Source organism: Antechinus flavipes, chromosome 4 (assembly GCF_016432865.1).
Source record: "Antechinus flavipes isolate AdamAnt ecotype Samford, QLD, Australia chromosome 4, AdamAnt_v2, whole genome shotgun sequence".
Taxonomy (NCBI): domain Eukaryota; kingdom Metazoa; phylum Chordata; class Mammalia; order Dasyuromorphia; family Dasyuridae; genus Antechinus; species Antechinus flavipes.
In genome coordinates, this window is record NC_067401.1 from 124,966,716 (window position 1) to 125,038,804 (window position 72,089).

Genomic DNA, 72,089 nt, shown 5'->3' on the forward strand with positions numbered 1-72,089 from the left:
GTGAAAATTTTAGTGAATTGCCAGAATTACTGAGCTAGGATCTGTGGCTGGATTCACACTCATATCTTCCTTACTCCAAATCAGAAGCTCTATTTTTCATGTCACCTATTTATTAGAGGGAAGGGATTTAGAATCCCTATGTTTTATACTTTTCATTATTTAATTGAAAAAACTAGAACCAAAATGTTGGCTAAGAGATAAAAATGGCATTGTAGGGGCTAGAACCAAAATTTTCTGATTATCCGTCCTAGGGGCTTTCCTCTGCTTCTCATTCTCATTGTGATTTAACTCCTAGAGTAACAAAACAATTAATTAAAAAGTGGAAAAAATTCATCAGCAGAAAAACAAAAAAACAGCTAAGTTCACTCAATCTGAAATCCATCAAATGACCTATGCAGATTCAATACTTATGAATTCATAAAATAACTTTTTACTCTTCAGTTGTTATTTTTTAAACCTCAGGATAAAATCTCTTAGTAACATATTCAACTCTTTATTATCCCTGTTAGTTGAAAGGACCAGTGGTACAGATAATCCATAATGAATGAATGTTTATTATGTTTCAAGTACTATGAAAAATATTGAACAACATCCAAATTATTTATTCATATTCTGAATATACTTGGTACCTTCGATATATCTGCTCATCTGGGAAACCATAGCACTTCAAATGGAATAATACTGGAAAACTTTGAAGATTTTTATTCAAAGGAGGGCAAAACAATCATCTTCCATCTTTTCTGGTCTTTGCTCAGAATCTCAATCCACTCTCCTCTTTATGCTTTAAAGTTTCTATCGTCTCTCAGAAGTGCCTTGGTAGCGATATTTCTCTCTCTCTTTCTCTCTTTCTCTCTCTCTCTCATTCTTTCTCAATCTTTCATTAGAAAGAGGAGACAGGTAATAGAATAACTAAATAACTATGCACCCCAAAACATGCTGGCTCATATGAAAGAATTTTCCAGCTCACTAATAATAAGAGAACTGTACATCAAACAACTCCTTTACTTTACTCCACTCCCTGAAAATTGACAAATATGCTATAACATGGGAATAGTCAATAATGGAGGGGATGTAGAAAGATAGGAAACCAAAACATTGGCAGCACTGTGAATCACTAAAACCATACTAAAATGTCTATTCTTTTTGACTCAGGGATTTCATTACTTACTTGACATATCCCCAAGAAGAGCATTGATAAGGAGAAAATTCACATATACACCAAAACAGTTTTGCAGCAATTTTTTTTGTCATATCAAAGAGTTGGAAACTAAGTATCCTTAGATTAGGGAATAGCTAAATAAATTATCATTTATGACTATAATAGGATATTACTGTCCTTTTTTTTTAAAGCATAGTTGTTTTTTATTCAAAATCTTTTTTTTTTAAATAACATTTTGTTGACAGAACCCATGCCAGGGTAATTTTTTACAGCATTATCCCTTGCACTCACTTCTGTTCCGATTTTCCCCCTCCTTCCCTCCACCCCCTCCCCCAGATGGCAAGCAGTCCTTTACATGTTAAATAGACTACAATAGAATATTACTGTCCTATTAAAAAATATGGGATAAATACAGAGAAGCAGGTAAAGATTTACATGAATTGATGCCGAATGGCCTTAGCAGTCAAGAAAACAACCTTCTTAATAACTGTAGCAATAAATGGAAAGGACAGCCAGTCCTACACACACACACACACACACACACACACACACACACACAACCACAACCTACAATCACACATCAAAAGTGAATGTGGCAATTAGGAACTAGTATGACTTGAAATCAGGGTAGAAAGGAGGCTCCATAGTTCACAGAGCAGTTTCCTGAAATTGGAAAGATACATCTTTATGTATTCAAATTTGGTTTCAGATACTTACTAGCTAAGCAAGTCACCTAACCCTGTTTGCCCCAGTTTTTTCACCTGCAAAATGATCTGAGAAGGAAATGGCAAACCATTCTAATAATTTTGCCAACAAAACCCCAAATAAACAATTGAAAACTACTACACAACTCAAATTGAAGTTAGATAAAGATGGGATAGTTAGGTTGCTGAGTAGATGGAGAGCTGGGTTTAGGATTGGAAAGAAATTTGTTCAAATACAACCACATAAAACTCACTAGCAATGGTGACTCTGAGTAAGTCAGTTAATATCTTAGTTTCCTCATTTGTAAAATGGGAAAAATAATAACATTTAACTCCCAAGATTGTTGTAAACATCAAATGGAAATGGATTTATAAAGTGCCTAGAATATTGTAAGCATGGTATAAGCATTATATATTATTATAAATTATTAGTATATTAGGAAAAAAACCAACCCACTTCTTTCTAGAGGTGGAAATTCCCCAAATGTTGGACATTATAAACATCCTCAGATTTTTTTAGTATTTATATTGTTCATTCATTTTCAGTCATACCCTACTCTTCATGACCTCATCTGGGATTTTCTTGTCAAAGAAGATCTTCTATTTTCTTCTCCAGATCATTTTTACAGATGAAGGACTAAGACAAACAAGGTTAAGTGACTTAACCAGAGTCACAGAGTCATATTTGAATTAATGAAAATTAATTTTCCTGATTCCTAGCCCCAATACTCTCTATACTGTGTTACCTTGCTTTCCTACCCTTTGATATATTAATTAGTTAGGCCATTTTTTCTTTTTCCTTTTTTTCTTAAACAACACTATTTTTATCTTATGTTTCTCTGAAAGGGATACTGAAAGGGGATTATGATGATCTAAAATTATATCAATAAAACTTATTTAAAAGAAAAATTTAATCCAGCAATTACATTTAGACACATTGAAATTGATGCAAAAAAAAAAAAAAAACTCTCAAAGTTTGCACAGATAGCAAACATCATTATAGATGATGGAATTACAAGGTACTTAAAATAATCAGAATTTGAATCTAGCTCTTAATAACCTTCTCAAAATTAGTTAGGACTGCTGTATGGAGGATATAGAAGGCATGTGGGAGCTGGAAAGCAGGTGCATTGTGATAATAATAATTAAATTTCTATTTATATTAAAGACAATATCACTTATCCTGTGATATATCTGTGAGAACCAGGGTAAACAACTCTGATCATTGACCAATTAAGATCAGTTTTGAAGCTGCTGAGCTACCATTGTATCTATCTCTTGACTTGGATCTTTTATGGCTTCTAGAGATATCCCTAAGCACTCTTCAGTTGGACTATGAGCTCTCATGAACCTTATTACTTTTTTTTTTAAAGATATTATAAGTTAAAGACCATGTCTATAAAGTACTTTGGAACAATTGAACAGAAAAATAGGAAAGCTGATTGAAGAGGCTGCTGTTGGGAGCCTTCAGAAGAGACTTTATAAGTGGACCTATTGAAAAATCACTGGAGGTGAAGGGGGCCATTAAATCCTCCAAAGTGTCTGAAACTGTCAAATCCAAATCTACAATAAAACCAAGGCATTTTCAGCAACCTGAGCACTGACACAGAAAATACTTAAAAGGAGGTGTTTTCTCCCACTAGGCAGAGAAGCAAGCACACACCTAAGTCAATATCAGCAATGAACATTTTCATTTTAGAATCAACATCATTTGGCAATGTGTCTGTGTTATGAGTTCAAATGTTGGAGTTCTTGTTCTTCTCAAAGCACAGGGCTTAGAGGCTTAGAGCCCTTCGGATGTCTCCAAATCCAAAGGTTCTGTCCTTCAGCCTCTGCCTCTGCTTTCTTCAGCCTCCAACCAACACAGAGATGGAATGTCTCTCTTGACTCCTTCCGGGGAGCCCAGCCACCAACTACAGTGGTGTGAGATGAAGATGAATCTGGTTGTCCACTGAACTCTCCACTCGTAGCGTTATCCTCTGAAAACTCGTCTGCCACCAGCCAGCCAAGAGGAAAAAATGTATTTTGCCATAGATCCCTCATCGCTGGCCTTTTATCTGACTCTCCTGAGAGAATGGGATTATGGGTTTTCTCCCATAGTGCTCTCTGGCCCAACGAGCTTTAAGGGAGGTGTGGACTCCCTTGAAGTTAGAAAGTGTATTTTGTGAAGCTAGCATACTTGTGGACTCCAATGAGTAAAGGTGTGAACACAAGCCTTGTATTAATTAGTTCTACTTAGTACCTTGTTTCAGGTTATGGCCAAAATCTTCTTGTAAGATTAGATCAACTCTAATTAGTTAGCAGTTAGTAAGGATTCCAACATGTCTGATTCTCTAACTTACAAACCAGAATGACCCACAAGTATCTTGGACACTTTTATTCGGATTCTGGACAATTTACCAGTTGGGATGGTCAATTCAACTCTGGGACAGAATTCAACAGTTCTTCTTCAGAAAACTGGAGGTTTTCTCCCTCACTTTGTTCTGTAGAATATGTGGTTATACAATAGAGATTGAATGTGATCATTAAGTTAATTAAGTTATGAAGTTTGGTATTTATCCTGTCCTTCAGCAAAAGGAAAAAAAATAGAGATCTATTTTTTTAATCTATGCAATAAACATAGCTCTAACTGATAAAAGAAATCTTTAAACAGACCACAAAATCATAAGTTTGGAACTTAAATGATTTATCTATCAATCTATTTATTTATCTATCTATCTACACAGCCCTATATCTCTCAAATTCCATATCATCAAATATTTTGTGGGTTTTCCAATCTGGGATTTCCCATTGATAATGGGATATAAAATATCTATGATATTGAGAAATGACATGCTGGATGTTATAGTTCTGTAGGCCAAAATTCAATTTTTTACCTAACTATCAGGAGGACAGAGATATAGGGTCTTAGGTTATCAGTTGGAAGTTGATGGATATTAGGAAGCTGATAGAAAAAGAAACATTGTGTGAATTTGAAAAAAGAGCCCAACATCAGAGAAAGGGTCAATACTCTTAGTTCAGAGGAAGAAAGAAGAAATACTGATCATTGTAGTTTTAATTATCACTACTGGGAGGGGAACTGTTGTTGAAATAGTTGTTGTTCATATCCAACATATAAAGGACTGCTTGCCATCTAGGGGAGGGGGTGGAGGGAGGGAGGGGGAAAAAAATCGGAACAGAAACGAGTGTCAATATAATGTAATTATTAAATAAAAAATTAAAAAAAAAAAAAGAAATAGTTGTTGTTTTGAAAGTGAGCTATTTAGATTGTCCAAATCACAGAAGTTATAATCCCAATGACATAATTTGAATCCAACTTCCCTAACTCCAAATTTGCTATAAACCATCTATTTTCCCAAATAATACAAAATAAAGATTAAAAAAATACCTTAACCAAGAACATTTTCAGAAATTTTATGTCAATAAACTTTGTTTAAAAATGACTTTATATTTCTGTGTTGTCAAAGTAATGCATTTTTTTTCAATATTTCTGGGAATTGTTTTCCTGGCATGGTGGATCATCTATTGTATCAACATATATTAGCTATATTTGTTGTATATTGATTGATTTCATTTGCACAATCCAGTAATAGATGCATAAAATTTACCATACATTCTAGAAAATTTGTAAATCACTCATTTTATATCAAAGGAAGAATCATTAAAACATTGAAAAAACAGGCATTATCACACTTTTTGTATGATTGCAATATTGAAAAACTTAAAAAAAAACACTCAAGAACTCTTTCATGACTTTAGAGGATCAATAATGAATTGTCCTAATCATCTTCTGATAGACAGAAGTGATGAACTAGTTCAGAGAAATTTTTTACATACGGTATCTGTAAGTTTTTTTTTTTTTTAATGCTTATCAATTTTAATTTATTCCTTTCTAATCCTATTCATTTTATTTGATGGATTAAAAGTATTATTATAAGAAGTCATCCATATTTTTTATTCCTTGCCAAAAGTTTATTACTTTTCAGTGGGAATGGAATCCTTGCTGCTCTATGAAAAAATTACTCAGTCTCTTGGTTCTCCTCATTTTCTCTGACTGTGCCCCATTCAGAATGCTCTCTCTCCTCATCTGCACTTACTGTCTTCCTTTGCTTCCTTTAAATTCCAACAAAAATTCCATCTTCTACAACACAACTTTTAAAAATTTTTCTACTTGCAAGTTCTTTTCAAAATTTTATGTAACCCTAAGTATATAGATATATAAAATAGCTATACAAATTAAACATTTACTGATGATAATTCATAATTCCACAACCCCCACATTCAGTTGGGTGACCCCCATGAGAGGTTGTAATCCACAGTTTAAGAAGCTTTGTTCTACAAGAAACTTTTTTTCCCCCAAAACCCTCTTAATTCTACTGTTTTATATCTGTTAATATTTTTCTATTTTTCATGAATATAAGCTTGTTTGTACATATTTGTTTGTCTCACTAGATTGTAAGATTCTTGAAGGCTGGGGCTATCTTTTTGCCTTTTATTTTTATATTCAGTTCTTATCACATAGTAAACACTTTGTTTTTTGACATCAGAATGTCATGATTCTATGATACAAAGTTAAGAATAGTAAGTTTAAGTTTGAAATAGGGTATACATTTTAAAGTCAACCTATGGATATGTTTTAACGCCATCTGTTGATATTTTTATTATTGTTCTCCCTTTAGTTGTGCTAATTATGAATGTAAGAAGAAACATAATAATAGGGAAGGGGAAATATTGATAGCAAAGTAAAAGGTAAGGAAGAGAAGGAAAAGAAGGAAAGGGAAAGGGAAAGGCAAGGCAAAACAAAGAAGGAAAAGACAAGGAAAGACAAGGGAAGGAAAAAGAGGAAAAGGAAGGGAAGATAGGAAAGGGAAGGGAAGGGAAAGAAGTGCAAAAGTTAGATTTGAAAATACAAGGTGAGAGTAGACGACATGGTAGAAAGACAAACACAAAAAAGATGATTTATGAGAAATGTTTTCTCTTTATTATGTTCTTTCAAAACAAAACAAATTAGTACTTTGCGGTTTCCTACACAACCTTATTTACTTCTTTGTATGTGAAAATGATCATGTTTATTGTTGTTTTGATTGTTAAATTCATGTTAATAAAAATAAAACTAGATAATAGTGATTACTGGTTCTTATTCCATGTGAATTTGTTTGATATCATTTAATAGAAGGTAATGGCATGAAACCATCATACCATTATCTTCAATGTGCAAAGTAAATATATGGCCAACTTTATTTGCAAAATGTACCTGTAATAATATTACTCCTTAATATTTTATCAAATTTCCTTTTTTCAAGTCTGATCAGGAAATAAGGTAGTATAATTAATAGAGAAATACATAAGGTTTAACTAAAAAATATAAAATATATTGCTACAAAGTAATATAACAAAATAAAAACATAGTAAAGAATATTGTTACAACTTATAGAAATATTTCCTTCTTTTAAGAAACAGTTTAGATAATACCACATCTGTGAAGAATTTCCAGATTACTCCAGTATTATCTACCTCCTCAAATTTTCTTTAAAAATTTGTCTGAGTCTCTTCTTTTTCCTCTATCAGAGTGTGCCTTGTTATATACTTAGCTCTCTCTGTATAGCATGCTATTAGCATTTCTCCCTCAATTAGTAGAATGAGTTCTTAGTAATCTTATTAAATGTTTAGTAAATATTTCTTGGATTCCAATGAATTAAAAGACAGCCATACTGTAAAACTAAACAACAACTTTATGTGAATCAACACTCACAGATCCTTAAAAGTCCTTTAAAATATTAGAGCTATTGGGGCTCCCTCACTAGTACTTTATATAAAAAGGATTGACTTATTCTTCAACTTCACTTTTGGATAACTTATCATGAAAGTGATCTACCAAAGAAGGGAAGGAGGAAGAAATCAATAAAGAAGGTGACAAAAAAGATGAAGACGATAAAGAAGATGAAAAAGATGAAGTCTAAGATGAAGTAAGGAAAATGAAGGTGATGAAGATAAAAACATTTATAATGATGAAGACACTGTTTCTGATGTTAATAATGTTGATAGTAATGAGGAGAAGGAAGATGAAGAAGATGAAAATATATTTACAGCTGGGAGCTACCAAAGAGAAGAGATTGACTTATTCAAACTACAGTCACTGAAATGGAAGAGCACATAATCTTCTATAACAACATTGAAATATGAGGATGTATTTATATGAGCAGGGTAAAGATGAAGGCATATGAGGATTTTTTCAATAAAGCAGAAATCGGATCATTTGCTAACGTGAGGTGGGATTAGAAGGAAAATTGGAAGGATCTACAATAACTACAGTGATGAATGTTTAGAGAATTAGTAAGAAACAAATTCAAACATTGTTCAGCATTAGCAAGAACAAGATCTAAAGAAAGTTAGGATATTAATGAATAGTTGACCATATTTGCAGAGTTCTACTAATCTACTCCTTATGTCTGAAATCAGTGAATTATAAGATATTTTAAAATACTAATAATAGGAGAATTTATTTTTTTAAATTAGTTAGATACACAATGAGAAAATTTTTGGTGGATATTTTTACTTATTTAATGGGATTACCATGTTTTCTTGGCTTTTTATATTTTTCCGTGGAGGTCTTTATTTTGTTTTTAAAATAACTATTATTGTTAAAGTTATCATTCTTTCCTAATAACCCCATTTAAATAACCCAATATAAAAATAATTGAACAAGCCATAAATGAACTCTTTAGAGGAAGATGTATTCACAAATAAATTCTGTCAAATATTCAAAGGACAATTAATTTCAATACTATAATATCTGTTTACATGAATAAAAAAAGAAATTTTCTTTCAATAGCTTTTCTATCAAATGATTATTGTCTTAGTATTACACTTGTAGATATCACCTATACTGATGAAAGTTTTTTTTTTTTTTTTGAAAATGAACTGGATTTTTAGAAACAGACAACTGTTTAAACAGAAGTTCATGTGAAGAAAATCATACTATAATATAGCACTCAAAAAGAGTAAGCTGACCTTAAGTTTAGAGAATTAATGCAGAATACTGGAGTTAATTATTCTGTTATTCTGTGCCTTGGTTATAATCCATCTAGAGTTTAGGTACCTAGAGGGCACAGTGAATAGAACTTCAAAGTTGGAGTTAAGGGAGAGTTTTCAGTTGAACTTCTAACTCAGAAACTTATATGGAGAATGACTGTGAGCAAATAAATCATTTAAGCTCTGCATTTTTGTATTGAAAAAGTGTCCACATGGAAGGGGCAGCTAGTTGGTTTTGGATACAGTGATAGACTGAGTGTTAATTAGAAAGATCAGGATTCAAATTTGACCTCAGATACTTACTAGCTGTGGGGACCTGAGCTAATCATTTATCTTTAGCTTGTCTCAGTCTCATCTATAATATGAAAGTAGTTATAGAGTCTACTTCCTAGGGATGTTTTAGGGATAAAGCCAGACAAAATTTATCAAGACCTTAGAAAATCTTAAAACTCCATATAAATACTATAATTGGCATTGTTAATATTTTGTTGCAAGATAAAGAATTAGGAGAGATGGATGGAAGTTATAAAGAGGCATACTAAGAGATGTTGTTGTTTTGTTTCTAGATTTGATGGAATGAACCTCCCTTTATTATGGAAATATGAAACTGCAGATATTATTAGGATCAAATAAGATAATTTAAAAATACTTAAGATAGCACCTGACACATAGTAAACATTATATAAAAGTGATTATTATTATTTTTGATAGACATAGTTGGTTGTTTAATTTTGCTGAATATTATTTTCTTTCTTGATCTTTGTTACAAGGGGTGACTTACTTGAATAAGTGCAGTGCATTTGGAAGTGAAGACATCAAGACAAAAGAGGTGGATAAAAATAAAATGTAAAAGGAAAGGAAAAAACGTCTCCAAAGCTAAGAGTTGCCCAGAAGTGGAATGTCTTCTTAGAAAAGTAGTAGTTTTACTTTCTTAAAAGTTTTCAGTGAAATTTTTTTTCCAGTGGTATCTTAGAGGGCTTTGGGGTCAAATAAAGACTTGAGTAGAAGCCTCTAGAGAGGTTTTCCACTACTGATATTCTTTAATTCTCTGATTCATTCAGAGCCAAGCCTATTGCAATAGATGCTTAATTGTATTACTCTTATTCAGAACTATACTAGGGTCTGAATGTCTAATGTTGGAGGCAACTGACTTGGGAATGGGTAATATTATATTCGTTAAAATACAAACAAAACTCCAAACTAAATTCTGAGTATAAAATAATGAATCTGATTACCCTGTAATCACCCTTGTGTGTTTTATAGACTAGAGCCAGTGGAAACTTCTAAGAAGTATTCCTTAACTTTTACATAATTGTAGAATTATTGTAATTAGCCTGTAGATATTTAACCAGATGAATTGGAAGTACAGCTATCATTTGGCGATATAACCATATATATATATATATATATATATATATACACACATATGTATGTATGTATGCATAAGGCATCTAAGTGGCAAAATGGATAGAATGTTGACCTGGAGTCAAGGAGACTCATCTTCCTGAGTTCAAGTCTGACCTTTGAAACTTATTAGCTGTATGACCCTGGGCAAATCACCTAAGTCAGATTATCTCAGTTTCCTCATCTATAAAATGCACTGGAGAAAGAAATGGCAAACCAGTCCAATATCTTTGCCAAGGAAATTCCAAATGGAATATATCTATAGATCATATACCCACACTTGCATATAGACACATATACATGCATGCATGTAAACACATATGCATATAGAATACAGTTATATACATGTATCAAACAAACCATACCACATGTGTATATCAACGTGTTACATGCATACAATTATATCATACATCTCATTCACATATATGTGTTTATATGTATGTGTGTCACTGTGTGTGTTCTAGGAGAAAGCATGCTACATCTGGAGTTAGGGAACCTGGGTTTGCCCTAGCTTTGCTATTACTACTTGTATGATTTGGGGCAAATCACTTTCCTCTCACTGACACTCAAATTCTCTATTTATACAAAAGGGAGGGCTCGATTTATCTGACATATAAGTTTCCCTCTAGCTACAAATTTGTAATATTAAAAGTCATTACTTTAGTCACACTGCCAATATGCTATACATAATATATCAGTTTTAAAAAATAATTAGATAGAACAGATTTGCAACCAGAAGAAACCTTAAGCTTCAGCTATGTTGACATAAATGCTGACTTCTGAGTCAGGAAAACACAGTTTCCACTCTCCATCTCTGACAATGCTGGCCATGTGATCCAGGGAACAACATTTATTCACCCAGTTCCCTGGATAATTCTTTAAAACTCTTAAATCGCAGAAGAATTGCTAATATGAGTTAGAGAAAGGATAGCTCATCAGGTTATAGTTACATTAATTACATTACAACTTTCAGATACAACTAATCCCCTAAAAACAAACACTATTAAAGCTCTACTGGACACTTTTTAGTCTTCCTTTCAGGAGTCAGGAAGTCCTTTAGGATATTATCATGATCAACATCAATGATCATTGGCTTGTAGCTGTGCAGAAACACTACTGATACTTTAATTAAATGAAAAGGAACAGTGAGGTTACTGCTCTGTATTTCCAGATGATCTTGCCATTGTTAAGAGTATTTTTTAATGACGAAGTTGTTGTTGGTAGTGGTGAAATCTTGTTGTTTTTTGTTTGTTTTAGAAAAGATGATCTGAAATGTGTAGTTCATAACTAACAGGGAAAAATCACTAGGCATGTGACTAATTGATTATTTGCAAAAAAAGTTTTATAAGAAATTAGTACCCTACCAAGAAAATAACTGAATCTTGGGATATAAAAATTTACATTTGAAAAAGCTAAGAAGTCTCTGAGATGAATAGGATCAAAGTTCTTCACTGATCATAGAGCCCAGATTTCTTTTCTTCTTCTATCATTCAAGAGCTCAGAGCTGCAAACATCAAGGGATTTTTAAGAGGAATAAAGTTGAATCTTCCTCTTTTTAGTACTTGCAAATCTTTCTGATGCTTTATGACACAGCTTGTACTAAGAGTACATTTATATAGTCTCCAATTGTAAAACTGTTGTGATTTTTCAAAGCTAAAAAAGGAAAATATAGGATCAATGCATTATCAAAAAAGGCAAGAAAAAAGGGGTGGGGGGAGGAAGAAGAACATAGTTTTAAGCAGATGTTATAACCTCTTTGGTCCACAATCAAAGTAAGGGTTCTTTTTTTCCTAGCCTTACTACAATCATCTGTAATATTTTAGGTTTTGTGTATTTCTTTACCCACATCATCACATTTTATTCTTTTTTTTAATTATAGCTTTTTATTTACAAGATATATGCGTGGGTAATTTTTCAGCATTGACAACTGCAAAACCTTTTGTTCCAATTTTTCCCCTTCTTTCCCCCACCCCTTCTCCCAGATGGTAAGTTGACTAATACATGTTAAATATGTTAAAGTACAAGTTAAATACAATATGTGTATACATGTCAATACAGTTGTTTTTTTTTTTTTTTTTTTTTTTTTTTTGCTGTACAAAAAAGAATCAGATTTTGAAATAGTGTACAATTAGCCTGTGAAGGAAATCAAAAATGCAGGCAGACAAAAATGAGGAATTGGGAATTCTATGTAGTGGTTCATAGTCATCTGCCAGAATTCTTTCACTGGGTGTAGCTGGTTAAATTAATTACTATTCTATTGGAACTGATTTGGTTCATCTCATTGCTGAAGATGGTCATGTCCATCAGAATTAATCATCATATAGTATTGTTGAAGAATTAATCATCATATAGTATTGTTGTTGAAGTCCTGGTCCTGCTCATTTCACTCAGCATCATTTCATGGAAGTCTCTCCAGGCCTTTCTGAAATCATCCTGTTGATCATTTCTTATAGAATAATAATATTCCATAACATTCATATACCACAATTTATTTAGTCATTCTCCAATTGATGGGCATCCACTCAGTTTCCAGTTTCTGGCCACCACAAAGAGGGCTGCCACAAACATTCTTGCACATACAGGTCCTTTTCCCTTCTTTAGTATCTCTTTGGGGTATAAGCCCAGTAGTAACACTGCTGGATCAAAGGGTATGCCAGGTTTGATAACTTTTTTTAAGCATACTTCCAAATTGCTCTCCAGAATGGCTGGATGTATTCACAATTCCACCAACAATGTATCAGTGTCCCAGTTTTCTCACATCCCCTCCAACATTCTGTGTTATCTTTTCCTGTCATTCTAGCCAATCTGACAGATGTGTAGTGGTACCTCCGAGTTGTCTTAATTTGCATTTCTGTGATTAATAATGACTTGGAGCATCTTTTCATATGACTAGAAATAGTTTCAATTTCTTCCTCTGAGAATTGTCTGTTCATATTTTGACCATTTATCAACTGGAGAATGGCTTGATTTCTTATAAATTAGAATCAATTCTCTATATATTTTGGAAATGAGGCCTTTATCAGAACCTTTAACTGTAAAAATGTTTTTCCAGTTTATTATCGCATTTTATTCTTACAAATGTAGGAAATTGAGTTGGGTTCATTTTCCAAGTAAAAGGCATGATTTCCAGGATTTTATTAGCTAGACTTTGTTTGCAATTAGCTAGCTTAGTAGTTACAGTGCCAGATCTGAAATCAGAAAGATCAAAGTTCAAATCTGTCCTGACACTTAACTAGCTGTGTGATCCTGAGCAAGCCATTTCACCCCATTTGCTTCAATTTCCTTATCTATAAAATAATCCAGTGAAGGAAATGGTTAACTATTATGGTATCTTTGCCAAGAAAATCCAAAATGGGATAGGAGGAATTACACAGCCAGAACAATAACATATGCATGTATATGTGAAAACTCACACTTATGTATTTGTTTGTGTACTCATTTTCATATATGTATATTGCAAATATATATGTCTATACATATGCATAAGTGTGTATATTTAGATTTTAATGTTGGCAAAGCATTTTACATATGTGATCTCATTTAATCCTCAATACAATTCTCTGAAAATAGGTGCTATTATAATTTTCTTTTTTCATATATGGAAACAGAGACTAAGAGACATTAAGTGATCATATATAATCCCCGACACAAGAAAATGACTGGGGTCATATTTGAACTCAGTTCTTCCTGCCTCCAAGTCTAGCATTCTACCCACTGCAAGTACAGCACTCCATTACAATTTACTCAAGCCCTTTGACACTATTTTTGGAGGATTAAAATGAAATATGAAACATTACAAACTGTTATAAGGGTCAAAGGTAAAAAAAAATATGCAGAGTGTTTTACAAAATTTACTGTTCCTCCTCCATTTTCTAATAGTAGGTATGACATCACTGGTGATATCATTACTTGCAAGTGAATTAGATTTAAATTAGGCAAAGTGGTAGTAAGTCACCAATTTCACTCTGTCTTCCAGTGTCATCAAAGTCCAGTCTGAGGACAAAAATCAAGAGAATTGATTATGGCCTGGGATGTAGTAGATAACCTTGAAGTCTTTGATGTCTGGCAAGCTGTAAGTGCTCCATAATGTCTGCTTCAGCCACCTTCATGATTGGAATAAATTGTTCTCACTAGCTCATTCATCCAGGGAAAGCCTTCACATGCTTGAACTCAGTGTCAGATTTTAGACTTCTACAACGTGGCTTAGCCCATCTAAACATGACTATTTCACATACTCCAGTTTCTTAGAGCCAGGTGAGAGTGTGGTGAAAGTTGACATCAAAGGTGGATGAATATCCCTAAAAAGGGCTTCCCACACCCTCACAGGTTCTCATCCTCCAAGACCACACCTTATACTATTCAAGTATTATATGAATATCAACTAGTTTTATTGTTATTTTAAAAAGATTTTGCTTTTATTTTTAAAATATTACAATTTATAATTTAATTATTGTAACTTTCCTTTCAAATTCTGAGTTCCAAATTTTTTCCCTCCCACCCACAGCCACTGACAAGGCAAGGCCATGTGTGTGTGTGTGTGTGTGTGTGTGTGTGTGTGTGTTTGTATGTGTGTATGTGGTGTACATATATGCATATATGTATGTAATACATTTGAAATCATGCAAAACATGTTTCAAAAAAGCAAGAAACATAAAGTAAGAAAATTATATTTTATGATCAGCAGGATGACTACAAAGAGGCTTGGAGAAACTTACATGAATGAATGCTAAGTGAAATGAGCAGGACCAGGAAATCATTATACACTTCAACAACAATACTATATGAGGATCAATTCTTATGGAAGTGGCTATCTTTGGCAATGAGAGGATTCAATTCAGTTCCAATTGATCAGTGATGAACAGAACCAACTACACCCAGAGAAAGAACACTGGAAAATGAATGTGGACTGCTTGCATTTTTGTTTTTCTTCCCAGGTTATTTTTACCTTCCTAAATCTGATTTTTTTGTGCAACAAGAGAACTGTATAAATATGTACATATATATTGTATTTAAGATATACTTTAACATGTTTAACATGAGAGGGGATGGAGGGAGGGAAGGGAAAAATCAGAACAGAAGTGATTGCAAGGGTCAGTGTTGAAAAATTACCCATGAATATGTTCTGTCAATCAAAAGCTATAATAAAAAAAAGAAAATTATATTTTAATTTGCGCTCATAGTTTCTCAATTCTTTCTGGACGTGAATAGCATTTATTCATCATGATAATGTGTCATCTTTTAGTTGAGTCCAACTCTCCATGCCTCCATTTAGAGTTTTCTTGGCAATGATAGTAGAGTGGTTTGACATTTCCTTCTTCAGATTATTTTTCAAATGGGGAACTGAGACAAAGGGTTAAGTGACTTCTAGGGTCATATAATAAGTGAGGTCATATTTTAACTCAAAGAGATGTCTTCCTGACTCCAGACCTGGTTCTCTATCCATTGTTTCCTAGCTTTCATCATGAGTCCTTTAGAATTATTTGGATCAATATTTCACAGCTGATTAATTGCTGCTATTGTACACCATGGTTTCCCTGTTTTTGTCATTTCATTTTGCATCTATACATATTGGTCTTACCATATATTTCTGAATCGAGCCCCATCATTTCTTCTAGTACTCCATCACAATTACATGCCAGAATTTGCTCAGCCAACCCCCAACTGGTGAGCATTCTCTCAGTTTAGCTGGTGTTATTACTAAATGAATATCCAAACATTCTGATACCCCAAAATTTACAGTTTTGAGAGGGAAGAAAAGACAGATGCCTATAAAAGAATCAGAGAAGGAGTAGATATCTATATAATTCAGTCCTGAGCTCTTTGCCACAGACAATAAGATGATCAATGAAGGAAGATATTGATTTGGACTGCAAACTTTAGCTGCAATGTTCAATGCAATGAAGTCATAACTTCACTGAACATAAGTGGGTAGCCCTCTGCTAATGGATATAAGAAAATGAAAAAAATAAAGTGACATTCTTTTCATTCATCTAATAAATATTTATTTAGAAAGCTTGGCTTCTACCTAAAGCTTATTTGTTCATTAGTACATTTTATGTGGGCAGCTGACCTACTATACAACCTTCCTCAGTGAATAGCTATATGATACTGAATAAGTAATTTCTCTCAGCCTCAATATTCTTATCTGTAAAATAGGGAATATAATAGTATAGATCTTACAGGATTTTTGTTGTAAGGATCAAATGAGATAATGCCTACAAACTGCTTTGCCAAATTTAAAGCACTGTGCTGAAATAAAACTTGTGAAATACTGTGCATAAATACTGAAGAATATTATTGCCTTTATTATACTGTATTATTGTGTTAATTTCTATCTGGATATCTTATTAACTTCCTAATGTATAATTTTAATCAAAGTCTTACATTTTTTGCTGCTCTCTCACGTTCTGGTTGTTCTTCAGTGGTTCAGCCTTTGTGATCTGAATATGGTCCTTAGAGTTTTCTTGGCAAAGAAAATGGAATCATTTGCCATTTCTTTCTCTATTGGATTAAGGCAGACAGAGACCAAATGGTTTGCCTAAAATCACACAGCCAGTAAGTATCTGAAGCATGATTTGAATAAGATCTTCCTGACACCTATCCCTATCCACTGTATTTACTGAGTCACCTTGAAGCCCCATAGTGAATATCCACTCACTTTTTAAATGCCATTTATCAATACTTTTGAAAGCCATTTATTCCCATTAGAAGTATATATATGTGTGTGTGTGTGTGTGTGTGTGTGTGTGTGTGTGTGTGTGTGTATATATATATATATATATATATATATATATATATATATATAAAATGTCACCTTATATAGAAGTGTATATATACACTTCTATATAAGGTGACATAATCAGTAAGCATTTTTAAGCACTTATTATGTGCCAAGCATTTTGATAGACTGGAAGCATAAATACAAAGAATGAAATAATCTCAACTCCCTAGGACTTTACATTTTAATATAAAAGGAATAGAAATAGGAGATGCTGGAGGACTTGTCTTGGAGTAAGGAAGACCTGAGTCTCAACTATGCATCTGACATACACTGGTTATATGATACTAGTCACAGTTTTTTCAACACTTAGTCCTTGTCCAGGAAACTCTTAAACACTATAAGTCACAGAGCTGCTGAATCAAATCAATGGGGACACTTTCCCATGAGAAATCCCTTCTATGAATGAAATACCATATCTAGACAGAAAGCACAGCAAACCAAAGGACTAGGGGAGTGCTTTATGAACCTTGTTTTACTAAGTAGCTTAGATATTAGTATTTAAAATCACAATTGATGCTAAACAAAAAAAAAGCACCAAGTGAAAATAAAGCAAAATAAAATGTTTTCCTGCAGCTCAGTAAAAGAATGAGATGCACTAGGAAAGCCAAGATAAAAAAAAAAAGCAAAAAAACAAAACTTGGCCCCATTGGGTACCATCTCTTTTTCTTTCTTTTCTAGTCTCTGTAAAGTACTGGCCCCTGGCAGTTGTTAAATTGCTTGTGTTTAATTATAAATCTTCTGAATTAGGAAAAGTCCCCATAGAAAGAGACAAATCAAACCCGCCGTGCAGCTCTGCATTAAGTACTTGCAAAAGCTGAGCTATGTTTTCCATAAGAGATATTCAGAAGCATGAACATTTCCACCTGAAAATACACTCACCATAAAACAGCTAAGTGGAACTAATGGAGCATGGGATACACATTTGAATTGTGACAACATGTTCTTGAAAGATATATTTGCGTATTCCGGCCTCACCATAAGCCACTTCCTATTATGCTCTGTCCACTGATATCATAAACGAATGTGATAAAGAAGCATTCTACTGTGTTATTATTAGGAAGGGTAGTGTTTATTATGGTGATATTTATTGGTGCTTAGCAGATGCTTAAAACAAGTTATATACTTATTGCTGCATTAAAAAACAGAGTCCACTTGGTCCCTGTTCTGGTACTATGTTTCTGCACTCTGAGCTGTTGGATCATCAAATTTCTTTCACTCCCCCTCAGTGAGTCATCACCCGTCATTGGTACAGGGGCTGGACCTGTGATTTCAACAGTACTTTGAATATTTGAGGGGAACTACTCAATCATTGCAGGGTGCCAGCTTCTTTGCAAATCACGATTAGAGATTTTGGAGAGCATTGAGATAATAAGTGAAGTGACGAGGATCATACAGTTGATACTTACCTTAGAGATTCCTCTTTCCACTCTCTTAGTCCTGTCTCTACCTGAATATTTCATTTCCATGGATAAATTATTTTGAAATTTTTGACATTAATTTCCTGTACTTCTATCACTCTCTGATCCTTATTCTTCCTATACTTATATCTTACTTTTTCACTTTTCATTATTAATTTAATGGATATCTGCAAAAAAGAAAAAAAAAACCTTCCCTATACAAAGTAAAACAACCCCCCCCAAAAGAATATTATTTGAGAAACAGAGAACCTCTGATATACAACTTGCTTTTTCAGGTCCATAATATGAGTTAGAATATATATCTATATCTATATATCTATATCTATATCTATATCTATAGATATATAGATATAGGAGTTTGCAAAGCGCAAACTTTACATTTCATTTCATTTGATAGTTGATGTTTCATTTGATCTTCACAATAATCCTGTGAGGAAGCTGTTATTATCATCACCATTTTACAAATGAAGAAACTGAGACTGAGATAACATTTATCATTTTTATCAAAACCTTTAGCGTCTCTATCCCTCTGTGTTCTCCCAGATATCAAATCTGTTTGGGGTTTACTTTCTTCCCTTCCCAATCACAATCCTAAACTTAAAAATTCAACCGTATCACTACTATTTGTGCATAAATCATTGCCTCTTTATCACATACCTTGTCAGTGTCCCAGTCCAGATGATCTCCATCGTCTATATTTTCCACTCTTACCTATTTCCTGATATTGGTAGATAGTCTCACGACTGTATTGACTAAACTAATTACAAAATTATCTTATTTACTTTCCAATGGGTCCTTAGTACATCAAGACAATACTTTTACTCTTTTCTAGTTGATTGTATCACACTGTCCACAGTTGCTATTTAAAACTTTTTTCTTCTTTTTCAATGCCTCTTATCTACCACTTATTTCCCCCTCTTAGTAGAAAACTATACTTCATGCTTTACTGAGAAAATAGAAGCAATTTGCAGAAATATCCATCTATTATTTGTTCTATTTCTCAAAACCTCTTGATAATCTTCTAGCATCTACTTTGCTCCAATCTCTGATAAAAAGAAGGACTTTTTTCCTTGCTACGTTAAATTCTTCTGTTTGTTCTTGATCTTAATGCTTACTGTTTCCTAATGCATCTTGACTCCCTCCCCCATTAATTCTTATCTTCTCTCAATTTTTAATTTCTCTATATGTACCAGTTCCTGCCCTGGTATTTGCAATCATACTCACATTTTCCATATATTTAATGTGGTAATTAATTTGACCTTATTCTTCCATAGTTAGGGTGGTTACATCTCTTTCTTTAGTTCTATTATCTTGAGGCTTCATTCTAGTGTATTCCCCCTAATGTTAGCTATCAGTGATTAATATTGCAGTTCTATTTAATCCATTAATATCAATCAGATTTTGCTTAGGGATATTTACTTCAAAGAAACTGAAAGAACATAAATACATTTTTTCTCCCCAACAGCCTGGGACACATTTGATGCTGTATGGGTTTTGTCTATGGAAATGGGGCTCAGATAATGCAGCCCTTATATACCATTAAATATCACCAATTCCATGTCCAAATGTTCCATAGGATATAATATCTGGAAAATCTAATCTGTAATGGATTATTATTATTATTAGCCATTTAGTGTTTAAACAAGGTGACCACTAAAAGGTTCAACACTATATCCATGGTCATGCAACTAGGATGTATTGAATCCAGAGTCTCTGATTCTTCAGCCTAGCATTTTATCCATTAAGACCATCTGCCTCAAGAATTTCATCTTTAAAAGAATAGTAATTTGCATATTCATTAAATGATTTTTCATAACTATTTACTGAGATCATCATTTTTCTTATTTTAGTATCTAGGATTTTAACTCTTCTTCTATATTAGTATTGGGTTGTGATTTTTTAAATTTCAAATTTATTTCCATGTACCTTTATGGAAGCATAAACATGTACACTCATTCTTTTAAACAAAGTATTTTGTTCGTTATTTCTTAATGAATATACTACTCATATGCCACATAAATTATTACCTTTTTATAGACTATGGCTTGTTGGAGATATTGGACAGATTGTTTATTCTTAATTATACTGCACTATGTTCCCCTTTTCCTTCCTCTCAGGTAATTATTGCCCTAAACCTAAAAAAGGAAATGAAAAAAACTTAGACATAAACAAACAGCAGTACATTTCCAGTTTGGAGTAAAATATAACATCCAAGAAATGTATAATAAGAAAAGCAGTTTGCTGGCCATGTAGCAAGAGATGAGTAACAGATATCATGCTGACCTTGTGCAAGAGAGTTCCCAACCTGAAATAGGGATATAGATTGTGTTATAGAGGTCATTTAATAACAGATGACTAAATGCCACCAGCAGTGCTGCAAGTACATCTTGTAGACAACTATATTCGGCCTCAACCTGTTTCAGAGAATCATTTCAACAGTGCTATTTTGGGGTTCAAAGCCAATTTAGAGGATATACTTCAGGATAAGTTTAATGGTTAACAAAAATGCAGAATCTCTCTCTAGTAAGCTCACATTTAATTCAGACAAAAAAACCCCAAGGATATTTATTCCCTAATGAACAGATTTCCTGTCAACTTTGAACCAAGAATGTATATATAGGTTCAAAAAAATAAAAACATTCTCAATGATTATGTAATTTGTTAATAGTATCAACAAGCACAGGAAATTCAGATAGACATTCAAATAAGATATAAGGAGAAGAAACTGATGTTAGGTGACTAGATTTAGTGTTCATTTTCCCCTTTATTCACAGCCAGTTTGAGAGAGTGAATGAAGAAACTGATATTAAAATTCAAGATGAAAATTTTCGCATCACTGTGCTCTGATTATCTTGGCACAAAGGCTAAATCAAGTTAAGAGTAATTGATGGTCCTCAAACATGTCACTGGATTATGAGAGTATGTAAGCATGTAAAGATTTTCCTGGAAAAATAGGATGATTAAAAATTGTTTCACTGGATTATGAAGGTGGTAAAAACTTACTGTGAAGCATTCAGAGACTGGTGAGAGGTCAAAGATGCAAAAATCATTCACTACATGTTAAGTCATTGCTAGTTGTCATGACTTTTTTCTTGCCTCTAGACTCCATCAATAGCTCTGTCTTACTTAAATCTACTTTACCATTTTATGAATGAGCCAAGAGATATCATCCATGCCATTTTACCTCCACTCCAAAATAATAAAGTCATTTTGGTTCTCACTGAACAGGAAGGACAGGAACTAACCAGTCAGGAATGAGAAAGAAGTTTAGAAATTGACCTTAGGGCTCATTAACTGCCTAAGCTTAAAGTTCATCAGAATCCCTTCTTCTGCTCCCAATTATCTCACTTTCACTGTTCTCTATTTTATCAGCTGGAAGTAGGGGAAGACAGATTTACCACTATTATTTAGTTGCTCAAATATTCTTAAAAAAAAAAAAACAAGGAATCTGTCAGCATGGAGTTCAGGATTTTCACACTTACCTCAATCTCTGAGCCTCAGAGTTTCTCAGTGGAAATGTCCTGACAAGCCCCATAACTCAAAGAAATATTGGCTACTCTGGATAGTATGTATATATCATCAGTTCATATGTGCAAATACACACTCATATTCTGGCCCTCAAATTGACAAGACAACATCTCTGTTTGAAAGGGAATATGACTTGGTTATTCAAAAAATTTATTTGCATTTCCTGGATCCTTTTATTAAGAATTTATGGTAAAACATGGACAATTTATTTTTCTGAATGAGGAAGATGTACAATTATACTCATTGAGAAAATAGTCACCAGTGAAATATGCAAACATATTTCATTCATCTCTTCCTTCCTCTTATTTGTTACAAATTTAACAAATAATTATTGTGCTTTCGGAGTGATTGTAATGTTTCTTTTAAGCCAGATTGCTAATGTAGTATTGAGATTAGATTTCCTGAAGTCTGACAGAATAAAAAAATAAAAAACCTTCAGATTATTAATAATTGAAGAAATGCAGATTAAAACAGCTCTGAGATTCTAGTTCACACCCATTGTACTGACAAAGTTATCCTTCCAAAAAGGAAAATGAGAAATGTTGAATGGGAAAATAGGCATATGCATACAAGTGGAAATGTGAAATTGTTTAGGCATTCTGGAGAGGAATTCAGAATTATGGTCTATAAGTTACTAAACAGTATATAACCCTTAACTCATTAATAATACTATTAAAGAATTTATGTGGTGTTAAGGGTAGGTTATGCTAGTCCTAGAAATGTTCTTTGATATAAGGAGTTGATGAGTTCCTTTCAGGTTTGCTTACCCAACTTTGGTGTCCATCTGTCATGCAACTGTCGCCTGTGACTCCAAGATCTGTACCATATGCAGTGGCCACATCCTGGTAGCTGGAAAAAAACAGGTTGAGGGTAATTGACAGGAAGATAAAATAGACAGAAGAGAAGAATTTGTTCGAATTGACATAAAGGCACATTAAGTAGGTGCTGTCAAACTCTTAGAGTTTGGTCAGACATCAGAGATGTCAAGGTCATCCACTGTATTCTAAGCCATCACTAGTTATCCTAACATGAGTCTTTGATAATTCTAAAAGAGATACAGAAGCTGAAGACTTTATACAGCTCTTCCTCACTTAAATCCAATAATACTCAATTCAAAACATCACTATATGATGTTGTTAGTACTCTGGAAAAAGAAGGAAGAATGGCAGCAATAATTATTGCATCATGTAACATGTGTGCAAGTGTGTATACTTGTGAATAGTTTAAGTGTCCCCTCACAAGTTAAAATTACTTGTACTTAAAGCCATATGCCACCAAAACAACTTTGTTTGAAAATTCTTGTCAAGATGAGATTTTCAGAAAGATTGTTTCTGGGATCCAAGATGGCAGAGCAAGCAGTAAATAACCATAATTATGCTATTTTTACTTTTGGGAAACCATAAAATAATGCTCCAAAAATAACTATTAAAAAAAACAGAGAAAGGAGAAAAGGATAAATATGTACAAAGACATTTATAGCAGTTCTGTTTGTGAGAGGAACTGGAAAATGATAAAGAATCCATCATTTGGGGAATGACTGAGTATATAACGGGATATGAATGTAACAAAATGATACTTAAACATGAAAAATTATGAAAGGGACAGTTTCAGAGAAAGCAGCTAATACGTGCAGGAATTGATATATAATGAAGTGAACAGGACCAAAAAAAAAAAAAGTAAAAACAACCTTTGGAAGACAACTGTCTTATAAAAATTTTTGATTCTGCCATGACCATGACCATGATTCTATAAGACAAATGTTTAAAAATGCCACCTACATGCTGACAGGGAGGATACAATTAGGAATACTTTCCTTTCTCCCTCTCCCACAGTGGAATAGGATTAAGCAAGATAGGAAAAAATATTTTTGTTAATTTGGCCCCAAATTAAATCATGTAACATGTGTGCAAGTGTGTATACTTGTGAATAGTTTAAGTGTCCCCTCACAAGTTAAAATTACTTGTACTTAAAGCCATATGCCACCAAAACAACTTTGTTTGAAAATCCTTGTCAAGATGAGATTTTCAGAAAGACTGTTTCTGGGATCCAAGATGGCAGAGCAAGCAGTAAATAACCATAATTATGCTATTTTTACTTTTGGGAAACCATAAAATAATGCTCCAAAAATAAATTCTAAAATAGCAGAAATATAAGGAGATGGTAATGAAGCAATATTTTAGCTCAGGAAACTTGGAAGATTGACAAGAGAAGTTCATCTCACTTGGAGAAAACTGAATCACAATTCTGGTCAGGAAGCCAGCAACAAGACCCATCTCAGTTAATCAGCAGGAGATTCTGAGTCCCAGTGTGGTAGAATGGGTGAATGCCAACACAAAGTCCTCCCACATGCCTTAGCATAGCCGAGGGAGTATTCAGACTCATGCTCCAGGAACTATGTGTTTCAGGGTTCTCCTGGGCAAACAGGCATCTCCTAGTGATCAGATCACCATGGTCTGGGAAAACAAAGAAACATAGCACTGGATATCAGCACATCTGAGACACCCTCACTAGGACTCCAGCTTATCACAAGATAAGCTTCCAAATCTCTACAACCTCCACAGTGCCAGCCACCTCTCACCACAACCATTCAGCACAGTACCAAACAGGAGGATATGTGCAGCACCAGGTAAAAAGGCAGGACCTGTGCAGTCACTGATTCAAGAAACCTAAGACAGTATCCCTTCTATTTCAGGGCCAGAACTCAAATTTAAAAGAAAGGGAAAAGGGAAAAAAGATGAGCAAAAAATAATAACAATAAAAAGAAAATCTTACCATAGGAAGATAATATGATGCCAGAGAAGAAAAAGAAAATGATGAAAATACCTATAGGGAATAAATGAAAAAAAAAAAAAAAACAAGAAGCAATCACAATCCCAGAAATAACTCTTTAAAAAGCTACAAAAGAAGATTAAAATCACATAAGAGAGCTAGAAGAAAAAATTAGAAAAAGAAATAGTGTTGATGAAGAGAATTATGGGGAAAAACAGAATAAACAGTTTAAAAAAAAAAGCTCAAAGTGGAATTGGCCAAATAACAAAGGAAATACAAAAATCTCCTCAAGAAAACAACTTCATAAAGTATACAATTGGCTGGGTGAAAAAGAAATTTTTTAAAAAGCTAATTGAAGAAAACAACTTAAGTTATAATTGGGCAAATGTAAGCTAATGAATCTATGAGAGATCAAAAATCAATCAAGTAAATTAAAAAACAACTGACTTAGAAATAGATCCAGGAGAGATAATATCAGAATCATCAGACTACTATTAAGACATAATCAAAGGAGAATCTGGAAAGCATCTTTTAAAAAATCAAGGAAAATGGCTCTGATGCCCTGGAACCAAAAGGGAAAATAGGCATTGAAAGTATTCACCAATCAACTCGAGAGAGAGATCCCAAAATAAATACTCTAAGGAACATTATAGCCAAATTTCAGGAGAGAGTGTGTTCATGTACGAAAATATTAATGCAGTCCTTTTCATGGTGGCAAAATATTAAAAATTGAAGAGTTTCCCATAAGTTGGAAATAAACTGTGATATATGAATGTAATGGACTACTATTAAACAGTAAGAAATGAACAGGCAGATTTCAGGGAAAAAAAAATAAAACATAGCAAGTCTTGTACTAACTTATACTAAGTGAAAATGGCAAAACCAAGTAAATTTAGTATATAGTATCAGCAATGTTGTATGATGATCAACTATAATTGACTCAGTTCTTAGCAACTCTGTGATCCAAGACAAAAAGATGCACAAAAAAAAAAAAAATGCTATCCATAATCAGATAAAGAACTGATGGACTCTGAATGCAGTTCAAAGTGTAGCTCTTTTTCATTTACTTTATTCTTTCTCATTTTTTTCCTTTTGATCTGTTTCTTCTTTCACAACTGTAACTAATGTGAAAATATATTTTACATGATAGCACATGTATAAACTATAACAAACTGTCTATCATAATCAGAATAGAGGATGGAAGGGGTGGAGGGAGAGGTATTTTGTAGAATACCAAATCTTTTTTAAATGAATGCTAAAATTTTTCTTGACATGTAACTCAAGGGGAAATTATTCTATTCAATTTTTAAAAATGAGACTTCCATGTTTTCAGTGTTCTGTTCTAGAATCATTTTGAACAGGTCCTTCAATCATTTTGTGAGTAGCTTTATGTTTTTTTTTCTCTTAATAAACCTTAGCTCTCCAAAAAGAAGTGTTCCATTTTTCCCTTCTCTACATGACTATTCTTATTCCTTTCTTGAAATACTGCATGGTGGTGCCACAAAAGGATTAATTTTTCATGCCTGACAACTCAGTAGATAATGTTGCTTTTGTAACAAGTGAAAGGTAATTTGTTATTGGCTCATCCTTTAAACACCAGCCAGTCACCCAGATTCAAAAGGGAACCATGGTACACTGGGCATGCCAGGAGATCTCCACAGTACTGGTTGTTTTTGAACAACAAAGATATCTGTTCTTTCCTTCTTTTAACTGTGCAGCCATTTTACAGAATGACAGATTTCTGATAAGGGGTAAAATCTAGTGACCTCATTCAAGGATGCTATCAATCATGTGTATTGATACATGAAAGGCAACACTTCCACTCCAGTGGAATGTCAGAGTCTACTAATGGATTTTGGCATGTTGCCGTATCCACCAGAATCGCTGAAGATGACAAAGCAGTTGTGTTGTGTAAGTTAAAGGGGAAAATCTACCCATGCGAGTAGCATTTTTCCCCTTATTTATGAAGAATTTGTTAATTTGGTAAGCACAAAGGAAGTTTAATTAAAGTCAGTGGAGCAGGGGAATGATACACTAAGATGCTTTATTCTATACCTCACAGTACCAGAACAATACAAAATCTGAAATGTAAGGGCATAAGCTGAGTTTGGTATACAGTCACACATACTCCATGCTTTTTACTAAATAAATCTTTTGGGTACTTTAAACTATTTAGAGCACTATGTCTTTGCCTCATTTCTTCCCTTTCCAGTCTTTTTCTGTTTGAGTTATGAACAATAACACTTTGTGTACATATGCTCTCTTAGAAATACCTTGTAAGTCTATCTTTGACCATCTCCAAAACTGTGAAATTGAATTAAATCCTTGGTATATATTTGGTCCATTTCTAGCTTGTACGTTTACTGTTTGTTGATTATTTTAAAAAAAAAAAGAAAAAGAAAATTCATTCTAGAGAAAAAAGTGTTAAAAATCTCTTCAAACAAAGAATCTTCCATGCATATGTTAAGATTATACTAGATGACAAGACAGATGTAGACATGGGGATATCTTTGCTCACTGATTCATTGAGTTACTAAGTAAATAAGTAAATTCATACTAAAGTTATTTACCGGTCATAGAGGGAGTCCTGCACAAATACAAACCAAAGAGATATGTCATCAATTACATTATCATGATTGTATTGCCATCATCACATACGTAAACACGTATATGTCATAATATTTTAAGGTTGTTTTACATGTATGTATCTATAAGTATTGAGAATTATTTACATATATAATATAGAGACACACATGTATATATTTACATACACATATAAATGTACATGTGTATGCTTGTGTATAAAAATCTCATTTGAAACATATACCTAACTTTCTAGAATAGTTATGGTTATTCCCTACAGAATCTCCTATTTTTGATGCTATTAGCTAAGCTACCTACATTATAAAAATAAAATGTATTAAAATCTATGTTAACTGTTATTCTAACATTATTGAATACATTCCATTTGAGTTAAACATTAAACATGTTTATCTTGTGCTACTGATGGACAAAAATGTGGTTCCTCAATTAATAGGGGATATGATACTAAATATGTTCTGGAAAACTTTAAGGTGTTTTCAAAGCTCTAACAAAGTGTACCACTACTAACATAAACCTTTTAACACCAATTTTCTACAGGAGATATAGCAAGTGAATCATGGAACATCTCATTCTCAGGAGAATCAAAATGATTGATGAGTCAGGATTAAATGAAAGCCATCAAAGAGACATGAGAAACTGCCATATTAACAATTATGACAAGAATTGGAGATTATTATAAAAGATTATGATCAAGGACACATGAATAGAAAAGAAAATAGGTCAGTCATGTAGTGAGATTTGCAAGAGATAAAAGAAAAAAAATCCAAGTGATGTACTGGGTATCTATTTTACTTAATTATTTTAAAAACACATCATGTTGGGAGAGAGAAATCAGAACAAAAGGTAAAAACTATAAGAAAGGAAAAAAACACAAAAAAGTAAACATAGCATGTATGGATTTACATTCAATCTCAATAGTTCTTTATTTGGATGCAGATGGCATTTTCTATCTAAAGTCTATTGGGATTGCCTTGGATCACTGAACAAGTTTTTCATACTTGATCATCTCATATTCTTGCCATTATTGTGTACAATGCATTCATGGTTCTTCTTAATTCTCTAAGCATCAATTCATGTAAATCTTTCCAGGCTGTTCAAAAACTAGGCTTGTTCATCATTTTTATAGAACAATAATATTCCATTACCTTCATATACCATAACATATTCAGCAACTCCCAAATTGATGGGCACCTACCATTTCCAATTCTTTCCTACACAAAAAGAGCTGTTACAAAAATGTTTGCAAATGTGGGTCTTTCCCCTCTTTTATGATTTCTGGGGAAACAGACCCAAGAGGGACACTGCTGGGTTAAAGGATATACACATTTTGATAGCTCTTTGGGCATCGTTCCAAATTGCTCTCCAATATGATTGGATCTTTTCAAAACTCCACTAATAATGCATTAGTGTCCCAGTTTTCCCACATCCCATCCAACATTTATCATTAGCTTTTCTTGTCATCTTGGCCAATCTGAGAGGTATGAGGTGGCACCTCAGAATTGTTTTAATTTTCATTTCTCCAATAAATAGTGATTTAGAGCTTTTTTCATATGAGTATAGATGGCTTTGATTTCATCATCTGAAAACTGTCTGTTCATATCCTCTGACTATTGACTATTTATCAATTGGGGAATGACATTTATTCTTATAAATTTGACACAGTTCTTTATATATTATAGAAATGAGATCTTTATCAGAAACACTGGCCATAAAGACTTTTTCTCCCACCTTTGTAGTTCCTTTTTAATCTTGTTGGTGTTGGTTTTGTTTGTACAAAAACTTTTAAAATTTAATTTAATCAAAACAGTCCATTTTGCCTTTTATAATATTCTCTAGTTCTTCTTTAGTCATAACTTCCTTCCTTCTTTCAAAGATCTGATGAGTAAATTACCCTTGCTCTCTTAATTTTCTTTTGGTATCATCCTTTGTGCCAAAATCACATTTCCATTTTGACCTTATTTTGGTACAGATTGTGAGATATAGGTTTATGCTGAATTTTTGACATTATTTTCCAGTTTTCTCAGCATTTTTGTCAAATAATGAGTTATTATCTCAGAAGCTAGAGTTTGGGGGTTTATCAAAAACTAGATTACTATAGGCATTGATTATTGTTCACAGTGTATCCAACACATTTCATGGATCCACCATTCTATTTTTTAGTCAGTACCAAAGAGTTTTGAGGACTGCTGCTTTATAATATAGCTTCAGATCTGGTACTGCTAAGCCACCATTCTTTGTATTTTTTTTTCATTAATTCCTTTAATATTCTTGAACTTTTGTTCTTCTATATGAATTTTGTTATCTTTTCTAGTTCTATAAAATATATTTTGGCAGTTTGATTGGTATGTCACTGAACAAATAGATCAATTTACACAGAATTGTCATTTTTTTTTATTATATTAGCTCAACCTACCCATGAGTCATTTTGTTTTGTTCTGATTTTATTTGTGTGAAAAGTGTTTTATAATTTTGTTCATGTAGATCCTGTGTTTGTCTTGGCAAGTAGACACACAAATATTTTATTTTGTCTACAATTGTTTTAAAGGAAATTTGTCTTTTTATCTCTTGTTACTGGGCTTTGTCCATAATATATAAAAAATGATGATGATTTGTGTGGCTTCATTTTATATCCTGAAACTTTGCTAAAGATGTTAATTATTTCAAGTAGGGTTTTGGATGATTTTCCAGGATTCTCTAATTACATCATCATATTATCTGCAAAGAGGGATTGTTTCATTCTCATTATTTGAGAAAAAATGCTGAGAAAACTGGAAAATAATGTCAAAAATTCAGCATAAACCTATATCTCACAATCTATACTATTCTAAATCCTTTAATTTCTTTTTTTTCTGTTGGCTAAAGCCAACATTTCTAGTACATACAATGTTGAATAATAGTGATGATAATGGACATTTTTCTTATTGGGAATATGTAGTGTCTGAGCTAGTCTGGAGTCTGAGCTTGAGCACACTCTCACTGGAGTCTCACTGAGAATGAGAGGCAGGGCCCAGCTCCATGATATCAATCAAAAGACAGATGGGGCATGATAACAGCTGAGGTTATGTCCAGAGAGTCTTTAGAAATTCAGGACTCTGATGTCATCAACTAACAGAAAAGCAATCAGGATTACAGTTGGGGAGAATACAGGTTTTTTAACCCAATGGGGCAGTGTCTGGTGCAAACAGCTCCAATGAAATTACCAGATGATGAGGAGAAATCCCCAAAGTGGTAAATAAAAGGGAATTAGATAGGTTAACTGCTTGGGGAAGAGGTTTTGCTTGTATTTTTACAGATGGAAAAGAAATCAAATGGGTGCCAATGAGCTGTATTCACCTTATCCATCAGAGAGAAACAGAAAAGCAGAAAAACTTCAAAACAAAGGAGAAGATTTAAGAAACAGCTGACACTGAAAGAGCATGACTGACAGTGAGACTGTCACTTTGACAGGAGTCAAAGTGAGCTTTGAAGGAGCTTTGAAATCTTCAGGAATCATTGGATTTCCTAACACAAGATGAGACTTTTAGTTCTTGAAAAACCAGCAAGAATCACTGGATTCCTTGAGATGAAAAATTGTTGATGAGACTATTGCAGTACATCAGAGCTTACAGGAATTATTGGATTCCTGGCACATGAACTAATGGGCAATGGATTCCTTTTGGACTATTTCTAGGACTTACGGACATGTATATGTGTTGCAATCCTAGAGTTAACTCAATTTGAAACAAGGTGATAACTCAAAGGAGATGTTAGAATCCTAGTGTTAACTCAACTTGAAACAAGGTGATAACTCAAGGGAGACGTCAGAATCCTAGTGTTAACTCAACTTGAAACAAGGTGATAACTCAAGGGAGATGTCAGAATCCTAGTGTTAACTCAACTTGAAACAAGGTGATAACTCAAGGGAGATGTCAGAATCCTAGTGTTAGCTCAACTTGAAACAAGGTGATAACTCAAGGGAGATGTTAGAATCCTAGTGTTAACTCAATGGAATTGATACAATACTTGTGTTTATACCTTTGGAGAGCTCATATAAGCAAGAAGTATTTAAGTACTCATTGAGTTCACACGTTTGGAGATTTCAGGGTTTAGTATGAGATATACGAATTCACACCTCCCTTAATCCCTCCCTTGGAGAGGAGGAGTCAACCTTGGGTGATCATATATAAAGAGGCTCTTAGCTTGGAGTTACTTACTTCAAACATTGACAAGAGTCAGAGAGGAGTACTTTGGGAGATTGAGAGCTAGGAGCACATTGGGAGATTGAGAGCTAGGAGCACTACAGAAGCCCACAAACCCACTCTCGGAGGCAAAAACAGAATCATTCCATCTTTGTGCTGGCTGGATGCTGAAGGGAGCAGAGGCAAAGAACTAGCTTCACGAGCTTTGCATCACCAGGCTCTGTAGGGGAGCCCTTTTCTATGAGCAAAGCAATGGGCAAGCTGGGAAGGAATGATGCTGGTGGCCAGGGAGGGTTGCTATCTGGGCATGTGAAAGGGATGAAAAGGAAAGACCGGTCACCCAGGAGACGAGACTACGACGCCGCAGATGACATGGAGCTCTTGTCATGGGGAGAACATCCTCCAAAGAAGCGCCCTCCCCGCCTGGCTCGCCCGCGGGGTGGCAGCTTGTTTGGGTGGACGCTGAGGAAGAACAAAAAAGGCGGCCGCCTGGGAAGCAAAGAAATAAAAAAGGAAGTGGGGAGTTTAGAATCCGGCAAGACGGATCGCGGCGCTGCAGCGGGAGCAACCTCATCCATTTTGTCCATCCCTCGGCTGAAGGAGAAGGATGGCAACAGTGGCCAGGAAGTGTCCGCCAACAGGGTTACCCCTTCCCGCCGAGGGAAGAAGGAGAGCGTGGATAGCTCTAGCAACCTGTCACCCAGCGAGCTCACCGCCATTCAGTGCAAGAACATCCCCAACCACCTCAATGACAGGGAAATCTTGGGGGAGCACTTTGGTCGATTTGGGAAGGTGCAGCGCATCTATCCCCGGCGCAACCGAAAGCTCGCCATTGTGCACTTCTCAGACCACGCGTCTGCTGCTCTTGCTCGGAAGGAAGGGAAAGGCTTGCATAAAAACGTACTCATTTTTTGGCATAAGAAAAAAATAAGTCCCAGCAAGAAAGACTTTTCCCCAAAGGAGAAAAAATCAAGTGAGGGGGAAGCTAGTCAGAGCTGTGAAGACTCGCCTTTCCAGCGCTCCCCGCTGCGCAAACCCCTCTTGAGACCAGCCACTGGCCGTAGCTGCAGCCTTCGGATTAAGAGTTCTCCAGTTAAGAAATCGAGCCATACCAAGTCTCTGCATTTTGAGGGGGAGCCCTTTGATTTTGGGCCTGAGATTCCGAGCTCAGACAACCTGGAACTGTCAGTGACCACCCTCAGCACCTTGATGGGCACGATAGCCGAGATGTCGGAGGACAAGTACCGCCTCCTTGATCAGAGAGATAAGATAATGAGGCAAGCTCGCGTCAAGAGAATGGATCTGGACAATGTGAAAGCCCTTGTTGGGACTTGCCCAGATATGTGTCCCGAGAAAGAGCGGTACTTGAGAGAGACCATGAACCAATTAAGCTCTTTCGAAGTAATCCCTGGCACAGATCAGGTGGACCACGCCGCGGCAATAAAGGAATACAGCCGCTCCTCAGCTGACCAGGAAGAGCCTCTGCCTCATGAGCTGCGTCCCTCGGGGGTGCTCAGCATGACCATGGACTACCTTGTCACTCAGATCATGGACCAGAGGGAAGGGAGCTCGCGCGACTGGTATAACTTTGTGTGGAACAGGACCCGCGGAATAAGGAAGGACATCACCCAACAGCACCTCTGTGACCCCCTCACGGTGTCGCTGATCGAAAAGTGCACCCGTTTCCACATCCACTGTGCACACTCGATGTGTGAGGAGCCCATGTGCTCATTTGATGCCAAGATCAACCATGAGAATATGACCAAGTGCCTGCAGAGCCTTAAGGAGATGTACCAGGACCTGGCCGACAAGGGCGTCCTCTGTGCCAGTGAAGCAGAATTCCGAGGCTACAATGTTCTGCTCAATCTTAACAAGGGCGACATCCTAAGAGAGGTGCAGCAGTTCCGGCCTGATGTCCGAAACTCCCCTGAAGTGAAATTTGCAGTCCAGACTTTTGCGGCCCTGAACAGCAACAACTTTGTCAGGTTCTTCAAGCTGGTGCGGTCTACCTCCTACCTGAATGCCTGCCTCCTGCACTGCTACTTCAATCAGATCCGTAAAGATGCATTGCGGGCTCTCAACGTGGCGTATACAATAAGCACTCAGAGATCCACGAGCTTTCCCTTGGATAACCTGGTGCCCTTGTTACTGTTCAGAGATGCCGAGGAAGCGACTGACTTCTTGAGTTACTATGGCCTCAGTGTGTCTGATGGCTGTGTCGAGCTTAATCGGTCCGCCTTCTTGGAACCCGAGGGCTTATCCAAGGCAAAGAAGTGCACTTTTATCACAGAGAAGCTCACTGTTTCCGTTGGAGAGGTGGTGAATGGGGGACCGTTACCCCCCATCCCTCATCATATCCCGGTGTGTAGCTTCAACACGCAGAACAAATACGTGGGAGAGAGCGCGGCCCCTGAGTCTACTCTGAGTGGACAGAAACCCAGTGTGGAGGGTGGAGGAGGCGGGAAGATGGAAGAAGCCAGCCCTGGGACCGAAGTGCTGGCGCAATGTGTTCCGCCGCAGTCATTGTTCTCCCCGCCTCAGCAGCTGCTGACCCAGACCGCTGGGCTGCTGCCAGCCCTTAAGGCTCCTGCACCTGTACTGCCGTTGGCTGCCTCGTCATCTCCGTTCCAGCCCGTCGGGCAGCCTGAGCTGCCTCCTCCCAAGCCTCGGCCTAGCTACACTGACACGGACATCACGGAGGTCATTGAAGACCTTATCCAGGACGTCCTCAGAAGCTTCTGTGAAGAAGTCGGCCAGGCCGGAGCTGCCTACGCAGCTGCAGCCTTGAAGGTTTCCACATTCGACACGTTGAGGCAGATCCCTGCTAACGAAGTGAACGAAGAAAGAGCAAGAATTAAAGAACAGAAAAGAGTTGAAGAACAAAGACGGAGACGGGAGAGTGAGCTCCTGCGGGCCCATCTGAGCCAAGTGCTGGCGGCCAAGCTGATGGATCTCGTGGTAGCTGAATGTGTGCGTGAAACCTCTTCCCGGGAGCTGACGAGCGCCGTGGAGACCGAGAGGAGGGCCCGTGTGGCCTGCTGGTCTGAAGACGTCTGGGATAGTCTCATGGACCTAATCTTGGCCGAGGAGATTTTTCAGAGTGCCCGAGAGACCCTGCAGGAACTTCAGTGCTCCTGTAAATATTTGCAGCGGTGGAGAGAAGTCGTTGCAGCTCGGAAAAAACTCAAGAGACAGATGAAAGCATTCCCCGCAGCCCCCTGCTATGTGGACCTCAGCAACCTATTACAGGCCTTGTCCCCCAGTGCCGAGTGTACCATTGCTAAAGAGAACCTGGCCAAAGGAGTCCTGAATCTGGGGCACGCAGGAAAACGGGGGCTCTCCCACACCAGGTTAGGGTGGATGAGAAACAAGACAATACATCAAATGAAGGTTCAATATTTCTACCAGCAATTACTCAGTGAAGCCGTGTGGACCCCTCTGGACCTGCCAGCCCTTATTGCCGAGCATTACCCTGGACAGCGGGAACAGGTGTTCTGGAAGCTGGTGTTGGTGCTGCCCGACAGTGAAGAGCCCGCCTCTGACTATTCCAGCAGGATTCTAGCGAACTGGCTGAAGGTCAAGTTCATGGGTTATGAAGATTTACAAAAGGGGGCCAGTCACGCTTCCGAGGGGATCCAGACGCTGACGCTGCTGAACGCCTGTAGCACCAAAGGGAATCGAACGGTCTGGGTCAACGTGTGCATTAAGGTGGCCCATGGCCTGTTGAGCGACTCAGCCCTTAATGCCACGGAGATGCAGAAGGACCTTCTGGGCACAAGTGGCCTTCTCTTCCTGCTGCCTGCCAGGGGCAAGAGTGTCATGGTGGCGGAGGAGGACACGTACTGGCTCTCTGCCCTGCTCCAACTCAAACAGCTGCTGCAGGTGAAGCCCTTCCACCCGCTGGTGCCCCTGGTGGTTCTTGTGCCCCGCCAGGAGGGGGCCAGCGTGAGGGACGTGGAGGAAGGTCTGATGCTTCAAGACTTGGTTTCATCCCAGTTTATCTCGGATTACAACGTCGTGGAGATCCCAGCTGCCGTCAACGACCTCCAAGGCACCAACAAGGTGTCCCAGGCCGTCAAGTGGCTGGTGTCTCGCTGCCCCAGCTCCCTGGAGCTCTGCTGCCAGACCCTGCCCCAGTACATCGAGGACGGCGTCAGCCGCGAGTTCAGCGACCGCTTCTTCTACGACCGCAAGGAGCGGCGTGTGGCCCGCCTGGCCTCGCAGGAGCCCGGCGGCATCATTGAACTCTTCAACAGCGTGTTGCAGTTCCTGGCGGACGTGGCCTCCTCCGAGCAGCTCTGCCACCTGTCTTGGCCCATCACGGAGTTCGCCGAGCCGGGTGGCAACAAGATGCTTCCTCACCTGCAATGGAACGCGCCCGGCCACCTGGCCTGGCTGAAGAAGGTCATTCTCTCCTTCCAGCTGCCTCACATGGACCTCCCCACCCCGGGCGCTCCGTGGCGTATCGTATGCAACAAGATCTCCCAGTACATCTCCCAGATCCCGAGCTGTTGCCAGACGCAACCCATCCTGCAGTCTCAGGTGGAGAACCTCCTGAGTCGGACATACGGAAAGTGGAGAAACAAAGAGCTGTGGGCCTTGGGTGAGACGGGACCCAGCGTCGAGGAGATTCCGTGGGATGATATCATCGCTCTGTGCATTAACCACAAGCTGTGGGATTGGAAGCCTCCCAGACTGCCCATCACGTCAGAGGCTTTGAGAGAAGATGGTCAGATCTGCGTCTACTTTTTCAAGACCCACTTAAAAAGCTACGAGGTCCCCAGGTCCTGGCAACATGCCAGGCTGCAGACCCAGAAGGAGATCCAGCGGCACGGCCATGGACGATTGGGCATAAAGCCTTTGCGCTCCGCCAAGAAGCTCTCCTCGTCGTGGCTCCACGTTCCCTACGGTGGGACCAGGACCCCGGAGAGCGGCCGGCAGGGCCGCGTGCCCGACGCCGAGGAGCTGGCCCGCACCGCCTCGGCGGAGGAGCTGCTCCCGGGGCGCCTGTCCGCCAGCCTTCAGCAGGAGAAGGAGGAGAGCAGGAAGTTCGAAGATCAGCTGCGTCATTGGCTGGCCGGAGACCGCGAGCAGGGGCCGGACTCGAGCCCCCTCCCAGTCTACCTTCCTCAAGCTCTCCTTTCGTCGCCTCAGACTCTGCAGCCAGTGCTCCGAGTGTCAGCGACCAGCCGCCGCCAGGACCAGAAGGCCGCTGAGTGGCGGCGGTCGGCCCCGGCCAAAGTCGTGTCTCTGACCGACAAGCTAAGACACTTAGAAAACCTGATTCAGCGCACTCGAGAGGAGGAGCTCGTCTGTGAGCTGCACCTCTCCACCTTGTTGGACATGGTGGACATTTGACAAGCCGGGCAGCGGGATGGGGGCCCGGGGGCCGGGCTCAGGGCGCACACAATAATGTTCTGTGCGGACGCTCGACCAGTTGGGTATAGAAATGTATCTAACCCTATAAAGAAGAGGAGACAAATGGAAGAAAAAAGACGGGCAGGAAAGAAAGAAGGGCATAACCATTAGGGGAAAATGTGAGAATTGGGGGGGGGGGGGAGGGAATAGTTGAAAGAAGATAAGGTGGTGGGTAAGGTGGATTATCCTAAACAATACTAAGATAAAAGGGGAGGAATGATAAGAGATAAGGTCGTGGGTGGGAGAGGGTAAAATAAATAAATAAATAAATAAACACTTTGAAGACAGGGTGGAGAGAGAACAAAAATATATATAGACAATAAAATAGTATGGAAGGAAATACAAAGCTGGTAATCATAACTGTGAATGTGAATGGGGTGAACTCTCCCATAAACCTGAAGCAAATAGCAAAGTCGATTAAAAAACTGAATCCTACAATATGTTGTTTACGAGAAATGCATTTGACACAGAGAGACACAGAGAGAGTAAAGGTAATATTTAACATGTAAAGGACTGCTTGCCATCTAGGGGAGGGGGTGGAGGGAGGGAGAGGGCAAATCGGAACAGAAGTGAGTGCAAGGGATAACGTTGTAAAAAACTACCCTGGCATGGATTCTGTCAATAAAAGTTATTAAAAAAAAAAAAAGAGTAAAGGTAAAAGACTAGAACAGAATTTATTATGCTTCAGCTGAAGTAAAAAAAAAAATCAGAGTAGCAATTTTGATATCAGATAAAACAAAAGTAAAAATAGATCTAATTAAAAGAGATTAGAAAGAAACCACATCTTGATAAAGGCAATCGTAAACAATGAAATAGTAATGATATTAAATGTATATGCACCAAGTAACAGAGCATACAAATTCCTAGAAAAGATATTAAGCCAATTACAGGAAGAAATAGTCAGGAAAACTAGACTATTGGGGGACCTCAATCTTCCTCTCCCAGAATCAGATAAATCTAAGCAAAAAATAAACAAGAAAGAAACTAGGGACACTAATAGAATCCTAGAAAACCAATATATGATAGACCTCTGGAGAAAATTGAAAATTTACACCTTTTTCTTAATGGTACATGGACTCTAATAAAAAATGAACATATATTAGGGTATAAAAACTTCACAATGAAATATAGAAAGGAAGAAATAGTAAATGCTTCCTTTTCAGGCCACAGTACAAAAAATATATATATTCAATAAAGGGGCAGGGAAATATGTATTAAAAACCAATTGGAAATTAAATAATTATATCTAAAAAAGAATGGATCAAACAAAACATCACAGAAACAATATAATATCCTATAATAATTTATGATAACAATGAATGGTAATTTGTGGGTTTGAGTTAAGCTTAATTACTGTTTACACACGTTTTAGTACCTATTTCTCCGAGGTACTTAATTACCATGCTAAAGGCCTATCATCTGGTTTTTGCAGTTTGACAGAAGCAATAAAATTTAGTAAGGAGGATGGGGGGGCAGGATTTAGTGGTAAAAAACTTTTATAAATTATTATTTGCTTACACCTATGCCTACACCTGCACTTGCACGTAGGCCTACACTTGCACAAATTTCATCCAAGAGAATGACAATAATGCAACAACATACCAGAACCTATAGGATGCAGCTAAAGTAGTTCTTAGGGGAAATTTTATATCTCTAAATAATTGCTTGAATAAAACAGAGAGAGAGGAGATCAATGAATTGGGAATGCAACTAAGACAGCTAGAAAAAGAACAAATTAAAAGTCTCCATTTAAATACCAAATTACAAATTCTAAAACTCAAAGGAGAGATTAATAAAATTGAAACTAAGAAAACTATTAAACTAATTCATTAAAATAAGAGTTGGTCTTATAAAAAAAGCCAACAAAAATAGATAAACTTTTGGTAAATTCTACTGGAAAAAGAAAAGGAAAAAAAAAAACCAAATTGCCAGCATCAAAAATGAAAAGAGTGAATTTACCACCAAAGAAAAAGAAATTAAAGCAATAATTAGGAGCTATTTTGTCCAACTGTGCGACAGCAAATCTGACTACATAACTGGACGAATATTTACAAAAATATAAATTGCCCATATTAATGAAAGAGAAAATAAATTACTTAAATAGCTCCATTTAAGAAAAAGAAATAAAGAAGATCGGAGTTCAAATCTGATCGCAGACACTTAACACTTCCTAACTGTGTGATCCTGGGTAAGTAACAACCCTAATTGCCTCAGGAAAAAAAAAAAAAAAAAAGAAATTGAACAAGCCATTAATGAATTTCCAAAGAAAATATTTCCAGGACTAGATGAAGTTACAAGTGAATTCTAGCAAACATTTAAAGATCAGTTAATTCCAATGCTATGTAATCTATTTGGAAAAATAGTTATAGAAGAAGTTGTGCTAAATTCCTTCTATGACACAAATATAGTACTGATAACTTAACCAGGAAGAACCAAAATAAAGAAAGAAAAAATTACAGACTAATCTTCCTTATGAATATTGATGCAAAAAATTTAAGTAAAATATTAGCAAAGAAATTACAGCAACATCAGCAGGATATTAAGCTACCACCAACTAGGATTTATACCAAGAATGCAAGGCTGGTTCATTGTCAGGAAAACCATTATCATAATTGACATATCTTTAACAAAATCGACAGACATAGGATAATCTCAATAGATGCCAAAAAAAAAATCCTTTTTGATAAAATACAATACCCATTCCTATTAAAAACACTAGAGAACACAGGGATAAAGATATATATATCTTTTATATCTTTTTATATAATTTTTATATCTATAAAATTTATATAAATTTTATATCTATTTATATAATAAGCAGTATCTATCTAAAATCTATAGCAAGCATTATTTGTAATAAAGGGAAGTTGGACACATTCCCAATAAGTAAGATCAGGAGTGAAACAAGGATGCCCACTATCATTATTATTCACATTGAACTAGAAATGTTGGCTTTTTCAATAAGAAAAGAAAAAGAATTTAAAGGAATTAGACTAGTCAATGAGGAAATAAAACTATCACTCTTTGTAGATGATATTATGATTTACTTAGAGAATCTTAGAAAATCATCTTAAAAGCTACTGGAAAAAAATTCACAGCTTTAGCAAAATTGTAGGACATAAAGTAAAATCACACAAATGACCAGCATTTCTGTATATATTTCTGACAAAAGTCCATCAGCAAGAAATAGAAAGAGAGATTCCATTTAAAAAAAAAAAAAACTGTAAGCAAAAGAAAATATTTACTTGTCTAACTGCCAAGACAAACCTAAAAACTATATGACACAATTACAAACCATTTCTAACATAAAGTTACATCTATACAAGTGGAAAAATATTAATTACTCATGAGTAGGCAAAGCTAATATAATGAAAATGACAATTTTGCCTAAATTGATCTTTTTGAATGCCATACCAATCAAACTGTCAAATAATTATTTTTATGGAACTAGAAAAAATAATAAAAAATTCCTCCTAAAGAACAAAAGGGCAAGAATGTCAAGGGAATTAATGAAAAAATATTACAAATGATCCTGGCTTAGCAGTACCAAATTTAAAACTATATTATAAAGCAGCAGTCATCAAAACCATTGGGGACTGAGTAAGAAATAAAGTGGTGGATCAGATAAACACAACATAAAAATCAAGTCCTATAGTAATCTACTAATTGTTAAATACACAAACTTTAGTTTTGAGATAAAAATTCACGACTTGAAAAGAAGTGCTAATTAGATAAACAAAACATAAAAATCAAGTCCTATAGTAATCTACTAATTGTTAAATACACAAACTTTAGTTTTGAGATAAAAATTCACTACTTGAAAAGAATTGCTAATCAGATTTACCAAAGGTTTATCAATTTTATTGGTGTTTTCATAAAACCAACTCTTAGTTTTATTTATTAGTTCAATAGTTTTTTTTTTTTACTTTCTATATTATTAATTTCTCCTTTTAATTTTAGAATTTCAAGTTTAGTAATTGATTGGGGGTTTTTAATTTGGTCTTTTTCTAACTTTTTAAGTTCCAGGCCCAATTCATTGATTTTCTCTTTTTCTATTTTATTCAAGTAAGCCTCTAAGGATATAAGATTTCCCCTTATTACTGCTTTGGCTGTATCCCATAAATTTTGATATGATGTCTCATCGTTGTCATTATCTTAAGTGAAATTATTAATTGTGTCTATAATTTGCTGTTTCACCCAATCATTCTTTAAGATGAGATTATTTAGTTTCGAATTACTTTTTGGTCTATTAACACCTAAATTTTTGTTGAATGTAGTTTTTATTGGTAAATCTGATTAGAAAAAGGAGAGAGGGAAATCAAATTGGCAGTCTTAAAAATGAAAAAGGAGAACTTACTACTGATGAAGAGGAAATTAAAGAAATAATAAGGGGTTACTTTGCCCAACTTTATGCCAATAAATTTGATAATCTAAGCAAAATGGATGATTACCTCCAAAAATATAGGCTTCCCAGATTATCAGAGGAAGAAGTAAATTGCTTAAATTGTCCCATCTCAGAAAAAGAAATAGAACAAGCTATTAATCAACTCCCTAAAAAAAAAATCCCCGGGACCAGATGGATTTACATGTGAATTTTACCAAACATTCAAAGAACAATTAGCCCCAATGCTTTATAAACTATTTGAAAAAATAGGGAATGAAGGAGTTCTACCAAACTCCTTTTATGACACAGACATGGTACTGATACCTAAACAAGGTAGGTTGAAAACAGAGAAAGAAAATTATAGACCAATCTCCCTAATGAATATTGATGCTAAAATCTTAAATAAGATATTAGCAAAAAGACTACAGAAAATCATCCCCAGGATAATACACCATCATCAAGTAGGATTTATACCAGGAATGCAGGGCTGGTTCAATATCAGGAAAATTATCAATATAATTGGCCATATTAATAATCAAATTAACAAAAACCATATGATCATCTCAATAGATGCAGAAAAAGCATTTGATAAAATCCAACATCCATTCCTACTAAAAACTCTTGAGAGTATAGGAATAAATGGACTTTTCCTTAAAATAATCAGTAGCATCTATTTAAAACCAGCAGTAAGCATCATATGTAATGAGGACAAACTGCAACCATTCCCAATAAGATCAGGAGTAAAACAAGGTTGCCCACTATCACCGTTATTATTTAATATTGTATTAGAAATGCTAGCTTTGGCAATAAGAGTTGAGAAAGAGATTAAAGGAATAAAAATAGGCAATGAGGAAACCAAATTACCACTCTTTGCTGATGATATGATGGTATACTTAGAGAACTCCAGAGACTCTACCAAAAAGTTGTTAGAAACAATCCACACTTTCAGCAAAGTTGCAGGATACAAAATAAACCCACATAAGTCATCAGGATTCTTATATATCACTAACAAAACCCAACAGTTAGAGTTACAAAAACAAATTCCATTTAAAGTAACTACTGATTGTATAAAATATTTAGAAATCTATCTGCCAAGGGAAAATCAGAAACTTTATGAGCAAAACTACAAAACACTTTCCACACAAATTAAGTCTGATCTAACCAAATGGAAAAATATTAAATGCTCTTGGATTGGGCAAGTAAATATAATAAAGATGACAATACTACCTAAATTAATCTATTTATTTAGCTCTATACCAATCAGACTCCCAAAAAACTACTTTGATGAACTAGAAAAAATAACAACAAAGTTCACATGGAAAAACAAAAGGTCAAGAATTTCAAGGGAATTAATGAAAAAAAAATCAAATGAAGGTGGCCTAGCTGTACCAGATCTAAAATTATATTATAAAGCAGCAGTTACTAAAACCATCTGATATTGCCTAAGAAATAAGACTAGTTGATCAATGGAATAGGTTAGGTTCAAAGGATAAAACAGCCAATAATTTTAATAACATAGTGTTTGACAAACTCAAAGACACCAGTTTCTGGGATAAGAATGCATTATTTGACAAAAATTGCTGGGAAAATTGGAAATCAGTATGGTAGAAACTAGGCACTGACCCACACTTAACACCATACAGCAAGATAAGGTCAAAATGGGTTCATGGCCTAGGCATAAAGAATGAGATTATAAATAAATTGGAAGAGCATAGGATAGTTTACCTCGCAGACCTGTGGAAGAGGGAGGAATTTATGACCAAAGAAGAACTAGAGATCACTATTGACCACAACATAGAAAATTTTGATTATATCAAATTGAAAAGTTTTTGTACAAACAAAACAAATGCAGACAAGATTAGAAGGGAAACAATAAACTGGGAAAACATTTTTACAATCAAAGGTTCTGATAAAGGCCTCATTTCCAAAATATATAGAGAGTTGACTCTAATCTATAAGAAATCAAACCATTCTCCAATTGATAAAGGGTCAAAGGATATGAACAGACAATTCTCAGATGAAGAAATTGAAACTATTTGTAGACATATGAAAATATGCTCCAAATCATTATTAATTAGAGAAATGCAAATTAAGACAACTCTGAGATACCACTACACACCTGTCAGATTGGCTAGAATGACAGAGAAAGATAATGTGGAATGTTGGAGGGGATGTGGGAAAACAGGGACACTGATACATTGTTGGTGGAATTGTGAATGAATCCAACTATTCTGGAGAACAATCTGGAATTATGCCCAAAAAGTTATCAAACTATGCATACCCTTTGATCCAGTAGTGTTTCTACTGGGCTTATACCCCAAAGAGATACTAAAGAAGGGAAAGGGACCTGTATGTGCCAAAATGTTTGTGGCAGCCCTGTTTGTAGTGGCTAGAAACTGGAAAATGAATGGATGCCCATCAATTGGAGAATGGTTGGGTAAATTGAGGTATATGAATGTTATGGAATATTATTGTTCTGTAAGAAATGACCAGCAGGATGAATACAGAGAGGCTTGGGGAGACTTACATGAACTGATGCTAAGTGAAATGAGCAGAACCAGGAGATCATTATATACCTCAAAAACGATACTGTTTGAGGAGGTATTCTGATGGAAGTGGATTTCTTTGACAAAGAGACCTAACTCTGTTTCAATTGATAAATGATGGACAGAAGCAGCTACACCCAAAGAAAGAACACTGGGAAACGAATGTGAACTATCTGCATTTTTGTTTTTCTTCCCGGGTTATTTTTACCTTCTGAATCCAATTCTCCCTGTGCAACAAGAGAACTGTTCTGTTCTGCAAACATATATTGTACCTAGGATATACTGCAACATACCTAACATATATAGGACTGCTTGCCATCTAGGGGAGGGAGTGGAGGGAGAGAGGGGAAAAATCGGAACAGAAACGAGTGCAAGGGATAATGTTGTAAAAAATTTACCCTGGCATGGATTCTTAATCCATATAAGTTATATGTATATATATATACATATATACATATATACACACACACACATATATACATATAAAATTATTATAAAATAAAATAAAATATTTAAAAAAAAGAAAAAAAAATCCTGACTTTCAAATAGGCCAATAATTTAAAATTGTTTCTTATGGATCTATTTTCCACATCAGTGGTTTTTCCAATAAGGCACTTTACATTTCCTTCCATTAGTTTATCCTTTTTAATTTGTTTTACTAGTTCTTGATGTCACATAGAGTTATTAGATTCCATTTGCCTCATTCTAGTGTTTAATGTGTAATTTTCTTCAATTAGCTTTTGTATCTCTTTTTCTATTTGAGTCATTTTATTTTTGAAGGTGTTCTATTCTTCAGTAGATTTAATTTTTTAATTTTAATATTAAAATTTTTAAATTTAACTTGATTAATTTTAATTTTTAATTAAATTTTTTAATTTTTTAATTAAAAAAAGTCAATTGTACTTTTTACGGAATTGCTTTCCTTTTTAAAGTTGCTGATTCTCTTTTGCATATCATTTCTTTTCTCATTTTTCTTTCACCTTTCTTATTTGCCTTTTAAAGTCATTTATGAGCACTTCTAAGTATTCTCTTTAGGCTTGAGACCAATTTATATTACTGCTTGAGATTTCCTCTGTCAACATTTAGTCCTCATCTGAGTTGGTGCTGTGTTTTTCATTGTCACCATAGCAGTTTTGTATGGTCAAGATGCTGTTGCAGCTTTTCTATTTCATGCTCATTTTCTTTCCTTTTCATTTGGTATATGAGATTTTTCATCTCCTGACATATTGAAGTGTAATCCAAAGTACACAACTTAAACTGAGCCAGAAGAACTGATTATCAAAATTTTAATTTGAGCACTTACATATTGGAAATTAGTGTATTCTACAAATCAAGGCATGATTTGTATTTTTGTTGATTGACTAGATTTTAAAAGAGTCATTGAAGGAAAGTTAATATAGATTAAACTTAACAAGAGTGCCAAATATCAGATCCATGATAGGGAAACAGTTTGACTAAACAAGAAATAGAAATGTTTGAATAAGGTAAAAAAGGATAATTCTAATTATATAAAATGAAAAAAAATATATTTTACACTAACAAAATTAATCCAGCTAAAATTAGAAGAAAAACAGTTAACTGAGAATATATTTCAGCAAATATCTCTTATAATGGTTTTATTTCCAAAATATATAAGGAACAGAGTACATTTTACAAGAATAAGAGCCATTCTCTAATTGAGAAGAGATATATGAATAATGATATAAAAACATATCAAGGAGTAATATGATAAAGAATACTGATTCCAGAGTCATGCATATCAAATCTTGTCTTTGATGTATCCCATCTGTGTGACCATGGTCAAGGTTTTTTAACTTTTATGCTCGTCTAAGTCTTCATGCTTAAAATGATGAACATTAGACTAGGTCTCTGAGGTCCCTTTTAAATTTACCTATAGATCTATCTCTATGTATAAATCTTCAAAAGAATTTTTCTATTACTAATATGCATATTTTTAATAAATATTACTAAAAAGATGTTCCTGCATCCCCTCATGGTATGTGGTAGCACAATTAATAAGGAATTTTGCCATTTCCTGCTTGCATAATGGAACAGGATTGGGTTTCAAAGTTAGATTCAAATATCATATTTGCCACTTATAATCTATATGACTTGCATATATAACAACTTCTGTAGGTCTTAGTTTTTTCATATGTAGAAATTACTTGTTAAATTCCTTTTATACCTAAACTTAGTATCCAATGATGTATTTATGGGACAAACTCCATTTTATTTTCATAACCTTTATGGTTGATATTATTTTCCTGTCACTTTTAAACAGGTTTCATAAGTATAAAGGTTACTTCTACTTATATATTTAACATAGAGTTTTATCTCTGTGGAATCCACTTTTCCAAAGAATGTTAGTGTTAATTGATAAAATGAATTCTTCTTACATGATTCTTTTCCTATAATGCTATAGTGATGCTGAATAATAGGTCTGCATCACAATGATCACCAGCCTTTAATGCCAAAAACTAGCAATCAGAGCCTTTCTGTGGATTTTTTTTGCTCTTTTATTAACCTTAAAATAGATCAATCAGAAATTGGGAATGCAAATAATCTTGGGTTCTATGATAATTGAAAATCCCTAATCAAACCCTTGCTGTGACAAAATGAGAGTTCCTAAAATTGTCTTAAAGTAGCAGAAGAGTAGACTTCGATTTATGAGATACTTCCTGATAGTGGCTCATATTTAAAAGTATTTTAAAGTTTACAAAGTTAAAAAGTTAAGTTTCATGTATGCTTTATTATTTGATTTTCAAAATAATCATGGAAGAAAGGTTTCATTCTTGTATTTTATAGATGAGGAACAAAAAAAAAACGGGGGGGGGGGGAGTTAGAGAAGTTCTGATTTGCCCAGTGCCATACAGCTAGCAATTATCTGAAAAGGGAATTGAATCCAAATTTTTTTTTAATAATAACTTTTTATTGACAGAGCCCATGCCAGGGCAATTTTTTTTTACAACATTATCCCTTGCACTTGCTTCTGTTCCAATTTTTCCCCCTCCCTTCCTCCACCTCCTCCCCTAGCTGGCAAGCAGTCCTATATATGTTAAATATGTTGCAGTATATCCTAGGTACAATATATGTTTGCAGAACAGAACAGTTCTCTTGTTGCACGTGGAGAATTGGATTCAGAAGGTAAAAATAACCCGGGAAGAAAAACAAAAATGCAGATAGTTCACATTCGTTTCCCAGTGTTCTTTCTTTGGGTGTAGCTCCTTCTGTCCATCATTTATCAATTGAAACGGAGTTAGGTCTCTTTGTCAAAGAAATCCACTTCCATCAGAATACCTCCTCACACAGTATCGTTGTTGAGGTATATAATGATCTCCTGGTTCTGCTCATTTCACTTAGCATCAGTTCATGTAAGTCTCCCCAAGCTTCTCTGTATTCATCCTGCTGATCATTTCTTACAGAATAATAATATTCTATAACATTCATATACCACAATTTACCCAGCCATTCTCCAATTGATGGGCATCCATTCAATTTCCAGTTTCTAGCCATTACAAACAGGGCTGCCACAAACATTTTGGCACATACAGGTCCCTTTCCCTTCTTTAGTATCTCTTTGGGGTATAAGCCCAGAAGTAACACTGCTGGATCAAAGGATATGCACAATTTGATAACTTTTTGGGCATAATTCCAGATTGCTCTCCAGAATGGTTGGATTTGTTCACAACTCCACCAACAATGCATCAGTGTCCCAGTTTTCTCTCATCCCTTCCAACATTCATCATTATTTTTTCCTATCATCTTAGCCAATCTGACAGGTGTGTAGTGGTATCTCAGAGTTGTCTTAATTTGCATTTCTCTGATCAATAGTGATTTGGAACACTTTCATATGAGTGGAAATAGTTTCAATTTCATCATCTGAAAATTGTCTGTTCATATCCTTTGACCATTTATCAATTGGCGAATGGCTTGATTTCTTATAAATTTGAGTCAGTTCTCTATATATTTTGGAAATGAGGCCTTTATCAGAACCTTTAACTGTGAAGATGTTTTCCCAGTTTGTTGCTTCCCTTCTAATCTTGTTTGCATTAGTTTTGTTTGTATAAAGGCTTTTTAATTTGATATAATCAAAATTTTCTATTTTGTGATCAGTAATGGTATCTCGTTCATCTTTGATCACAAATTTCTTTCTCCTCCACAAGTCTGAGAGATAAACTATCATATGTTCCTCTAATTTATTTATAATCTCGTTCTTTATGCCTAGATCATGAACCCATTTTGATCTTATCTTGGTATACAGTGTTAAGTGTGGGTCCATGCCTAATTTCTGTCATACTAATTTCTAGTTATCCCAGCAGATTTTATCAAATAGTGAATTCTTATCCCAAAAGTTAGGATCTTTGGGTTTGTCTAACACTAGATTGCTATAGTTGACTATTCTGTCTTGTGAACCTAACCTATTCCACTGATCAACTAATCTATTTCTTAGCCAAAATGGTTTTGGTGACTGCTGCTTTATAATATAATTTTTGATCAGGTACAGCTAGACCACCTTCATTTGATTTTTTTTTTCATTAATTCCCTTGAGATTCTGAACTTTTAATTGTTCCATATGAATTTGATTGTTATTTTTTTCCAGATCATTAAAATATTTTCTTGGAAATCTGATTGGTATAGCATTAAATAAATAGATTAGTTTAGGGAGTATTGTCATCTTTATTATATTCGCTCGTCCTATCCAAGAGCACTTAATATTTTTCCAATTATTTAAATCTGACTTTATTTGTGTGGAAAGTTTTTTTTTTGTAATTTTGCTCATATAATTCCTGACTTTCCTTTGGTAGGTAGATTCCCAAATATTTTATGCTGTCAACAGTTATTTTGAACGGAATTTCTCTTTGTATCTCTTGCTGTTGGATTTTGTTGGTGATGTATAAAAATGCTGAGGATTTATGGGGATTTATTTTGTATCCTGCTACTTTGCTAAAGTTATGAATTATTTCTAATAGCTTTTTAATAGAATCTCTGGGGTTCTCTAGGTATACCATCATATCATCTGCAAAGAGAATCCAAATCTTTGTGTCTACAAGTCCAGAACTCAACACATCAGACTAGCTTATAATAGAAAACCAAATATCTGGAAAAAAAAAAACAATCACTATTCTCAAAGGTGAGAAAAGGAGATTTAGATAACCCAGAAGAAATGAAGTCATCATATACATGTGTGATAACATGACTTTCCTATTCTTTCCTTGCTGAATAAATGAATTATTTCCTGTCATTTTTGCACATTGGTTGAAACACTGACTTGTTTTTATTTCCAAGTTTCATTCTGAATCCAGTTCTTTGCCAATTTTGAATACTTGTTGATAAGTCTCTATGTGACATTAAAAATGCTAGAGGAAAAGTTGGGAGAATAAAAGTTGGGAGAGAGAGAGAGAGAGAGAGAGAGAGAGAGAGAGAGAGAGAGAGAGAAATAGAGAGATAATTTATTAAGACTTTATTATGTGGCAGGCACTGAGTTTACTTTTAATGACAAAAAAGAAGACAGTCTTTACTCTTAATGAACTTGAATTTTCACAAGAACATCACATAAAGGGAAAAAGGAAGATGAGGAAGAGAGAATGGAAGAAGAGTACCTGAGTGATGACATGGCAAGCTTTGGAGAGAGGGAGCATAGCTGAAAAAAAAATGAGCAATGTGAATGGAGCACCTCATGGTATGATGGGTCTGGGTACTGGACTGTCATTCATGAATATGTCTAATGGTGGAATTATCGTCAGATAGTAACACCATGCACTGTCTTTGCTGAAATTAGCAGCAATGCAGCCTGCACAGTGTTAGCTGGACACACCTATAAATCGGGCTGATAATCCTCATAACACCCCATACTGCCAACACACACTGTCTATAGTTGCACATCCTACAGGAACTAAGTGTGTGATGCATTGCTCATCAAAAAACAAAACAAACAAGAAATGGAGGAAAGGGGAAGGGGGAGGATGCAGCTAGTTGATACAGTGAATAGAATATCAGCCCTGGTATCAGGAGCACCTTAGTTTAAATGCAGCGTCAAATATATGACACTTGCTAGCTGGGTCACTCTGGGCAAGTCCTTTCATCACAATTGTTTGGGATGGGGTGGGGGAAATTTAGTATAAATATTTAGATGCTGATGACAAAGCAGAGCTGGAAGTGAACATTTATTAAATATTTAATATATGCAAGGTTCACTGGTGTAAGGATTGAGTAGAAGGATTAAGGCAAAACCTGTGATTTCATTAATAGAAGGAATTCTTTGGTGAGAAACTTCCTCTATTATTGCTCACTGGCATTTTCTCTGCAACAGTCAATCAACTAGGCTTTATTGAAAACCTATTATATGCCCCAAGCATTGTGCCAAGCACTAGAGTCTTAAAATATTGTCCTGGGAAGGTAAAATGATAAATGATTTTTCCAGTATTCCACAGCCAATATATATCAGAACTAGGACTTAAATTCAGGTTTCCTGACTCTGAAACCAATTGATTTGTTGTTATTGTTGCTGTCATTGTTGTTTTAATCTATATCATGTGTTTCATTAGGGATACAGAATAAACAAAAAAGTCAGATAACAATTTTTAAAATTTTATAATTAAACAAAGTTTGTATTTAACAATACAAACAAATGCAGGCTAAATAGAAAGTTACTGGGAGTGTGGTTACAGGAAAATTATTTATGAATTAGGACATTTCTTTTGGTGATTGTATACAAGATAAATTACACAAAACATTGACTTGGGGCAAGGAGACCAGTTAAGGTGAGGAAGCTATTACAAAACATGTGGACAGGTGGTGATAAGGATTTGAGAGATGTTCATTGCAGTGGAAATGAGGAAGACAGAATGTTTTTACATTTTATAGTAGAGAAAAAATCAGCAGAACTTGATAATTAGTGTCAGGGATAAAGAAGATAAAGAGCAAATGAGAAATGCATGATTTTAAGTATGGATGAATTGGATCAGGATTTTGTCATCCCTATTCATTAGAAAAAAGGAAAACAGGAATTAGACATTTAACAAATCTTTGTTAAATGAAGTAGGTTAGTAAGCAGAGCAAGTTTTTATTTTTGGTGGGGAGGGAAACATGAATTACGTTTTTTACATGTTGAAATTGAGATGCCAGAGAAATATCTCAGTAGCCCAATAAGCTGTTGGAAATAGAACCAGAAATCAAAAAAAAAAAGTTAGTCTAAATAAACATATTTACGAAATATTTGAAACCATTGCAAGAAGTGGGGTCTTTAAAGAAGAGCATGCAGGAAAAGAGAAGTGACAAAAGAAAGGGTTTGGGGATTATCTACACTTAGGTGTTGGAATAGTATAGGAGGAAAAACACAGATGCCCTAGGGTTAGAGAATATCAAGATACAGAGGATAGTTGATATTTCCATGAGCTACATAAACTTCAAGGAGGGTAGAGGTAATTCTGAAGTGATCTTTCAAGAATATTGGGCTTAGGAGTTCAAAGACCCAGCTTTTTGGCTAAGTCCAATTACTAATTTATTGTATGATCTGTCAAATCCTTTTTATAAACTATTTCTTCATTTATATGATAATGGAATTATAGCTGAAAGGGGTTCTTAAATCACCTTTACCCACTTTCTTTGTTCCTCGGTTTCTTAAGTAAAACAAAACAAAACAAAATAAAAAACAAAAATGTTCCATTGTAAAGATAGGAGACAGAAAACTGTTATGAAATGATTGCAGTTTATCTTACAAGATGTGTGTGTGTGTGTGTGTGTGTGTGTGTGTGTGTGTGTGTTTTGAGAAGATATCGTATCACATGTTACTTTCCATCTTTCACAATGCATGTCCTCATGTAGCCACTGTAGTAAATGGGTGTAATACAGTATTGTAATAAAGAGTGCTGAATCTTTCTTGATCTATGGTAGTTCTCTCCATTGTCTTCTCTCCATTGTTTTTCTTCAATTATTCCTGTCTGGTTTGTTTGCACATAAGTGTTTGCATATTGTCTTCCCCATTAGACTATGATTCGTTTATGAATAAGGATGGTAGTGGGTTTTGTTGCTTTATATTTAGTATCCCCAATATTTAGCACAGGACCTGGCACATAATAGACCGGTGATAAATGCTTATTGACTGATTGACTGATAGAAGACATACATTCAAATTCATACATTTACTAATTTTGACATCATGAAAATGAAAACTTTCCGAATCCTTGTTTTCTCATTTTTAAAACAAAGAGAATCCTATTTAGATTAATTATCTCACACTGTTATTGTGCTTTGCAATCTTTAAGTTCTACATATATGTCCTATTTCTATTAAAAATATTTATGGAATGAATGAAGCTCTTTATTCTTCCCCATTCCTGAGGACATTGCAACTCTGCTTCTTTCTGACTCTATTCTCTAATCAGAGAGAGAGATAAAAAGAGAGAGAGAAAGAGACATACCGACAAAGACAGAGACAGAGAAACATTTATATATTTACACATGTATAGAGATAGCTATCTTATATTTCATATATATGTATATATGTAGATACATGTCATATATATATGTGTATAATTTACTGAATGTTTCACATTCATTTTATCTATGACAAAACCAGAGATTAAACCTGATGATTATATCTAGCTAATAACCATCAAACATGCTAATATTTTCTTCTCATCACAAAGCAAAAAGAATTTTAAGCAGACTAGACTGCCAATTTTCTAAAGTATTATAAGTTATCCTTGTTAGTTAGTTTCTTTTTTGTGTGTTTGTCATGGTTTTTAAGTCATAGAAATGATTCTTTTCCTAGAGAGGTTGAAGATCTGAGCCTTTATAGCTCAAGCCCCATTTTATTATCAGATTGACAAATATCCTTAGTATGGCACTGAGTAAAATTAGTTCACTTTTATATTTTTAAAAGAAATCATTAAATTCATATATTTAATGTGCTTGAAGTCAATATTGCTAATATTTTAAGAAAGCAGACCTATTGTATCATTCAATTTATTTTCTACCATATGTCTTCAGTAATCAAGGAAAATGAATTCTTTCACTTCTTAATAACAGCGGTATCATGGGTTATTTTCCATTTTAAAACTATTCATCCAATCTATCATGTAAAAAAAGAACTGAGTTGCGAATTTTTTTTATCTCCTTCCCTACTCACTGAGAAGATAAATAACATGATATCCATTAAATATGTGAAATCATGGAAATTATAATCCCAGGTTAAGTCTGTTTCAAAAAAGCAAGAAAAAAGAAAGCAAGTAAAGTTATTTCAAATTACATTCAGAGTTCATGGGTCTCCTCTCTGGAAATGAATAGCAATTTTCAATTTTCATCATGAGTCATTCCAAATTGTCTTGGATCACTCTATTGATAAAAGAAGCTTAAGTCCTTCGCAGTCAGTCATAATTATAATATTGCTGTTCTGGGCACATTCTTCTCACTTCACTGTGCATCAGCCCATATAAGTCTTCCTATTTCTGAAATCATTCCCCTCATCATTTATTATAGCACAATAGTGTTCTAAAATGATAATATATTACAACTTATTTAATTATTTTCAAATTTATGGGCATCCCCTCAATTTCCAAGTCTGCCACAAGAAAAAGGATTGTTATAAAGATTTTTTGTGTGTATATATATGTATATGTGTGTGTGTGTGTGTGTATATGTATATATATAGTTATTTTCCCTTTTCTTTGTTCTCTTTGAGAGGAAGGAGAGAAAGAACAAAGGAAAGAATAAAGGAAGAAAATGAAGGAAAGAAAGAAGAAAGGAAAGAATTAGAAAGAAAAGAAAAAAGGAAAAAATAGAATAAATAAGAGGAGGGAGGGATGAAGAAAGAGAAAAGTTGAGGGTGAAATAAGGGGAAGAGAAAGAAAGAAAAACTATAAGTAAGTGCATCTGTGAGGGGAAGGGTTAACGTTTTATAAACAAAACCCAGCAAAGAACAGATGCTATATCTGAGGCTATCTTTCCTTAGTGGATAAATAATATGTATATATAAAAGAAAGAAAGAAAAAAACTTACTGTGAACTTATGGTTTATCCACTCAGGGCCCAGATGACTATCTCATAAAGTAGGGCACCTGTCGTATCATCTCTTAATTATGACTTTATTATGCATTGAACTGCATTATCATTGTGGAGATATATAGCTTCCATAAATAGTGTTTATGGAGCATCTGCTCTGTATCACTGTGCTTGCAGTACATGTTAGAATAAAGTTATCTGGAGTCCATCAGAAAGGAAGTGATACTTGGTATGCTTAAGAACTGTGAAATTACCAAAAAAAAAAAAAAAAAAAGTGGGGAAAAGTGAAAATCCAAAAGTCAAAAAGAAAGAATGGGAGTTGATATTCACTTCATGGTAGGTCAGACAGCAAATTGTGTAAGTGAGCTGGGACTAAAACCAGATTGTGAAAAAGACACCAGTGAATAAAAGCAACGTCATTATGCAGCCAGGTTCAGAAGGTTCAGAAAATCATCATACCTCTGTTTCCATTTGGAGTGAAGGACTCAAGCAAGAAGATGAGTATATGTGTATAACTGGCTCTCATGCCCTACAAACACATGCAAATATACATATAATGTTATCTGTGTGTTTAAACCAAACTAGATAAAAGTCAACTCATAATTCAATTATCCCAACTACCCTAAAACAAAACAAAACAAAATAAAACATTTGTTAAGCAATTACTATTCACAAGACCCTGCGTTAGGCAGTAGGGATACAAGGGAAAAAATGAAAACAAAATTAGCTCTAAGAAACATACTTTCTGCTGAGGAGTTTTAATATGCAAACAGAGAAATAAATATGTAATGTTTTAAAGTGAGCAAAGTCTTAAGTGCACAGTTCAAATAGGGAATCAATGGGAATAATATTGAAAAATAACCAGGGCCCAGATGTTGGTGGATTATAAGAACTAAGTTAGAATATAACCACAACTCAATAGAAAGAGTCTAGAAATAGAGATGAGACAGCATGAGATACAACTCCAGAAGTGGGAAATTGAATGAGTTCAATGAATAGCAATTACAACAGTTTAAGCAGAAAGCAGAGTTTGTACAGAGGAGTAAAATCAAATAATCCTGAAAACATAGCATACAAGTATGCTGTCATACAATGTATGACATTTTTTATCATGACATTTTAAATGTCATAAATTTGGATATTTGGCATTAAAATAAACATAGCAATATTCCACATTGTTACTTAATCTCTACATTAGAAGGGATCATTAGAGACATCTCATCAACTTATACCTGACAAAAATACTGTCCATAATTTGGCAGACAAGGGATCATTTAGGTTTTCTCAAAGACTCCCAAAGAGAAAGAACTCACTTTACCTCTTGTACTTTTGATTAGCTCTAACTGACAGGCAACTCACCAGAGTGATTAGAGAAATGCTTGGAACCTAAGAATACCATCTTTAACACCTAATTAAAATGTCACTTTTTGTAATGTGGACAGTTCTCTAAAAATAAGTCAAAGAGAATATATCTAACCACACTATTAGGAAGCATCCCCTCTGCCCATTAATTGAAGAGAGGCTGAAGAAATCGTGGTATGGGATTATGAACAAATATTCTGTTGTATAAGAAATGATGAGCAAGATGCTATCAGAAAAACCTGAAAATCCTCCACAAGCTCAAGCAAAGTAAAATGTACTGTGTACATAGTAATAGCAAACTTGTGGGATGATTAGAAGTGAATGATTTTGCTATCATCAACAATATAATGATCTAAGACTACTCTGAAGGACTTATGAAAAATGTTATCCATACTGTCTGTAAGAACTGTCTGTAACTGAATACAGGCTGGAGTTTAATTTACCTTGTTTTTCTTGAGGTTTTTTTGGGGGGAGGGGAAATCTATATTTTCTTTTGCAACATGATCTTCATGAAAATGTTTTGCACAACTTCACATGGGTCTCCTCAATAGGCAGGTGTGGGGAGGAAAGGGGAGAATCTGGAACTCAAAATTTTAATGACACACACAAAAAAAGTTTGACATGTAACTAGGGAAAAGAAAAATATTTAAGAACAACAACTACTACTACTACTTACTACTTACTACTACTACTACTACTATTACTACTACTACTACTACTGCAATAAATCCAATAATCAAAGACAATTCCAATGGACTTAGGATAGAAAATGTCATCTACATCAAAATAAAGAAGTATGGAAACTGAATGTAGATTAATGCTATTTTTACTTTTTCCCCCTTTCTTGTGCTTTTTCCCTTTTGCTTCAATTTTTCTTTCACAATATGATTAATATGGACATATGTTTAAAATGGTTGTACATGTATAATCTAGATTGCTTACTGTTTTGATGGAAAAGAGGGAGTGAAAGAAGAAAGGGAGAAAAAATTGGAATTCAAATTCTTACAAAAGTTAGTGTTAAAAACTATTTTTTCATGTAATTGCTAAAAAGAATACTATTAAGTGGAAAAAATAAAAAGAAACATCCCCTTATCAAGGAATTCCCTAAACCAGTGAAATCATCGGTCCTATCCCTATCTTCTAATTGTTAGGATGTTGGAGATAGTTTTTCCCCCTTTTTCCATTAAATCTAAATCTATCTCTTTGCAAGTTTTTTTTAATACTTAGTCCTACCAATTGGGACAAAATAGAAGAAATCTAATCCTTCTTCCAAGTAACAACTTTTAAAGTATTTGAAGACAATTATACTTCAAATGGGCCCAATGCTGCTTTTTTTGCAGAATCTTATATCATTCACAACAAATATTAGAAGTAATCCTTTCTCTCACCTCTCTCATGACACTCATATTCTGCCTTATAGCTCATATATGGTTTCTTTTACTAGGCTATGAGTACTTTGAAGGGCAGCTAGAAGATGAAGTAGATAAAATTCCAGGTCTGCAGTCAGGAAGATTCCTGAGTTCAATTCTGACCTCACTAATTGTGTGACCTAGTTAAGTCCCTTAACCACATTTGCCTCAGTTTCTTCATCTGTAAAGTGAGCTATAGAAGAAAATAGCAAACCACAAGTGTATCCTTGCCAAGAAAACGTCAAATGAGGTCAAAAAAGATCAAACAAAATTGAAATTACTGCACACAACCACAACAAAAAAGTACTTTAAAAGCATGAATCATGGTTAATTCAGCTTTTAACTCTACCCCACCACCTTCTGTTTCCATCCACTGTTACAGTGCCTTGCAAATAGCAGATACTCAAAAAATGTTTCTTGAATAGGCCAAAGGAATAAATAATTATTCAAGTAGGATACAGGGAACCACATTTTTTTCAGAGTCATCACCACTAAATTAAGGATCAAATTGAAATCTTTTTCTCCGAAAGAAATTAGAAAACTGAAAAATCTGAATACACTTTAATTGTTATGGTAATGTTGTTTTTAATTTTAAATTTTTTTTGTTGTTGTTTAATCAGAAGACTGAGAGGTAACATGATGAAATCAGAAAAATACTTGGTTCAAATCTAAACTTTGCTATTAATTATCTCTATGAACTCAGATAGGTCACTCAATCTCTTTATTTTTCAGATTTTTCACTTATAAAATGATGGGATTGGAGTAGATGGCCTCTGGGATCATTTCTATATTTATGATACTATGATTTTATTGCTTCTGATTAAGATTTGATTTGTTTTAATGATGCTCCAGTGGCTTTCAAGACAACAGGGACTGTTTCATTGAATTCAATTTAAGTCTTAAACCTCTTTCTTCCAGTTGTTTCATGTATACATTAGACATATACAGTACATAATATTTTCTTGACAGTTTTTTCTTTTTATATCAAATAATCAGACAACCAGGTGATTTACCAACCAGTCCTGAGTATAAAATATAATTGACACTTTAGCAAAACGTCCTGAATTTGCAGAATATGAATCCCATGAGCTTGTAGTTAGCATCTTTCTCAAACTATTTTACTTTCAACCATGAAACCTTAAGAGACAATTTGGAGAGATGTGTATGCAGGAATGGTATTTTATCTTTTTCCTCTCAGCATTTGTCAGGTTTCTATTAAACGATGCTGAGTTGATTTGCAAGGTACTTGTCACTTAATTCACCAGGATTTCACAGTATTCAGAAAAAAATCAAGAAGATTTTAAAGATACAACATGAAATTATAGAATGCTGATTAGTAGAATTTCATTGAAATATTACTTTATTTTCAGAGATATAGGGAACATATAGGATTAATTGATCTTAGTTAAAAAAAAGGAATCTTGTGACATTTTTGTGAAATTTATTTTTATTTTCTTCATTTTTCTTTGAGAACATAGATAAGGTTATCCTAATCTGGGCTTCTTAACTAGAGGCCCATTAATTTGTTTAAAAATATTTTAATAATGAATTTCAATATCTTTAGCTTCCTTCGGGACTCTTTTTTTATTTTCTGTATTTAAAGGCATGATTTTGAAAAGGAATCTACAGAATTTAATAGACTTCCAAAAGGGTACATGGAAGAAAAAGAAAAAAGTTGTTCTGGGGCAGAGTGAAGAACAAATCAGAGTTTATGTGTTACATATACAATTTTCCACAATGCTGGTTTTCATTAATTCATTGACAATGTAGGACAATTAGGTGGCATCATAGAATACAGAATGCTAGGCTTGGAACCAGGAAAACTTGGCTTTCTGAGTTCAACTCCTGAAACAGACAAATACACTGACTACATGACTATTGACAATCATTTAATCCATTTTGCTTCAGTTTCCTCATCTGTAAAATGAGTTGGAGAAGGAAATGACAAATTATACCAGTATTTCTGCTGAGAAAACCCCCAATAGGATCAAAACAAGTTGGACACAACTGAAGCAAAAACAACAAAAGCATTTAACGATTGTCATGGTACTAAGAAGTATTGTATATTAGATAGAGTGATCACCTTGGAGCCATGATCTGAGTTCATGTCCTGTGTCTGATTCATGCTGGCTGTGTGACCTTATGTAAATCTGGTAATTTTTCATTCGACATCAGCTTTCTGAGACTGTAAATGACAGAAAAGTAAGTCACCTGAAAGGGCAAAAGGACTTTCCTCAACAAGAAATATGAAATTTATGTGAAAGAAATTAAGTTTCACCACCGATAAAATGAGAAGATTAGGTCATGTGACCTCTGAGATCACTTTCAGATTTATGATCCCATGATTTTATTGCTTCTGATTAAGATTCCCCCCCCCCCACTGGTTTTCCAGCCAGCAAGGACTGTTTCCTTGAATTCAATTTAAGTCCTAAACCTCTTTCTTCCAGTTGTTTCATTTATACATTAGAAATAGACAATACATAATATTTATATGGAAGAAATCACACTTATAGTTGGTATTCTTACAAGGTATTGTGCTTGGTTGTCGGAATATAAAGATTTGAGGGAAAAAATACCAGTGTTCCTTTGTCCAAGGAGTTTACATTGTGCTAGAGGGTAGAAAGAGTTTTTGACATAAACAAAGATGATATAAGAGGCCAACCATAAATCCAGATAATATACTCGAGGAAAATATGAGGTTGGAGAGATGACATTAGATTAAAGAAACTGGATAAGTTTTCATGAAAGAGGTAAAATCTGACCTAAGTTTTAAAGGAGGAGAATGGATCTGAAAAGCAAAACTAAAAATGGAGTGGAATCCAAACACAAAGTATACTTGTATAAGGAAACTGAGGCAGAAGGCAACAGATTGAGTTTCAGAAATACTTGGTAGTTTGGATTTATGATAAGCTTATGTGCAAGTAAATAAAGTGGAACAAAGTTGAAAAAAAAGCCAGACTGGTGGGATTTCAATTATCTATAGTCACTCTCTCCTTCATTCTCCCATCAATTCTACCTCCCATAAATTCAAAATTTTTCTTAGGTCAGCATCCCTCCAACAAGACTCACATAGTCCCAACTATAGGACATATATAGAACAAGATCAACGATAGGACATGTTACACAAAAGGTATGTACTCGACATAAACAACAAGAACAATGACACAAGTCTCATCCCACATAATTGTCTATCTCTTCTGTATTTATGCGTTTAGACCTAAGAGATGGAAGAAAGCTCACCTATTTCTTCCATATCAGGACAGAAACAACATACAACAAATCAGTATAACACCTTGTTAAATAAGGGTTCACAGTAGCAGCACTGGATTACTGAGTTTTGGATCCAAATTAGCCACTCTCAAACTTTTTCATATGATCTCTAGACATATAGTCAAAGATGCTCACAGAGACTAAATTCATGATGCTTAAAATTAATGTCTGAACTTCTCTGTATTGTCTAGTCTCCACTCTTAGACAGACATTATAAAGATAATTTGTCATCACAAGCTGAGAGCATAAATTGTTTTCTTTTTCCTTGAGTGGATCTACACATTTGGGTTCAGAAGTTGACACATGACTACTTTCTAGGTCACTGCAGAGTAGGGGAAAATCTTAGCAATTGTGTTTCTTGTCTTAGTTTTACAGGATAGAATATAGTGAGTGTTTCCTCTTGCCACCATGTCTAGATGTCTTTCTTTTTCCCCTTAGATTCTGTGACTTCCTTATCTCTTGGTTCAAAGATGTTCCCATTATACAAAATTAAGGATTCCCTCATGAGACAAGCACAAGGTCTGTGTCTAAAGTCTTGCAAGAAAAAGTCTGATTCCTAGGGAGATTTATTGCATACTCTGGAGAAAATAGGGAAACAGATGAGATATATGTTTTGGAAGTAACATCAATGAGATTTTAAAATGTGTTGGAAATGAAGTGTAGTGAAAAGAAGAATCAAAGATGATTATTAAATTATAAATCTGTGATACTGAGAGGATAAAAATTATAAGTGATGTTAGAAATAGTATATGGAGGAAGAAAATGAATTCTATTTTTGACAAATTGAGTTTGAGATACTGGGAACCTATTTTAGTGGAGATGTCTAACAGGTAAGTGGAGTTATAGGACAGGAGTTCAGGCGTGACATTACCTACATAAACTCGATTATGAAAGCCATAAGACTGGATGAAATCAATAGCTAATGAATGTAGATATAAGAGAAAAGGACCAAAGATAGAACCTTATGAGAAATCCTAAGTTTCCTACCAAGGGAATATAGAGAGTGTGGGAGAAATTTAGAAAAGTAAAGTATAAGATTGCAAAGAAGTTGTCAGATTGGCATGAGGAAAAACAAATGAAGCAGCGTTAGGAAAGTCATGTTATGGGAGAATATACAGGAGAAGAGATAAGTGAAAATAATATCAAATGTCTCGGAGAGATCAAGGAGGGTGAGGACTGAGAAAAGATTGCAGGATTTAGCAAGTGAGAGAACCAAAGGATGAACAGTGCAGGCATCAAAGTAATAATTCTCCCCAAAATGTTTCGTTATCTGCTTAGTTTCACTTTACATCTTTTCTAGATTCTCTGTGTTGTCTTTTGAAGTTGTTGTTCTTGTTATTCACTGTATGGTACTGGGAGAAAGTGTAGCTGTTAGAGTAGCGTACTATCAAGTTAATATATGAACTGATTTGACTAGTTAATATAATCTCATCTGTTACATCTTAAAATGTAGGAGGAAGAAAGAAATTTAGATATTTGGGGTGCTACAAAAAGAATCCTTTGATTGATCAAATACTGAATGACCTAAGAGCATTGATTGGCTAGGTGATTTTATATCTATAATACAAAGGCTGGATTAGATAATCTCTAAGGATCCCAAATTGTTTCTTAAGGAAGGCAAAACTATTCTGGTTTTGAAGAGTTTGGCTTTAATAATCTGTGATACTCTTTTCTTCCAGTAAATTCATACCATCATACTTTCAAACAATCTAGAGTTCACAGTGTGAGGTACAGAATTCTTTTAGGACTTATGCTATAGTTACTTGAAATAAGCATAGCCTTCAACCCTTAGTTATATGGAATTCCTTGAAATCAAACTAAGAAAACTTCTCCAAAATATTGCACATTTTTGTTTCTCAGATTGATAGAAATAAAATTTCACATAACTTTTTAGAGACTTTAGGGAACAACCAACCTAGAATTGAAATCTATATCTCCTAACTGGTAATGTTGTTAAGAATATGAATTCAATTGTGATCATTTGAGAATCAAGGAATCTGGCATCAAATATCATTTCTGGACTTCTATTTCCTCTCTAAAATAAAGTAAGGAGATAACCTATGAAATCCCTTTTAATACTAGGTCTATGATACTTTGGAATAAAGATTCATTTCTGATAGGGCATTGACCCAAGGTCAAATCCCTATGTCTTGCCCAGAACAAATAGATACCTCAGTTAATGCATTTTATTAATAGATGAGAAAGATAAGGGTATCTCTGCCTAGTCTAATGGACCACATGATAATATGGACTTTCTCTGTTTCAGATTCCAGCTGAAGATCACCAAATCAACTGAGAAAATGTGATATTAGCATCTAAACTCATGAACACATGAGACAAAAAAGAATTCTTAGAAAGAAAAGATGACATAATGAATGGAGTATTGTACTTGGAGTCAGGAAAATATGAATTCACTTCACTTTGTATCAGTTCATCTGAGTTTTTCCCATTTTTTGGAATCATCCTGCTTGTCATTTATCACAATAATATTCCATCATGATCATATACTACAAGTTGTTAAGATATTTTCCAATTGATGGACATTCCCGATATTTATAATTCTTTGCCATAAGAAAAGAGCTGTTATAAATATTTTTGTACAAATATCTTCTTTCTTTTCCCTCACCCTGTCCTATTTTGGGGCAAATACTACTTCTAATGCTTATTAGAACACATGACCAAAGTCATTTAACTGAAATGAAACTCTATCATTTGTAGAATGAGGAAATTGTAAAGATGACCTTTAAAATTTCTTCTGGCTATAAACTTGCAGAGCCATGATTGTGTGATTTCTAAGCAAACAGACAATACCCATTATAATAGATATAAAGCAATATCCTAATTGAAGAGTTTCACCCAAAGAGCAATGAAATGCCATTAGCATTAAATCTGAAGTCAGAATATTTGGGTTTGAAAACCAAGTCTGCCAGTAACTCCCTGTATTACTTACTTAGCAAGTCACTTAACCTCTCTGAGGCTGTTTCCTCATTTTTTTTTAAATGAGAAGGTTAGATTAGATGACCCTACAAGATATAAATCTATGAATCTATAATGCTTAATGAAGTAAAGGTAAAATTTTCAGTCCTATGACTGCTACAAAGCTTCTTTCGTGTGGAGCTATCCATGTTATTAGTCTTTCCGGACTCAGAGAACAGAGATTTCTTCCTCTAAAACTGATATGCTTGTTATTGACTCATATACTACTTAAATAAAATGAGATGCTAAGACTGTCTATATGATACATTAATAATTCACTGAAAAGTGGGTCATACAGGTTGTCAAGCTAATATGTGGCTTTGTCAAACATTTAGTCTGATTGATTTTTATTTTATTTGTATTGATTTCAGTGTATTCAATTGACTATGTGTTGTCAACCCTTTGAAGTTTTACTCATTACTGAAATGTGCTATTCATCTTGAAAAGGGGGAACTCCTCTATCATTGAACTGGCTGCTACAGCTTCCTTCTTCCAGATGCAGGCATTTGGTCTATATTTTGAATAGTTTAGTTTTGAAGCAGAGTAAGTCTATCTATAATACCCATTAATGCAGTGTCCTCCATCCAGACAGCATCATTTGTAACACTGAGAGTGAGGCTGGGACAGGTTCATATCTGAGCTAACCAATTTATGTTTGCAGAAACAGAAGACTTGAGCAGTCAGAAATCTATTGAGCAGTAAACACATACATACAAAGAAGAAATACAGGTAGATAGAAGTGTTCACATAATGGGCATCAGATCAATGGTGGTGTAGCTAAGTGAAGAAATAAAAATCCAGAAAAATAATCACATCAGGTGATGGTTGGGAGCATTAAGAAGAGGAGACAGATAAAACTCTGCACAAGAGTGGCAGGGATTCAACGGGGCAATAACCCCCAAGACATTTTGACTATCTTTTATTCAAAATAATACTTTATGGTAACCATCTATTATGAGAAACTGAACATTTGCCCTGATTTGAGGAATTAGGTTAGTCTGATGGTAGCTGTGAACAGAGAAATTGCCCAACAGTCTGTGGCTCCCCCTGATTAATTCATTTTTATATAGATAATAAATATTTACTTTATTCAGTGTCTCCTGAGTTCAAGGAACTAAGAGTAAACTATGCCTCTGTTGTTTACTAAATGTGTGACTTTGGGAGCCATATAATCTCCCTGGACCTCAATTCCCTTAATTGTAAGATGAAGTAATTAAACCAGATTACTTCTGAGGGCCTTGTTAATCTATAGATTCATGGTCATTCTACTTGAGTTTGATGTTTTGCATTAAAATACATATGGGGACTTGGATAAGATATTTATTTTCTCTTAATTTCTATTTACTCATCCATGAAAATAGTAATGGTGATAATGATCAATAGAAATAATAAATTGCATTAGATTAGGTTGAAGTTTTTTTAGATCTAAAATATGATCTTATCAAGTAGATAACAGATTGACAATGGCACTTGAAATTGCATCATTATATTCATGTATGTAATGGCATCATCATTTTTGATAGAGTCAAGGAGAAAATGGTGAATAAGTAGAATTAAAAATTGTGAAGGAGAGAGAGGGAGAAAAATTTGGAACCTGTTGCAAAGTGAATGTTTAAAACTATCTTTATATGGGTTTGGAAAAATGAAATGCTATATTTAAAAATAAAAGAAAAAAGTTGTGGAGTAATTCAAAAAGACTGTTTTGAGAAGAATCCAATTAGAGATGAAGTGCAGCAAAATAGAAAAAAGTCAGAGTAGAGTAAAGAACAACTGAATCTGAACTTTCTTCTAGCTATGTGTTCATGGATGAGTCTCTAATTCTGACTTTCTTTATTTATAAAATTGAGATGATAATGTCTACTCAAGAAAATTATTGTGAAGATCCAATACATAATATTTATTTTTCTTAAAAATGTTATTTCAATACTAGTTATAATAATTATTCCCACATTCTTCTTCAGGGATATGCTCAGACAACTGATTCTTTCCTCCTTCCTCATTTCTACTCTAATTATGTCACTGGAGAGAAATTTTCTAGACAAGTACCTCCTGATTGCTTAGCACTGAATATCATTTCTTATCACAAGAAGTGATTAGAAAAAGAGCTATGGCTCCTGTTTTCACATGTTAGACTAATGGTACCCAAGTTCCTTTTATCAAGTAATAATGATCCCATTACTATATGCCATGCACTGTTTAGTGAAATGAAGGAAGTGCACTTGCCATTTGGTGTATATATCAAGCTAGTACCTAAGAACTTCTAAACTTAACTTTACAAATAAGGCAAATCATAATTTAGCTTCATTGTCCCTTTTCTAAAACAAAATTTTCAAAACCTAGATAAAAAAACAAAACAAAACAACAACAAAAAAAAAATTTGGTGACTGGATGTTCCATAATATTTTGGAGAAATCACTCCACTCTGAATTGCCATGCAGAGAGATGGAGACATATCTATAAGTAACTCAAACTTTGATGGAGCCCACCAAGGTGATGCATTACCTATAAGTGCTCAGACCTGATGAGAGGTTCTATTGCCAAAAGTCAATAGCTGGGCAAATCGCCAAGCCTGATTTAATGCAATGCATTCAAGTAGGATTTAAGGGAGACACAAAACCAAAATCAGCAATGAAAGAATGACGGATAGTAATTAATGTTGGATGTTTCCCCTCTCTTTACAAAATATGTCAGTTTTTTTAAAAACACAGAAGAAAAACTAGAGAGCACAGGGTTTGATTCTGAACTAAAATAGACTGATTGGTGAGAGATACAAGCAATTGATTCATTGCTCATAAAAAATCCTCTTGTCCAGGCAAATTGAATACCTGAAAGATAAAATGGTAATTCCAAGCTCTAGCTATTTACATTTAAAGATATTCTAATTTGAGTTTCAAAACAAAGAACTGTTGTAGTGGTATGGCCCAAAATAGCGGTATTGCAATAGAGCAGTCTGTGTTTCAAAGTGTATTTTTTTAATACTTTGTTATGGCCAACAGTCCTTTGTTGATCTAGTTACATTAAATTAGAAATGGTGCACAATGAATATTTTCTCTGGTTCCTATCCATTGAACTCTAACTACTTTGGAAGATCCCAAATAGATTTATATCATTTGAAATTGCAAGGGAGGATCTTAGAAGGGTGGAATCAAAATGACAGAGTGAAGCTAGGAAGCTGCTGGAGAGCTTCTAGTTTTCCTTAAAAACCAGATGAAACCAAGTACCTGAGAAGTCTGACAGAATAAAACCACTCTCCAAATCAAGATAGAATGGAAAAATTGCAAGAAAGGTCAGTCTCACTGCGGTGAAAGAAGTGTTCAGCCCAGCTCAGATAGAGTCTGGAAAAGACAGTTAGAAAGTTTTAATCACAGCAATTGAAACCCATGGTCCTGGTTCATTAGCGGAGCAAACCAAAAGGGCTGTCCCTAGTTGCAGCTCAGAAGGCAATTTCTGGGAAACCAAGCTGTTACCTGTAAAGAACAGATAAACCTACCCCCTGCAAATGCAAGGGGTTGTGGAGCACAAAGCCAAAGCTCAGAGCTACACAGGAAGCTTGGGACAGCACCTCCTTTACTCCCAAAGCAGAGCTTGACCTTAAAAGTTAAAAAAAAGAAAATAATAAAAAGAAAGGAAAGAAAATGAGCAAGAAATAGAAATGAATTTTTACTATAGAAAGCTACTACTGTGGCAGGGAAGACTAAAACATCAACTCAGACAAGGAGAAAATATTCAAAGAGGAAATTTCAAAGACTGATATGAATTGTTCTCAAGCCCAAAGAGGCTTCTTGGAAGTGCTCATAAAATATTTAAAAGGCAAATAAAAAAGGTAGAACAAAAAATGAGTAAAGCAATGAGAAGTTTGCAAGAGAGAATCAATAGATTGGAAAAGAAAGGCAATTCATTGAAAAATACATTTGGTCAAAATGCCACTGAAGAAAACAAAACTTTCAAAATTTGAATTAACTGAATAAAAAAAAAAAAGAAATACAAAAAAAAAAAACTGAATAAAATAAAATATTAAAAAGCAGAATGGAGCAAATGGAAGATAATGAATCTATGAGACATCAAGAACCAGTTAAACAAATTAGAAATAATGAAAAAAATGGAAGAAAATGTAAAATACCTCATTGGAAAAACAGTTGATTTGGAAAATAGATCCAGAAGAGACAATATAAAAATTATTAGTCTACCTGAAGGCCATAAGAAAAGAAAAAGAACCTGTATAGCATTCTTCAAGAGATCATCAAGGAAAACTGCCCCGATATTCTAGAAATAGAGGAGGAAATAGTCATTGAAAAAAATTCATCAATCACCTTTAGAAAGAGATCCCACAAGGAAAACCTCAAGGAAAATCATTGTAAAAGGATCTAGCAGCTTCTACAATAAATGATCAGAGGGCATGGATTATTGCATTTCAGGTATGCAAAGGACCTGGGGTTACAACCAAAAATTAAGTATCCAGCATGACTGAGCATCAGATTTTAGGGCAGAAAATGGATCTTCAGTGACATGAAATAATTTCAGTCATTTCTATTGAAAAAAGTAGAACTAAAGAGAACATTTAATCTTCACAACACAACTCAAGAGAAGCATAAAAAGGTAACTGGGGGGAATATATATATAAAATTTAAAGGTTAAACTGTTTACATCCTTAGATAGGGAAATTATAATAGTAATTCTTGAGAGCTGTATCTGTAACTGGGGCAGATAGAGCAGAACAGTGCATTACATGGACAGAAGGTATAAATGAGATTCTGATGTGATGAAATCAAAGAAAAAGACATTAAATGATGGAAAAAAGATTGTACTGGGAGAAGAGGAAAGGGGAGGTGTATTGGGACAAATTAGATCACATGACTAAGCACAAAAGAACTATTATAATAGAAGGAAAAAAGGAAAGGGGATGAGCATTGTCTGAATCATGCACTGGCTCATAAAGGGAATAACATAATCATTCACTTGGTTATAGAAATTTATTTAATCCTGTAAAGAAGAAGGAAGAAAAAGAAGAAAGAAAAATGAGTTGCTGGATAGAAGAGAGGGAAGGAACTCTGGCAAAGGAAAAGGTAAGAGAAAGGGGAGGGAAAATAGAAAATAAGGTAGTGGGGGTGGGTCAAAAAAAAGGAAACACTACTAAGGACAGAGTGGAAAGAGAGAACAAAAAGTATATACAAGGGAGAAACTATGACTGAGGGAAATACAGAGCTGGCAATCATAACAGTGAATGTGAATGGGATGAACTCACCCATAAAATGGAAGTGAATAGTAGAGTGGATTAAAAACAGAATTCTACATTATGTTGTTTGCAAGATTATATTTGACTCAGAGACACACATGGAGAGTAAAAATAAAAGATTGGAACAGAATTTGTTATGCTTTAGGTGAAGTAAAAAAATAGGGGTAGCAATTTTGATCTCAGATAAAGCAAAAGAATACTAGATCTTATTAAAAGAGATAAAGAATGAAACAGCAACCTGATAAAATATACAGTAAACAATGAAATAGTAATGATATTAAATATATATGCACCAAATGGTAGTGCACATGAATTCCTAGAGAAGATATTAAGCAAGTTACAGGAAGAAATGGACATCAAAACTATATTAGTGAGGTAGCTTAACATTCTCTCAGAATCAGAGAAACAACTACAAAATAAACAAGAAAGAAACTACAGGGGTTAATAGAAACTTAAAAAACCTAAATATGATAGACTTCAGTAGATAACTGGATAGAAACAGAAAGAATACCTTTTTCTCAGCAGTACAGGGCACTTACACAATAAATGACCATTTATCAAAGCATTTAAAAATCTCACAATCAAATGCAGAAAAGGCAGAAATAGTAAATGCTTCCTTTTCAGATCAGGATACAACAAAAAATTATATTCAATAAAGGCTCAGAGAAAGATAGACTAAAAACCAATTGGAAATTAAATCATCTAATTTTAAAGAATGAATGAGTCAAACCACAAATCACAGAAACAATCCATAATTTCATCCCAGAGAATGAGAATAATGAGACAACATACCAAAACCTTTTAGGATTAAGCCAAAGCAGTCCTTAGGAAAATTTTTTTCTAGCTGTAAATAGCTATATGAATAAAATAGAGAAAGAGGAGATCAATGAACTGGGCATGCAATTAAAAAAAACTTAGAACAAGAACAAATTAAAAGAAAAACTATTAAATACCAAATTAGAAATTCTGAAACTCAGAGGCGAGATTAATAAAAGAGAAACTCAGAAAACTATTAAACTAATTAATAAAACAATGAGTTGGTTTAATGAAAAAAAACCATCAAAATAGATAAAATTTTGGCTAATTTAATTGGAAAAAGGAAAAATCAAAATCCAATCAACAGCATCAAAAATGAAAATGGTGAATGTACCAACAAAGTCAAAGAAAGTAAAGCAATAATTAGGAGTTATTTTGACCCAACTGTATTGCAGAAATCTGACAATCTAAAGGAAATGGATAATTACAAAGATATAAATTGCCAGAGATTTACAGAATAGGAAATAAATTACTTAAATACTCCCCATTTTGGAAAAAAGAAATTGAATGAGCCATTAATGAATTCTCTAAGAAAAAAATCTCCAGGGTCAGATGGATTTACAAGTGAATTCTAACAAAGATTTAAAGAGAAAATAATTCCAATACTATGTAAAATATCTGTAAAATTAGGTAAAGAAAGAGTCCTATAAGATTACAGAAAAATCTCTCTAATGAATATTGATGCAAAAAAATTAGCAAATAATATATTGAAAAATTTTGCATCAATATTTATTAGAGAGATTGTTCTGTAATCTTACAGGACTCTTTCTATTAACAATCTATTAATTAGCTAATTAATTAGCTGTTCTATTAGCAAATAGATTACATCAATTTATCAGCATTATAATACAACATGGCAAGTGGGAATTTATATCAGAAATGCAGATTCAATATCAGGGAAATTATTGCCATAATCATAATCAATTAAAAACCCACCAGAAATCATATGATAATCTCAATAAATACAGAAAAAAACTTTTGACAAAGTGTAGTGCCCATTGATAGCAAAACACTAGAAAGCATAGGATTAAATGAAACTTTCCTTAAAATAATAAGCATTCTTTATCTAAAACCAGCAACAAGCATTATTTGTAATGGGGAGAAGCTGGACGTGTTCTCAATAAGATCAGGGGGAAACAAGCAAGCCCATTATCACCACTATTATTCAACATTGTACTAGAAATAAAATAAAAGAATTAGAAGAAGCAAAGATGAAATAAAACTATCATTCTTTACAGATGACATGATATTTAGTGAATCCTAAAAAAAACCATCCAAAAACCTACTTGAAACAATTAACAGCTTTGTTCTATTGATTAGAGAAATGCACCTTTGAGATATCACCTCACAACTCTTAGATCTGGCTAAGATGACAGAATAAGATAATAATAAATGTTAGAGGAGATATGGGAAAACTGGGACACTACGGCACTCTTGGTGCAATTGTGAAATGATCCACCCATTCTGGAGAGCAATTTGCCCAAAGGACTATAAAACTGTGCATACCCTTTTACTCAGCAGTACCATTATGGAGTCTGTATACCAAGGAAATCATAAAGGAGGGGAAATAACTCACTCACATGTGCAAAAATGTTTGTAGCAGCTCTTCTTATGTTAGGATAGAATGGAAAATGAATAGATGCCCATCAATTGGGCATGGCTACATTGTATACAATAATTGCAAGAAAGTGAGATGATCAACTTTCTTCTCAGTGCTTCAGTGATCCAAAGCAATCCCACTAGGTTTTGGACTGAAAACACTATCTGTGTCCAGAAAAATAACTCTGGAGACAGAATATAAATCAACTTCTTACTTTTTATTTCTGTTTTTTTAACCCCTCCTATGTTTTTCCCCCTTTCTCTGATTTTTCTCCCCAACATGATTCATATAGCAACGTGTATTAAAAATAAACTATTTTTTTAAATATGAAGTTTAAGTCCTTTCCTTGCAATTCATTCCCTAACCATCTGAATGAGAAATCTAAAAAGAGAGAGAGAGACAGAGAGAGAGAGAGAAAGAGAGAAGGCAGGAAGGAGGAAGGAACGGAAACAGAGAAAATACAGAAAAAAAGACAGAAAAAGAATGAAGCAAAGAAAGAAGGGAGAGAGGTAGGGAGGGAGGGAGTTCTGTTTGAGAAGCAAACGTTTGTTGGAATTAAACTTCATCCAGCTTCAAGAATTAGGGCACAGAGTTTGGATCTATAATTTCATTGGTACAGAGAATTCCTGGATGAGGAAATTCCCTCTCTCAATGCAAGTTGATGTTTTCCTTGCTATTTAAAGAGTAACAGAGTTGTCTAGTTCTGTTGTCAAATTCAAAGAGAAACGAGGTCTGTTAATCCATACATAAAGATCCCTATGGACCACATATTGACTTATTTTTAAAATGTAACTATCTACTTTTATTGTATTTTAATTTGTTTTCTTAAATATTTCCCAACTCTATTTTAATCTGATTCCACAAGCACTCAGGAGCATTGTGAAATGTAATGTGCTTGACAACTCTGGTGTAGAACACTGAGAGATTAAGTGTTTTATCCAGTACTTCTAGTTGTGAATGTAGTTTTTGATCCATTACATGATTAGCGCCTACTAAAATTCAGAGAAAACTATCTTGGTCTTAATCCATTAAATAATGGCTAATCAATATTTTTTACACTGAATTATTATTCTGGGGGCAGGATAAAAGCACTTTCATAAATGCACTTGTCTATGCCTTCCCTACTTCTTATGAGAAGAAACATACTGGAGAATTGAAATAGTTTATATTTAGAAGAATAACATTGAAATGAATAACATTTTTAAGTCTGATGCATTGAGTCAAGAGAAATACTGAAGACTCCTTCATTACAGAAAAACACTGAGCCTATAAATCATATGAGTGGGGCTATTTTACCCATCCTTTACAAAAAACTGGAAGGAGAATGACTACAGGCAAGGAGAGACCTAAAAGACTTGACAGATAGTAAAGCACCATTGTCATATGAGGCATGTAATAGGTCAAAAATAATAGATAAGTTGCTGTGGTTCCAGATAGGAGTGTCATTCATATTGATTAAATACCCAATGCAGTCCACTAAAGTATGAAAAAATGTTTG

General features: G+C 34.7%; 1 protein-coding gene across 1 annotated transcript; it reads left to right on the forward strand.

The window, feature by feature from the left end:
• Window positions 1–26,598: 26,598 nt before the first annotated feature.
• LOC127561334 (germinal-center associated nuclear protein-like) lies at window positions 26,599–37,073 on the forward strand. Its single transcript, XM_051996614.1, has 3 exons — window positions 26,599–26,706; window positions 31,070–31,125; window positions 31,751–37,073. Exons 1-3 carry the CDS (start codon window positions 26,599–26,601, stop codon window positions 36,933–36,935), a joined length of 5,349 nt encoding a protein of 1,782 aa, XP_051852574.1. The 3' UTR covers window positions 36,936–37,073.
• Window positions 37,074–72,089: the final 35,016 nt, after the last annotated feature.

Excerpts from the sequence above, each read along its gene's own strand:
- LOC127561334 (XM_051996614.1), top strand. The coding sequence starts at position 26,599 with ATGAAAGGCAACACTTCCACTCCAGTGGAATGTCAGAGTCTACTAATG. Across the intron at positions 26,707-31,069 it reads TGACAAAGCAGTTGTGTTGT|GACTTACGGACATGTATATG; the intron begins GTAAGTTAAAGG and ends GACTATTTCTAG. Across the intron at positions 31,126-31,750 it reads TTAACTCAATTTGAAACAAG|GGAGCAGAGGCAAAGAACTA; the intron begins GTGATAACTCAA and ends TGGATGCTGAAG.